Source organism: Apium graveolens, chromosome 1, assembly GCF_009905375.1.
Source record: "Apium graveolens cultivar Ventura chromosome 1, ASM990537v1, whole genome shotgun sequence".
Lineage (NCBI taxonomy): Eukaryota > Viridiplantae > Streptophyta > Magnoliopsida > Apiales > Apiaceae > Apium > Apium graveolens.
In genome coordinates this window covers 154,166,662-154,238,750 of record NC_133647.1, presented here as the reverse complement: position 1 = coordinate 154,238,750, position 72,089 = coordinate 154,166,662, and the positions used below count along the sequence as shown (strand labels likewise).

Below are 72,089 nucleotides of genomic sequence, written 5' to 3'. Positions count from 1 at the left end.
TCTTTGGACTTTAGGAAATAGGTCCAAGAGAACTTTGAGAAATCATCTACAATTACTAGGCAAAATCTTTTCTTTGAGATTGACAATACATTGACTGGTCCAAACAAATCCATGTGAAGCAGTTGCAGAGGTTCTTCAATTGCTGAATCAAGTTTCTTCCTGAAAAATGCTTTAATTTGCTTCTCTTTTTGGCAGGCATCACACAGTCCATCCTTTGTAAACTCCACCAAAGGAATGCCTCTAACAAGCTCTTTCTTTACCAGCTCATTCATGGTCTTGAAGTTCAAATGGGATAGCTTCTTGTGCCATAGCCAACTTTCATCTTGACTTGCTTTACTGAGAAGACAAGTTACAGATTCTGCTTTAGTTGAGTTGAAGTCAGCTAGATACATATTTCCTCTTCTCACACCAGTGAGAACCACTTTGTTGTTTTGATTATTAATCACAACACAGGTTTCTTTGTTGAAGGTTACTGAGTTGCCTTTATCACAAAGCTGGCTGATACTCAACAGATTGTGTTTGAGACCATCCACTAAGGCAACCTCTTCAATGATAACATTGCCCTTTGAAATCAAGCCATATCCCACAGTATAACCTTTGTTGTCATCTCCAAAAGTGATACTTGGGCCAGCTCTCTCTTCAAACTCTGTGAGCAGGGTAGAATCACCAGTCATGTGTATTGAACAACCACTATCCAAGTACCAAAGATTCCTTCTGTTTCCCTGCGCACATCAAAATCAAATCAAGTTGATTTTGGTACCCAAGTTTCCTTGGGTCCTGCCTTGTTAGCTTTCTTCTTCTGTTTCTTAGGTCTTAACTCATTTGACTTAGGAATTTCAGATTTTTCCTTAGTCATTTGGGTTGGGCCTTTGAAACCACTAGATGCAACAAGATTATTATGCATGTTATGGCTAACAGGAAATGGCATGCTTGGTGCAAACATGTTATTCCAGTAAGGCATGCTAAATGGCATTTGAGGCATATTGTATGCAGCATAATATGGATTAGGTGCAAATGGCATGTTAGCAAACTGTGCATTCATGTTCTATGTAGGCATAACATTAACAGGCATAGGAGGCATGGCATTCATGTTAGAGAATTAAGGCTGAACAGACATGGGAGTAGGCATGGCAGATTTGCAATTATCAGACAAATGATTTACACTACCACATTTGACACAGATTTTTCTAGGAGCATATTTGTCAGGTGTGTAGTTATTATGTTTGTTAATCCCTACTTTACCCTTCCTATTGTTTTTCCTTTTAGTCTCTGTTTTTACCTCTATCTTCTCAAGTCTGTCACTCAACTGTTTGACAGTCATGTGACCAACATTAGCCTTCTTCCCTTTCTTGGCTTGACTTGACTCCCCTGAAACAAAGTTCTTGGAAACAGACCCATACTTTTCATTTATCTTGGTTAATTTGGCTTTGCTATGGGTTTGCTCACAGCCGACGGATAGTCCTCATCATCCGTCGAGACATCTGTCAGCAATCCATCTACCAAAATAGGTTCTAGTTTCTCCTTATTCTTTTTCCAAGCTTCATCACAAAAGGACTCAATTCCTTGAACCTTGGTGATTTGAGCATGAACATCTCTGGATGTTTTCCATGCTTTAATGACCTCCTGTTCACGATCAAGCTGCTTCTTTAAAATTTCTTCCTTTTTCAAGGACTCAGTTAATTCCTCCTTAGCAATTCTACACTCAATTTTTAGTTTCTCAAACTCAACAAACCGAGACTCAAGCATATTATTCCTCTCACTCAAAAACAAATTGTTTTCTTTGATTTTAGCATTTTCTTTAGTGAGGGACTTAAGTGTAACACGCAAATGATACAATTCTGTAGACATGTCATTTATTGCATCATTACACTCAGCTTTAGATAAATGTGCAAGGTTTGTAGTAATTACCTGATTGCTTGAGGAACTTGTCTCTGTTTCATCAGATTTGGCCATAAGGGCTAGATTGACATAGCTGACATCCTCATCTTCATCCAAACCATCAGCTGCCCAGTCATTCTCTTGTGTAATAAAAGCCCTTTCCTTCTGTTTGAGTAGATCAAAGTATTTTTGCTTATAATTCACAGACTCAAATCTCTTCTTACTGGAATCTGACTTTCTACACTCATTTGCAAAATGCCCTGCCAAGCCACATTTGAAACACTTGAATTTTGACTTATCCACCATGCTTCTATTTGGCTTGGCAGCTCCAAAGTTCTTCTTGAACTTGAGCTTGGCAAATCTTCTTGAAAGGAATGCTAGGTGCTCATCAATGTCCTCCATGTCATCTTGACTCAAAGAATCTTCAGTTTCTGCAGCTAGCCCTTTACCCTTGCTTTCACAGGCCTTTGAAGTTGATTCCACAGCTTCCATCTTCACTTCCTTCTCCTTTTCCAGTTCAGCCACTAGTGCAATGGATCCTCCTTTCTTCTTTCCTCTCTCCATTCTTTCATCTTGCTCTATTTCAAGCTCATAGGTCTTCAGAATGCCATACAGTCTCTCCAAAGTAAACTCCTTATAATCTTGAGAGTTTCTCAATGAGACTGTCATTGGTTTCCATTCCTTTGGAAGAGATCTGAGAAATTTCAGATTGGAGTCTTTAGTCTGATAGACTCTTCCATGCAATTTAAGAGCATTTAGTAGCTTTTGGAATCTACTAAAAATGTCAGTGAGTGACTCACTTTCTTCATTGTGAAAATGCTCATATTGCTGAATCAGGAGCTGCATTTTATTTTCTCTTACTTGCTCAGTACCATCACAGATTATCTGTATTGTGTCCCAAACTTCCTTGGCAGTCTTGCAGTTGATGATGTTATCAAACATATCTGCATCAATACCATTGAACAGAATGTTCATGGCCTTTTTATCTTTCCTGACTTGTTCAAGATCAGGTTCAGACCATTCATGCCTTGGCTTTGGAACAGATGGTTCATTTCCTGTTGTAGCTCTCATTGGAACATGATGGCCTCTTTCTATGCAGTCCACATAGGCCTCATCTTGAGAAAGCATATGAAGATGCATCTTTACCTTCCAATGATGGTAATTATCTTTATCAAAAAAAAGGAATCTTGACTCCAACATCTTTCTTGTTCATCTTGCTGTATTGTTTTGATCTTTAAACTCTTTGTAGATTAAGAGCCTGCTCTGATACCAATTGTTAGTCCCTTAACAATATAGCAAGAATTACAGAAGAGGGGTTGAATGAAATTCTTGAACTTTTTCTTGAAATAAAAATGTTCAACTCGATTATAGATATATTTGTTTTGATTAGCACAATGCGGAATATAAACTTTAATGAATCAAAACAAGAGTAATTAAAAACAAGAGTCTTTAAAAACTTTCTGGTGGATTTAAACAATTCCACCAGAGATATATTTAATATATCGAGAGGACTCTGTGTGCAGAAATGCTCACAGCTGCTTATACAAAATAGAACTACTAAGAACACAGGAAATGCTAAAGATAGTGCTTACAAAGATTTCTCTGTGTTTGTTTCTTAGCTCTCTTAGTTGTTTTTCTATTTGCTACTCTCTTGGTTTATATATTACCAAGATTACAAAGTCAAAAGAACTGAATAAATATTAAATCTAACATTCTTGATTGTTATTCCTAGAGGACTAACAATGAGATTTACAGAAGGGGGGTTGAATGTAAATCTCAAAACTTTTTCAGGTTTTGAGAAGTTTATTAAAGCAGTGTGTTCTAGATGAACAAGTGTATGAATTGCTTTGAGCTAATGCAGATAGATATATATTCAAACACAAAATGTAAAGAACACAACAAACTTTAAAAACTTTTCTGGTGGATTTGTTGTTCCACCAGAGATGGTATATTAGAAAATCTGTGTTCAACAATGTTGATCACAGCTGCATCCTAGTACAAACTAGATGAATTTTCTCTCAAGATATTTCTTAACAGCTCTGGAAAAATCTCTCTCTAATTACTAGCTTCTTCTTGGTTTATATATTACCAAGTGTACAAGTGAAAAACAATATAAAATTACAATAGTAAAATAAGTTCTTCACTTGCTTCTTTTCCTGTTCACTCAAGTACTTTGTTGACTATTGCATCTTTGTACTAAAGAAGAACGGCTGCTTTTTCTGTTGATCCTGAAATTCGGCTACCACATCTCACTTTTCTCTGTCAACCCATGTGCCTCTGTTTGTAGGTACAACTACCACTTATCAACGGCTAATTAGCAGAACATCCGTTGAAGCTTTCATCCGTTGATGACTTCATCCGTTGAAGGATGTTATCCGTTGAAGCTTTCATCCGTTGATGCTCTCATCCGTTGAAGGATGTTATCCGTTGAAGCTTTAGAGACATCCGTTGAAGCTTAGCTTCTCATCCGTTGAAGGTCTTTAAGTCATCCGTTGATACCACTTCATTTATACAAAATTACAAGGCATGAAATATTTACAATTGGCCTTCCTATCTGCATATCATCTAGTAGTCAACATGACTCATAGTTTCTCTCAACTTCTAAGAATTACATTTTAAATACAGAGACTGAAATATGCTACAATACTAGACTTATTTCTAAGTAAAGCTACACCATCAACGGATAGCCAAAGTGGTCTTATCCGTTGAGGCTACAGACACTAAATTTCTACTTAAGTGTTTTGTTAAACATATCATCAAACTAATGCACATATATTCCTAACAATCTCCCCCTATTTATGTCTATAAGAATTGTAGGCATAAATTCAGGGTTAACTTGATGATAACAAAACACTTAACAAATATTTGAATTGAAACTAAGTAGAAATATAAAAGTGCTGCAAAAGTGTATGTACTAGGAGGTAATTGAAGATTTACAGTATTTCCAAGGGTGCTCCTCTAGCCTGAGCAAATCATCATTTTCTTCTTTGTTCCCTGGTTTTCTTTCCTAGCCCTTTGTCATTTTCCTCAAATTGGAGTTGGAGTTGTCTGAAGAATTCAGCTTCATCTTCATCACTGATATCCAACTTAGATTGCATTTCCTTGAGAGTTTCATTGCTGGCAATCTTGAGTTGGTCTTCAAGTCTGAAAAATCTTCTGACTCCTTTGTCATCTCTAAATTCCATCAACCAATGAGGTGATTTGTGAATTTTAGTTCCCCTTTCTTGTATGAGTAAGGTTCTGGGCAAAGCATTTGGTTCCCTCCAAGTCTTCCTTATGTTGGCAATCTTGTTGAGAATTTCAGTCTTGGCTGTTCTGGTAAAGCCAGAATCCTTTTTGATGGCTGAAAAGACTCTGATCAAGGTAGAGTAGCCTTCATTTAGAATCCTGTAGAGAGGCCATGTTCTTTCCCCAGCTCCCTTATATCTGAAAACCAATCTCTCTGGTAGCTGTCTGTAGGCAGCTATTCCCCTTACTTCCTCCAGCTCATCCAGATAGAGATTAATGTCTGAAGCTTCTTTTATGTCACAGATGTGAACATAATCATCTTTAGAAATGGGTGGCTTAGGGTTAGGTTTTTGTTTTTGAGTGAATTTCTTAGAGGTTAGGGGAGGTGTAGATTTAGATTTTCTTTTCTGTTTCTTTGGTAGTGGTAGAGTGGTTAAAAAGGTAGGCAATGTGATGTTGTCCCAATCAATAGGTTCCTCTTTTGGAATGATTGGTTCACCATGGATATTTATAGAGGGATCAGCAACAAAAGGTTCAGGTATGGAAGGTAGTGGTTTAGATATAGATTTGGTATCTTCAGGGTTATCTTCACTCCTTCTGTGTGCCTTGGCCTTTCTTCTGTTTCCCTTCTGCCATTCCTCTCTTTCTTCCATATTTTCACCAAATATGCTCCCAAGAACCTCATCTAAGTTAGCAATCTTTTCTTCACCCCTGACTTCAATTCCTTTCATTTCTTCAACTTGGCTTGACTTTAGCTGTTTTTCAAGCTTTGCTTGTGCTCTTTTGTCAGCCTTGAGTTTTACAGCTTCTTTCTTCAACCTTCTGGTTTCTTCCCTTTTAGCCTTTAGAAATTTGGGATGTCCTTGCATCACACAGATACTCTTTCCCTCTCTATAGATAAAGGCCATGTCCATTCTCTCACCCTTGTCCTTGGTCTCCTTCTTCTTTATGATGCTTGCACTTAGAACTTTGTCTCCATCAGGTTTTGGAAGAGGAAAGTCTACTTCCTGCATCTGAGCAAAGTCTAGGGGATTCTTTGTGGAGTCCATACTAGATCTAGTGTTAGGCTTTAGAACCATAGGTTTTAAATTCTTGAAAGAAGTCTCTCCAACCTTATTTCTCCCTACTGGCTTGAGCTCCATGTTGATTGGTTCAATCTTTATGCTAAATTTCACAGATGTTGATTTATTTTGTGTAGAACCAAACACCAATTGCAACCTTTCATCAATTCTCCTCCATTGATCTTTCATTTGTATTTCAGCTGCTGCTAGCTGAATCAAATCAATTCCATCAGGTTTTCCCTTGATTTGAATGATTGGAGAGGTAGTGATGGCAGGAACTAGCACTTTAGATATCTGAATCTTTGTAGAGGGCTCTCCTTCCCCTTCCCTTTTATTCTCCCCCTTTTTGTTATCATCAAGGAGAGGGGTCAAGCCTTGTGCTTTTGCCAGCTGCATTAGGAGATTGGTTTGAGATTGTTGGTTGAGAAGAAGGGTGGCCACAGAATCTTCAATTCCTTGAACTCTGTCTTCCAACTTGGCCAGCCTTTGTTCAGTAACTGATTCCTTTTTCAATCTCGAAACCAAGTCCTGCAAAGTACCATAGGGCATGACTGAATCCAATTTTTCTGAAGTGAAGGATTTCAAGTCAGCAATATCTTTCCTGAGATCATCTAGACTCATATTTTGCTTTACTTTCTGCAACTTCATGAGATGCAGTGAGTCCAGGTGAGCTTGGAGGATAGCCTTGATATTTGCATTTGAAGTGTTCTGAATGGCCTGTTGAATAGTGATGATTTGTTTGACCAAGTGGACATTGAATTCACCTGTTCTATGCTCCTTAGTCAAGGCCCATTCAGGTAGATTAGGAATGGAACTAGGGTCTTCATCTCCCCCTATGTTCATGCTTCCATCAGAAGAAATAGAGTCATCATCATCAGAATTTACTCCAAATTCCTCAGATGGCTCACCAGCTGTAGAAGGCATCCTGTTAATAGCAGCTTTATCCCTTTGAAGAGATTCTGTTGTGTGCACTAGATGTAGTGTCCTTTCTGCCTCCTCATTGCCCTGAGCAGCCAACATTTGATAGGCTGTCACAGGATGAGTAAAAGTGTCAGCATCCAAGGAAATGTTATCAATTACAGCTTTGTAATGTTGCTGTAACTGTCTTTCCTTTTCAGCATCATCCACAATCATTGACTCATGAGCAATGGCTGGTTTCACCCTTGTATCAACTGTACCTGCTTTTCTCTCTTTTTCTCTATGTTCTTGCATCAGGGGCTCCCCCTGGCTCACACATCTCACTCCCTCACCTTCACCTTCTAAGGTGGTACTCCACTCACTGACTTTTGCCATGCTGGAAGAAATAGCATGCATTTTTGTGCTCTCAATCTCTCCTTTTGCCTGGGAGCAACCCAGCCTCTCACTCAAATTTTCACTCCCTGCCCTCAATCCTAAAAGTGATTGCACAGTATTCATGTCTTCTACACTTGGAATCATTTCAGTTATTTGTGTAGAGACTATCAACGGATGTGGAATATCCGTTGAAGTTGAAACTGTTGTTATCAACGGATAACTGCTGTTAAGCTTATCCGTTGAAGAGCAACCACTTGTCAACGGATGAGTGATATCCGTTGAAGAAGGAAAAGAAGATGAAATTGAAAGTGATATAACTGTTGAATCTGTATAGATTGATTTGATATGTGTTGATACAGATCCTTCAATTATATCTGAAAGAATTTGCGGGTGATCCAACAAATCATCTAAAAGATGATGATCACCTGTATTTGAGTGGGGCTCCTCCCTGAGTTGTAAAGAGGGAGAATCAGGAATTGATGGGAATAACATATCCACATCCAGAGATGGTGAAGAAGTATTTGGTGATTGATGTGTAGTTATTGTGAGAGAATGGGGCTGTGACTCCACATTTATTGGAGTCACATCAAACTGAGTTTGAGAAGGCACAGAGACAGATGGATGTATCTGTGCAGTGTGTGCACCCTGTGTAGAAGATTGGGTTCTAGCCTTCTTCCTTCTAATAAAAGCTTTTGTAGGTGAGTGTTTGGCTTTAGTGTCCCTCCCTCTTTTGTTCTGTGTTCCTGGTTGGGAACTCTTTTCAATAGTAACATCCTTTTGGGAGGATGCTACTAGGGATGTGCTAGAAACCTTTTCAACCACCACAGCTTTTTGAGAAACTGGGGCTTGGCTAGCTTGGGAAGCACTCAACTCTCCTTCCTTATCCTGGGGGTTTCTTTGATGTTCACCCCTCCCCTCACCACTCACACCCTGTTCACTTCCCTCAGGGTTAATGGTTGTTGTTACAACTGTTGTCTTTTGAGAAACAACAGAGGTGGTTTTCTTTGTCTTGGATTTTGAAAGTTTAGATTTGGTGACCTTGGTAGAAATCTGTTGGGGCATTGACACAGATTTCATGGCCACACTAGAAGATAAAGAAATAGAGGGGTTGGAAGAAGTAGGAGTTGTAGAAGCAATTACCTCACCTACCTGGGGTGCATTCATGATTGGTAAATATACCAATTGCACACTGCTGTTGAGATCCATTCTCATTAAGTCTGCAAGAACTCTTTTCTCTTGTGCCCAGCACTTGAGTTTATTATTCTCATTGATAATGACTAAACCTTCAGCAACATGGTTAGCCAATAACATAAAGAATCTAGCATAATAGATGTTATTAGGTCTATTAGCTTTGTTACCTAATCTAGTACCTAATTCTAGCATCACATAGTTGCTAAAGTTAAAGTACCTATCAGAAACAAGCATATAGAACATATTAACAAGAGATGAAGTTATGGCATCAAAATTACTAATTTTCCCAGAGAAAACCTTTATGAAGGCATCCCCAAGAAAACTCCATTCTTTCCTAAGGCCTTTTCGTCTAATACCCCCTAAATTAGCAGAGTTAAGAGAGTAACCTATGGAATCTAACATGCTGGATACATCACTATCAGTGTGTGGTGTCATGGCATTGTTCTCAGGTAATTTAAAACATGCTTGTAAGTCATCACAGTTAATACAGTGATTTTTACCTTTGAGAGTGAAGGAGATAGTCATATCCATGGAGTTGAACTCAGCAGTTGTCCAAATCTCCTCAACTACTTCACAGAAAATCGTTGGGGCTTCCAGCATTGCATAGCTAAGTTTACAGTTTTTGATGAAGTCCATCATTTTGTGATAATCTGAGTGGGCTTCATTCTTTTTTATCAGAGCTATGAAATTGTTCTTCTCGTAGATGAACCCAGATTGAGACATAATCTTCACGACTGGTGCCATTGTTGTGAGTAGAAATTGCAGAGAATAACTTGAAGGTTTTGCAGAGAGAAAATGGTAAATGCTTGAAATTCTAAGAAAGCGTAAAGTAATAATGAACAATCAGAAGGGCTTATATGCTTTCAAAGAAAAAGAAATAAATAAATAAAGGATTAATCAATAAATAGGTGTTAGTGAATTTCAGCCGTTTAAGAATAAACTGTAAGTATTCTAATAACTACCTTTAAAACCAATACATACAGATGTATGTATGGTATCAACGGTTAAGAAAATAGAATCAACGGCTGTGAAACACCTCAAACGTCTGATGTGACATTTCAACGGATAATGTAAATTGTCATCCGTTGAAAGGTACTTCAGCTTTATCCGTTGACGGATAAAAGTTCCAGAGATATACTTGTCTTTCAACGGATAATGAATATCCGTTGATAGAGCAATTTTGACTTTCAACGGATAGGGAACATCCGTTGATGGAATAAACTTTGTTAAAGGTCAAATTTGTTCTAGCAACTAATATATTTCAGGCTTCACATCAAATTGCAAAGAAGACATGAATTTTAAGAGTAATTAAGCATACCTAGCTCACTTACCAATCTTGTGAATGTTGATTCATCAAGTGGCTTGGTAAATATGTCAGCAATTTGTTGTTCACTTGGAACAAAATGTAGTTCCACTGTACCATTCATGACATGCTCCCTGATGAAGTGGTACTTAATATCAATGTGCTTGGTCCTTGAGTGCTGCACAGGATTCTCTGTTATGGCTATGGCACTTGTGTTGTCACAAAAGATAGGTATTCTATCAACATGAAGTCCATAATCAAGGAGTTGATTCCTCATCCATAACATTTGAGAACAGCAACTTCCAGCAGCAATGTATTCAGCCTCAGCTGTAGAAGTAGAGACTGAATTTTGCTTTTTGCTAAACCATGATACAAGCTTGTTTCCCAGGAATTGGCAGGAGCCTGTTGTACTTTTCCTGTCTATTTTGCAACCTGCATAGTCTGCATCTGAATAACCAATTAGATCAAAGCCAGATTCTCTAGGATACCAAATTCCTAAATTTGGTGTACCCTTGAGATATCTGAAAATTCTCTTGATAGCAATTAAGTGAGACTCCCTAGGATCAGCTTGAAATCTAGCACACAGACATGTAGCAAACATTATATCTGGTCTGCTAGCAGTTAAATATAAAAGTGAACCAACCATGCCTCTATAACTTGTAATGTCCACAGACCTTTCAGTCTTATTTAATTCAAGTTTGGTGGCAGTGGCCATGGGAGTTTTTGCAGATGAACATTCCATTAAGTCAAACTTCTTTAAAAGATCATGAATATATTTAGTTTGACTAATGAAAATTCCATTACTAACTTGTTTAATTTGTAAACCAAGAAAATAGGTTAGTTCTCCCATTAGGCTCATTTCATAATTACTTTGCATTAGCTTAGCAAACTTTTTACAAAGTTTATTATCTTTAGAACCAAATATTATGTCATCTACATAAATTTGAACAAGTATACTAGAGCCATTAACATTTCTAAAGAAGAGAGTTTTATCAACAGTACCTCTAGTGAAGTGATTCTCCAAAAGAAATTTTGATAATGTTTCATACCAGGCTCTAGGTGCTTGCTTCAGTCCATAGAGTGCTTTCAACAGATAATACACATAGTCTGGAAAATTTGGATCTTCAAATCCTGGAGGTTGACTTACATAGACTTCTTCCTCTAATTTCCCATTTAGAAATGCACTCTTGACATCCATTTGATAGACTTTGAAATTGGCATGGGCTGCATAGGCTAAAAAGATTCTGATAGCTTCAAGTCTTGCAACAGGAGCATATGTCTCATCAAAATCTATTCCCTCTTGCTGAGAATAGCCTTTAGCAACCAATCTGGCTTTATTCCTTATGATAATGCCATTTTCATCCATCTTATTTCTGAATACCCATTTTGTATCAATAGGACTCTTGTTCTTTGGTTTGGGTACCAGCTTCCAAACTTGGTTTCTCTCAAATTGGTTTAGCTCTTCCTGCATAGCTAATATCCAATCTGGATCCAATAAGGCTTCTTCCACTTTCTTAGGTTCCTCCTGAGATAGAAAACTACTATACAGACATTCATCTTGAGTAGCTCTTCTTGTTTGCACTTTAGATGATGCATCACCAATGATCAGTTCAAAGGGATGATTCTTGGTCCATTTCCTTTGAGGTGGAAGATGAGCTCTAGATGAGGTGATCTCAGTATTGTCATGATGTGAGATAGAGTTTTGATTAGTTGAAACTCCCCCTGAGTTGTTGGTCCTTTGCAGGGAACTTGGAGTTCCATCAATTAATGATGTAAATTGATTATCAGTTGATGAGCTATGATCAACGGATGCTTCATTAAGTACTTCAACGGATGATGCACAATGTCTTTCAACGGATGCTGAATTTTGTGCATTATCCAGGAGCAAATTTTGTATTCCTTTTGAAGTGTCGTCTCCATCAATCTCTTCTTCACTATCATCACAATATATTTCAATATTGTCAAATTTGAGTCTCTCATAATGTTCCTCATCTGTTAGTCCATCAATCTTTTTATCATCAAACACAACATGCACAGATTCCATAACAATGTTGGTTCTTAGATTGTAGACCCTATAAGATTTTCCAGCTGAATAACCAACAAATATTCCTTCATCAGCCTTTGCATCAAACTTCCCTTTATGGTCAGATTGATTCCTCAGTATAAAACATTTACATCCAAAGACATGAAGAAAGTTTAGAGTTGGTTTTCTTTTCTTGAACAACTGATAAGGAGTCATGCCTTTAGCTTGATTGATCAAAGAAATATTTTGAGTGAAACAGGCACAATTAACAGCTTCAGCCCAAAAATATGTTGGTAACTTTGATTCTTCAAGCATTGTTCTGGCAGCCTCAATTAAAGATCTGTTCTTTCTTTCAACTACCCCATTTTGCTGAGGTGTTCTTGGAGCTGAGAACTCATGCATGATTCCATTTTCTTCACAGAACAGCCTTAATGTCAAATTCTTGAACTCAGTTCCATTGTCACTCCTGATGTTTCTTACCTTCAAGTCAGGATGATTATTGACTTGCCTGATGTGATTGATAATGATTTCACTTGCTTCATCCTTTGATCCAAGAAAACAGACCCATGAGAACTTTGAGAAATCATCTACAATCACTAAGCAATATCTTTTTCTTGCTATTGACAATACATTGACTGGTCCAAACAAATCCATATGTAGCAGCTGTAATGGTTCATCAATTGTTGTTTCAAGCTTCTTCTGAAATGATGCTTTCCTTTGTTTGCCTTTCTGACAAGCATCACACAGACCATCCCTTGAGAATTCAACAAGAGGAATTCCTCTTACTAAGTCCTTTTTGACTAGATCATTCATTGTCTTGAAATTCAAATGGGATAGCTTCTTGTGCCATAGCCAACTCTCAACTGAACTTGCTTTGCTGAAGAGACAAGTAATAGATTCTGCATCTGTAGAGTTGAAGTCAGCTAAGTACACATTTCCTTTTCTAACTCCAGTTAGAACCACTTTGTTGTCTTTCTTACTAGTGACAACACAGGCTTCAGAATTGAAGGAAACTGTATTCCCTCTATCACATAGTTGACTGATACTCAGTAAGTTGTGCTTGAGACCATCAACTAATGCAACTTCTTCAATGATGACATTCCTTGTTGAAATCAAGCCATATCCCATAGTAAACCCTTTGCTGTCATCTCCAAAGGTTATGCTGGGGCCAGCTCTCTCTTTAAACTCTGTGAGCAGGGAGAAATCTCCAGTCATGTGTCTTGAACAGCCACTGTCCAAGTACCATAGATTTCTTCTATTTTCCTGCACACCACAAAATCAATCAATTTGATTTTGGTACCCAAGATTCTTTGGGTCCATTCTTGTTAGCCTTTCTCCTAGACTTCATTCCTCCTGCATCTTTAGACTTAGGTGAGTTTGAGTCAACCTTGGTCTTAGATGTGGTTGGTTGAGGTGTAGGGTTAGTCACAACATTATCCAGCACATTTATAGAATTATTAGGCATGGATTGTGCATACATGTTATTCCACATTGGCATATTGTATGGCATTTGAGGCATACTGAATGCAGCAAGATAAGGATTGTTAAAATATGGCATGTTTGCAAAATGTGCATAAGGATTTTGTTGAGACATAACAGGCATAGCATGTAGAGGTGATACAGACATGTTAGGCATGGAAGAGGGTACAGTTATGGGAGATTTCTTAATAGATTTACAATTAGCAGATAGATGATTAACACTACTACAATGCACACAGCTTTTTCTAGGAGCATACTTATCAGGTGTGTAATTGTTATGTTTGTTAACTCCTACCTTCCCATTCCTGTTGGATTTCCTTTTGGATTCCTTTTTATCCTCAACCATCTTGAGCCTATTGTTTAACTGTTCTAAGGTCATGTGCCCTACATTCACCTTTCTGACATCTTTGGATGTGCTTGCTTCTTCTTTGACAAAGTTCTTTGAAGTTGAACCAAACTTTTTGTTGAGTTTCTTTAGATTTTCTCTTTTAGAAACATCTGCCTGTTTTAATTGAGGAACCTTCAACGGATGTTCCTTTTCTTCCTTCAACGGATAACTTTCATCATCCGTTAATTCCACATCCGTTGACAGTCCATCAATTAATTCCAGTTTCTTTTTATTTTTATCCCAGGCAGTTTCACAGAATGATTCAATTCCTTGGACTTTGGCAATTTGAGCACTTACATCCCTAGATGTTTTCCAGGCTTTAATCACCTCTTGTTCTTTCTCTAATTGACTGGAAAGTATTTCTACTTTCTTAACAGATTCAGCTAGTTCATTCTCAACAGATATACAATGCAATTTGGTTTTCTCTAGGTCAATCAACTTATTTTCTAACACAGTATTTCTATTGCTTAAAAACAGATTGTTCTCTTTGATCCTACTATTTTCTTTAGCAAGAGATTTAAGAGACACACGCAAATGATACAATTTAGTAGACATGTCATTGAAAGCATCATTGCACTCTTCTTTAGTAAGCTGTGTTAAATCAGTAGTGATTACCTGATTGCTTGATGAACTAACTTCGTTTTCTTCAGAATCAGCCATGAGAGCAAGGTTGACATAATCCACATCTTCATCCTCTTCATCTCCATCAGCTGCCCAGTCCTTTTCTTGAGTAATGAAAGCCCTTTCCTTCTGTTTGAGTAGATCAAAATATTTCTTTTTGTAATCTACTTGTTCAAATTTCTTCTTTTCAGAGGTTGGCTTTCTGCACTCACTTGCAAAGTGTCCACTCATACCACAATTAAAACACTTGAACTTGGATTTGTCCACCATGTTCTTATAGGGTTTAGTGGCTCTAGTGTTTTTCCTGAACTTCATCTTTGCAAATCTCCTGGACAGAAATGCAAGATGCTCATCAATACCATCAGAGTCATCTTGACTGGAGTTGTCTTCATTTTCAGCAACTTGCCCTTTACCCTTGTCTGATTCTGGATTTCTTACACCATCTTTGGAGCTTGATGTAGATCTCACAGTTTCTTTTCTGCATTCTTTCTCATTTTCAGCTACCAATGCAACTGAACCTCCTTTCTTTCTCCCCCTCTCCAATACCTCATCCTGTTCCAACTCTAGTTCATAAGTCTTCAAGATTCCATATAATCTTTCAAGAGTAAAGTCCTTATAATCCTGAGAGTTTCTTAAGGAAACAGTCATGGGTTTCCATTCCTTTGGTAAGGATCTAAAAAATTTAAGATTTGAATCCTTCACCTGGTACACTCTACCATACAGCTTCAGTCCATTCAACAGCTTTTGGAATCTATTGAATGTGTCATTTAAAGATTCATTCTCTTCAAAATGAAAGTACTCATACTGTTGAATGAGAAGCTGCATTTTGTTCTCTTTTACTTGTTCTGTACCTTCACACAGCAGCTGAACTGTGTCCCAAACCTCTTTGGCAGTTGAGCAATTTATCACATTATCAAACATATCCTTGTCAAGACCATTAAACAAAATGTTCATAGCCTTCTTATCCTTGTGGACTTCTTCTGTGTCTTCCATTGTCCATTCTGCTCTAGGTTTTGGAATGGATTGACCAACAGCAATTGTGGCCGTAGCAACTGTGGCTACTTTTTGGGGAATGTGAGGACCATTCTCAATGCAGTTTACATAACCTTCATCTTGGGAGAGTAGATGAAGGTGCATTTTCACCTTCCAGTGGTGATAACTGTCTTTGTCAAGAACTGGGATCTTTACTCCAATATCCTTCTTACTCATCTTTGTTAGATTCCAAGATCTTTAAACTCTTTGTGTGTCAAGAGCTTGCTCTGATACCAATTGTTATTCCTAGAGGACTAACAATGAGATTTACAGAAGGGGGGTTGAATGTAAATCTCAAAAATTTTTCAGGTTTTGAGAAGTTTATTAAAGCAGTGTGTTCTAGATGAACAAGTGTATGAATTGCTTTGAGCTAATGCAGACAGATATATATTCAAACACAAAATGTAAAGAACACAACAAACTTTAAAAACTTTTCTGGTGGATTTGTTGTTCCACCAGAGATGGTATATTAGAAAATCTGTGTTCAACAATGTTGATCACAGCTGCATCCTAGTACAAACTAGATGAATTTTCTCTCAAGATATTTCTTAACAGCTCTGGAAAAATCTCTCTCTAATTACTAGCTTCTTCTTGGTTTATATATTACCAAGTGTACAAGTGAAAAACAATATAAAATTACAATAGTAAAATAAGTTCTTCACTTGCTTCTTTTCCTGTTCACTCAAGTACTTTGTTGACTATTGCATCTTTGTACTAAAGAAGAACGGCTGCTTTTTCTGTTGATCCTGAAATTCGGCTACCACATCTCACTTTTCTCTGTCAACCCATGTGCCTCTGTTTGTAGGTACAACTACCACTTATCAACGGCTAATTAGCAGAACATCCGTTGAAGCTTTCATCCGTTGATGACTTCATCCGTTGAAGGATGTTATCCGTTGAAGCTTTCATCCGTTGATGCTCTCATCCGTTGAAGGATGTTATCCGTTGAAGCTTTAGAGACATCCGTTGAAGCTTAGCTTCTCATCCGTTGAAGGTCTTTAAGTCATCCGTTGATACCACTTCATTTATACAAAATTACAAGGCATGAAATATTTACAATTGGCCTTCCTATCTGCATATCATCTAGTAGTCAACATGACTCATAGTTTCTCTCAACTTCTAAGAATTACATTTTAAATACAGAGACTGAAATATGCTACAATACTAGACTTATTTCTAAGTAAAGCTACACCATCAACGGATAGCCAAAGTGGTCTTATCCGTTGAGGCTACAGACACTAAATTTCTACTTAAGTGTTTTGTTAAACATATCATCAAACTAATGCACATATATTCCTAACATTGATCTTTGCTGCTTTTCGTCCTCTATTACCCAGTTAATGGGCTTCCACAGTGTGTTTGTATCCAACTCGACGGCTGTGTGTCAGCTTTCACTGTTCAACTGATGTTTGAATCTTGATATGATCATCCGTCGACTTTCAGATCATCTGTCAATGACTTACTTGATCATCCGTTGACTGCTATTTTAAACATCCGTTGAAAGTCATTTGATCATCCGTCGAAGCTTTGTTAAGCATCCGTTGATAGCTATTTTGGCACTTGACTTCATTTCACTTATACAGAATTACAAGACATTGCTTATGTACAGTTAATCAACCTATTCTGCATATCTAGTTAAAGTCAACATGACTTATATACTACTACAGATTCTATACAAAGGTGCATACAACACTGTGCTACAAACTTATTATTACATAAGCTACTCACTCGATGGATAATAAGTTACTCATCCGTCGGGACTAAAACGAGTTATCCGTCGGGACTATAATTCTTATCCGTCGATTGCTACATTATTTCACTAAGTAAAATTTACTTAGATGTTTTATTTAGGTAATCATCAAGTACACAACATATTCACAACAAGTAGCTGATCATCTCTCTAGAATGGAGAATCCCGATTCTACTTCACATGATAAGACATTGATCAACGAATCTTTTCCGAATGAGCAGTTGTTCGCAGTTCAAGAGGAAGAGCCATGGTTCAAAGATATTGTGAACTATCTTGTCAGCAATATAATGCCTCCTAATATGAATGTAGCTCAAAAGAAGAAGTTTCTGTATGAGGTGAAGTGGTACATATGGGATGAACCGTATTTGTTTAGACAAGGAGCTGACCAGATCATCAGGAGATGTATCCCATTCTGTGAGACGGAGGGGATATTATGAGACTGTCATTCCACAGTTTATGGTGGACATTATGGTGGTGAAAAGACAGCAGCTCGTATTCTGCAAGCAGGTTTTTTCTGGCCTACTTTGTTCAAGGATGCTCATCAGTTCGTTTTAAGGTGTGATTGTTGCCAAAGAGTGGGGAATCTTACGAGGAAGGATGAGATGCCGTTAAATGTGATGCTTGAAGTCGAGGTCTTTGATGTTTGGGGAATCGATTTCATGGGACCATTTATCTCGTCCTGCAATAATCAGTACATCTTGCTGGCAGTCGATTATGTCTCAAAATGGGTAGAAGTCAAGGCTCTACCGACAAATGATGCAAAGGTAGTGTTGAATTTTCTTGATAAGCAGATTTTCACAAGGTTTGGAACGCCACGAGTAATCATAAGTGATGAGGGGTCGCATTTCTGCAACCGTAAGTTCACTTCTATGATGCAGCGCTACAATATGAATCATCGTGTTGCTACTGCCTATCATCCGCAAATGAATGGTCAAGCTGAAGTGTCTAATAGAGAGATCAAGCACATTTTAGAGAAAGTTGTTTGTCCGTCAAGGAAGGATTGGTCTTTAAAGCTCGATGAAGCTGTTTGGGCTTATAGAACAACATACAAGACTCCACTTGGGATGTCCCCGTTTCAACTTGTTTATGGTAAGGGATGTCATTTACCTGCGGAGCTTGAGCATAAGGCTTATTGGGCGTTGAAGAAGTTGAACCTTGATCTAGATGCAGCTGGGAAGAAGCGTATGCTTTAGTTAAATGAACTTGATGAATTTCGACTCCAAGCGTACGAGAACAACAAAATATACAAGGAAAAAGTAAAAAGGTGGCACGACAGGAAGCTATATCCTAAGTCATTTGTGCCGGGGCAGCAAGTTCTTTTATTCAACTCTTGACTTCGACTTTTTCCTGGAAAGTTGAAATCAAGGTGGTCCGGACCTTTTATTGTCAAAACTGTGTTTCCACATGGAGCGGTGAAGATTTTTGAGAATGATCCGGGCCAAGCATTCAAGGTTAATGGTCAGCGTTTGAAGCATTACTATGGGGACACGACAAACCGGGAAGTGGTTAGTGTCGTTTTATTGACAACTTGAGCAAGGTACTCTACGTCAAGCTAATGACGTAAAAGAAGCGCTTCTTGGGAGGCAACCCAAGATTTGTTATTATAGGAACCCTTAGAAGTCAGTAACCTATCCAAAAACACAAAAAAATCAGAAAAATTGGGCAAGAAATTTTTTTTTCCAGACACCCTCTGGGCGCCCGCTCAGTTCTGCTGGGCGCCCGCTCAGGATGCTGGGCGCCCGCTTAGCTTTGCTGAGCGACCGCTCAGCCCCCGACTGTCTGAAATTTTTTTTTCCTTCTGAAAAATCCAAAAAAATCAGCAAAATTCAAAATAAAAACACAAACCCACAACCCACGAATTATTTTCCCATTAACCCATGTTTTCTCCCTCAAACCCAACTCCTAATCAATTTCTAACCCTAATCCCTACCCTGTATATACATACAACTCCTCCATATACTCTCCCATATACTTTCAACCTTAAAACTCTCTCCCATATTCAGAAACACAACTCTTAAACACTTTTTCTCAGTTTCAATGGCACCCAAGAGATCACGAACTATTGATAGCAGCAGCACCGTTCCTACTGCTGATTCTTCGAGGGGAACTGCTGCGAGACCTCGTTTGTTTGATAAGGCTGCTGAGGAGGAGTACACTAGGTTTCTGGCTAAGCCGATTCTGAAGGAGAGGGGATTCTTACCATCGGGGAGGGATGGTGAGTTGTTGCCGATGATTGCTGAAAAGGGGTGGATTTCTTTTTGTGAGTCGCCGGAGGCGGTTCCGATGAGCGTGGTTCGCGATTTTATGCGAACGCAAAGGCTGAAAAGAATGGGTTTACTGTTGTTCGTGGGCTTACTGTGGATTATCATACGGAGGCGATTCGTCGTGTGATTGGACAGCGACAACGGAAGCCCACAGAGGAGAATTGGAATGAGAAGCCCTCCGAGGAGTTTGATTTGGATTTGATTTGTGCTACTCTCTGTCAGCCGGGCACGGTTTGGAAGTTCAAGACTGGAACTAACGAGTATCGTTCTTTTCCGGCAATTGCGATGAATAGGTATGCCCGTGCATGGAATGCCTTTATTTGTGCTAATAGTTTGCCTACTTCACATGCACATGAGGTTACAGTTGAGCGAGCAAGGTTGTTATGGGGTATTTTGAATGAGGAGTATTATGTGGACCTTGGTGAGTTCATCTACTAAGGGATTCTGAAGTTTTTGAAGGGAGCGAAGCACATGAACATCCCTTATGCATCTACTGTCACGAAGCTATGTCGAGCAGTGGGAGTTCATTGGCCTTCTCACGAGCAGTTGCAGATGCCGGTCGCTCCTATTAATTCAGCGACTCTGAATGCGATGCATGAGTGGACGGGTGGAGAGCCCGAGGAGCATGGGTTGGGTTATCGTCTTCCAGAAGGACGTCTAGCAGCTGGTGCTACCATGGCTAGGTCGAGTCGTGATGAGGCAGGCTCTTCTAGAGCTCAAGAGGGTGCTGGGATGGCTGATGCCCAGTATAGGAGGTTGTCGAGGAGGATGCATGCGATGTATGAGTCGCAGAGTAGGTTCGCTCAGGAGCTCACCCTTGCACTTGGGACTGCTTTCAGAGGCCTTGGAGCTAACATCCAGTGGGCTTATCTGCCTCCTAATACTCCACCCTCTGAGGATGATGATGATGATTTCTCCGAGTAGGTATACCCTGTGTTCCTTTCTACTACCTTCACTGGTGACAGTGAAGATTTTAAGTTTAGGGGTGGTAGTTAAGGAATATTTTTGTGTGTGTGTCATGTAGTTACATATTCATGATAGTTTAGTTCATATCATTGCATATTTTTGCCATATAGTTTTTTTATTATTTTTATTTTATAGCTTTATTTATCATGTCATTTAGCTCATGCATATACCATGATCCCTTTTGTGTTGCTTTACCAATTGATTTGTGATATTGATGCGAGTGTAGTGTTAGCGTTAGAGTGATGTTGAGTCTTGTAGGATGACATGCATGCTAGAAACACTTGTAATTTCACTAAGTCTTAGAGTATGCTTAAGGACTAGAGTGTTGTCATGGTTTGATGGTTTTTGAGGTTAATCTATTGATTATGCTTAGAATTTATAATAGGTTCTTAATGATAAAAGGCATGAAAAGAAAAAAATTGGAGTAAAAATTGGAATTCATTGCTAATTGTGGCTAGGCATCAAATGGCTAGTAGCCGGCTTGTATTTTTATGCGAGTAGTCTAGGGTTGAGCAAGATGGAGCGAAACGCACTTGCTAAGAAATTTAAAAAAAATAATATAAAAAAAAAGAAAAGAGAAAAAAAGAGAAAAAAGATAAATAGTTAATGCATAATTGATCACGAGTGGGCTCTCTGGTATTCGGGTTATTAAGTTCTTAGGGGACTTTGTGCCTAGTGACCTAAGGCTTTTCTAGTCTGGGATCCGCTAACCTAACGCTTGCTAAATGGATGTCATTGTATAAGTCATTTGTGGACCTCACTCATTACACGGTCAAATAAGCATTTGTTGTTATGTTGAATAAAGGCATGGTTCCGTAATAAGCTCCAGTAATCTTGAAGTGTTATAAGTCATTTTGTGCCTAAAATTTATTCTTCGTATAATCATGTGATTGCCTTGAGGATAGTCGACTTATGATAATTGATCTAGTTTCGAAGCATATCTGTTAAGCATCCGCACACACCACGTTTCTGGTTGTATGTTAGGTTGCATGATTTGATTGATCTTTATTCTCCTAATTGCATTTGTTGAGATGTCGTGAGTTGGTTGGTTGAGTCGTTGTAAGGGGGATCGCTGCATTTCATATAGATTGCATTCATGCATGTTTTTGTTTTGTTTTTGAGTCTGTGACGCTTGAGGACAAACATCGATTTAAGTTTGGGGGTGTGATAAGTGGCATTTTATACCACTTAGAACGTCTTATAATGGCTTGAATTGATGTCTTGAAATCAAGTATTTTATGTATTTGATGCGTTTTTCTAGTGTTTGTGCATTTCAGGGGATTACTTGCATTTGTGGAGAGATTTTATCAGGAATAAGCCTAAGTATGTGCTTGGCATTGCAAGTGGGAAGTTAGGAGCAGAACGCGGCAGAAAACGGGAGCAAATTAATAAATTTTCCAGTGAGCTGTTGGCGCCCGCTGCCCGCTCAGGATTGCTGGGCGGCCACTCAGGGTCGTAAAATAAGATACTGATTTTTAGACTCCTGATTATGTTGGACTTCCGACTTCTGAGATATTTGGGACTTGTGGGGCTTCTATATAAGTAGTTTTCAGAGACGTTTCACGTGTGTGGAATTGTGGTATCAATCGAGGAGCAAGGAGAGAAGGAAGAAGACCGTTTTAGCACATCGCAACGAAGAAGAGGAAGCATAGTTTTCTTTTGATTCTTTTATTCGTTATATCAGTGGATGCTAGTTTTCTTTACTTTCAACCTTATTACTCTTGTGACGTACTCTGGTTTTAATAAGTATTTTTATTTGTTATTTGTGTGTGTTATTATCATGTTTTCATATGAACCCATGGTGACGATGAGTTCAATCATGGGCTAATCGTGATCATGGGGTCGTAACGGATTTACTATGGAATTCTTTAGTTAGTTGTTTAATATCTTAGTGTGTGATGATTGTATGATATCTAGTATTGGTTATGCTTATTCATCCTATGTGCGTCGCGAACATATAAGATAGGGTGTTAATCTCTTGTGAAGCGACATTGGATCTTGAGGTTTAGAACTTGCCATGCTAGCATAGGTTCATGTATGTGTATGCATGATTAGTGAATAACTCTAACCGTTTTACTTGCCCTGTGTAATCATAAGGAATAACTTGTGCTTAAATCATTATGTTGTCAAATTTTGTAGACATATAGGGTCTCAACATAATTGATGCCTATTTAACTTCTATCTTAATTGTGGATGTTTGGTAGAATGGTATTAGTATAATGAAAGTTGGCTTTTATCAGTTTCGTGTTGTTCGATTAATATCATCACCGTTACATGCTAAGGGTAATAACAATAACTATTGAAGGAAGTGGTAATGAAGTTATGATCTCATGTGTGTTTAATATTATTAATTCAAGTGTCAATTAAGTATTTAATTCTCGTAGTTAATTATAGTTAATAATTAGTTAATCAATTCTACGTGTTATTGTCTTGACATTGAGAAGTAATCATACATTGGTGAGTAAGTGTTAATTGAACATAATTAGTCTGAGTCTCTGCGGGAACGAACTATAAATTATTCTATATTACTTGCGAACGCGTATACTTGCGTGAATTATTAGCGCGTGTCTTTCCGCCTAACAACCATCATATATCCTGCTCAGGTATTCAGGATTTGTTGCTTCCAGACACATGGCCATCTTCACTTTCCAGATTGGATATTCATGAATCTACAGGATTGGAACTTTGATAGCCCCCTATCTGCTCATATTGTTATTGATGGGTTGATTGACTGGTGGATGAGGTGGGGAATTTGGTTGAGCTTTTTTATCTGCCATTATAGATTGATTTTAGATCTTAAACTATTTGTATATCAACAACAAGCTCTTATACCAATTGTTAGGTTCTTAATATAACTGTAGAGGGGGGGGGGTGAATACAGTTTATGCAGATAAATCAAATTAAGCACTCAACAGTATAAACAGTTTTCTATTGATTGATAAAAACTGATTACAAACTAATCTCTCAAAGGATGAACATATATCCTTGAAAGATGCTAGGTTATACACAAAATATATTAATATGCGACACATAAGTATTAACCTAATATGTGCTTATATACTGCACAACTACACAATCAAATAAGGAATCATATTCTATTACAATAAGGAATCATAAAATATATCCTTAATTTGATTGCTACTAGAAGTAAAGTCCTTCACCGACTTGAATTCTGCAAACTGTTTCCATCTTCAATATCTCCTGATCTTTAGTTGTAGTGACCAAATACTGATGTCAGTTCCTGATCAGCAAATGTTGATGACTTTACCTTCTGCTAAAGTCTGATATCAAATGCTGATAATAATCTCTGATAGCTTATAACCTGATATCATCAATTTCTTCTAACACATTGCTAACTGGTATATGTTTCTCAATAATACCAACGTTCATCCATTCTACTTTGTTAGGATTTTAACAGAAAATTCAGCGAGCTAAAGTTGAGTGAGGCCACACACGGGTTTGCACCCTAAGTTTAGCTCCATAAGCAGAGATTCGTATTGTAGTGATCCTTAAAACATTATTGTAATCCGGTAATGTTCATTTATTAATATAATGTACACTAATATAAGAAATCATAATTTGTTAAGGCAAGATAAACTGTAACTATATATAATCTATAGTCAAGTCTCTATGACCAAATGTGGAAATGGTTCAAATTATAAAAGGAAAATCCTCTAGGAAGAAGTACTGGTAAAAAATACTTATACTAGGAGTAAATTTTTAAAAAATGTAAATATCTTTCCATTAATATAATATTTTAATCAGGAAATACTTGGAGTTCATCTTTATGAATCAAATAGATGAAATTTACGGACACATATTCTACACAGATAAATATTCAGTTGTGTTTTTTGTCTATTGATTTTTAAAATATAATGCTTAAGTCCGAGGAAATTGATCAAAGCACTCTTATGTATCACAAGATTTGGTTAATATATATATATGTATATATATATATATATATATATATATGAAGTCCATTTATGCAAGGACCTTATGAATGAGTAAGTGGAGAATATGATACCATCCACTTAATAACCCACTATTTAATTAGCATGTGCCATCAGTTTGTTATCCCTGATGGTAATGCAGTTAAAAGACTTGTGTTTCATTTTGCCAAAGCGCTCTTATAGGACAGAGTAAAGACTCATCAAGAAAAGGGAACTGTGTTATTAGTTGGGACATTAAAGAAGGAAGACAATACTACATCCTGCTGCAATTGCATGTCCTCAATAATTTACAATTTGACATACCAAACTCATTTATAATATCTGTAGTGTACTTCTTTTAACAAAGGAAAATCCCATCAATCAATTTTAATACCAAGGAAATATAGAACAATAAGAACAATAGCACATCATAACACAGTTTTTAAGTATATTATCCTAGACCAGTGGTACTTAGTCCAATGTATTAACCCACCAGATATAAAAAAATGTTCCTCTTGAGGAACCTTTGTATCTCTTCATGGTATTCATCCATCCTTTGTGTAGCTCAATCATCTCCATTACTTTTTCAAATCTATGACCGGATCCTCTTGCAACCCGTTTAACTCGAGACTCATCCATGAGTTCTGAGCTCGAATCCAGCTCTGCAAAATCACTAGTAATGTTATTACACTCCTCTAACCAGTCTTATACTCAACCATATTGTAGGAAAAAAATACCTTTTTTTATCATTGAATCCATCATAACCATGAAGCGCTTGAGCTTCACCATATTTACCTTTCCACCGACTTTTAACATTAACTCTAGGATGAAAGCAGGAAGAAGCATTTGGATATTCTACACAACACAAAATCACTAGTATTAATGTAGACCATAAAGCCAACTTTAGACAATAGAATGACAACTTGTTACCATTAATTCGGCACTTAAAATCGTTCATGACTTGGGCAGACCTACCAGAGGATAATGGCAGGTCCAAATAATTTATTTATTTTTCCCAGCCAAAATGTAGGACAGAAGGAGTATCATATAAAGAATTGAAAATTTCCTTTTCAATCAAGTGACAAAAATCAGTAACATAAAATCAGTAACTTAGTAATTTTGAACATATTATCAATTGACTCAATCATATAAAGATCACAAATATATTAATTTAATATAAAATATTATAAAATTTATCCTTATTGGTAAAATTTTCAGGTCGAGCTCGTAATTTAAATTTACTAAACCTAGATAATGACGATGTATTTTCAGCCGGATCATGTAGTCAAATTTTGAGTATTTTTTGAAAATGGGTAAAGTTCTGATCTCGAAACTGGTAATTTTAATACATATTATCAATTGACTTGATCATATAAAAATCTCAAAATATTAATTTTTATTAACATTAGATATTACAAATATTTTTCTTATTGGTAAGATTTTCTCGTCAAACCAGTAATCTATCTATACTATACTATTATAAGCAGAACACCCTCTATTTGGTAGTCAGTTGCTCAGTACAGTTGTTTAGTACGACAAATAACAAACGTCAGATCTAAAGTCAGAAAGATGAGAACCGTTGGATGCAATAATAAAATATTATTATATTAATATTTAAACTGCTCTCATGGATTCAGGGTTCGAACCCCGTTAACAACTTATTATATTTAAACTTTTATATTCTTTATTTTAACAATTTTTACAGGTTCAGGGTTCCGGTCCTGTGAACAACATATTATATTATATTATTTATTTTCAGTAAATTCTCAAATTATTATAATATATATATTGTTATCACTTATTCTATTCTTCAATTTATTTTTCAACTATTGAAAATTATATTATAAAATATAATATTAAAAACTATCGAATATTAAAAGCAATCCGATTTTCTCGTCGAACCTGTAATTTAATTTATACCTAGATAGTGAAATTGTATTTTTTACCGGTTCATGTTGTCATATTTCGAGTATTTTTTTTAAAAATGGGTCAAGTTCTGATTTCGAATTCAAAATAAATTGAAGCACACTAACTATTTATGACCCTAACTTATCTAAATATATTGTACACATACATGTTATTTATATATAAGTGTATCTATTTTCAATATTTTTAAACAAATATTATATGTACAATTTAATTTTTTATTAAATACATTTATTAAAAAAGTACGAGACATACTTTTTAAACTAAAAATTATTTAATAAATAAATTATCGCTATTTATGATACTATATGTGTACGATTAAAAATACAAGTAACATGAGTGGTAAGAAGATGTACATGTAATTTTAAAGATTTAAGTTCAATTCCCACTAACAATTTTTTTACATAAATATTAAGTACAAAAGGGTAAGTTAGTTATTTCACCGAGAATAAAAATTCTCACTAATTTTATTCTCTTGTTCTGCTAATATATCTATACTTCTATACTATACTATAATAACCGGAATGATATATAATCTAGTTCAACGATTATTCCCTAATTTTGGTTATTAAAAAAATAAATAAATAGTGTTATATATCCGCTAAACTACTAAATTGTTAAACTACTGGATATAGTCTATTTATCTTACTAAACTACGACCACAACGTGTCCTGTTATTAATAAATAAATAAATAAATAGTGTTATATATGCGCTAAACTACTAAATTGTTAAACCATTAGACATAGTCCGCTTATTCTACTAAAATTATTCTATTATTTTTATTATAAATTTATAATTATTAAATATTTACAAAAATATTTTAAAAATTAGAATATGAAGAAATAAATACAGTTTTTAAATATTAACAGAACACATTTATCGGACGGGATTTAAGTTAGTATATAAGAAATACACAAATATTAAAAATCTAAAATAGACCGGGTATTTTAAAAAATCCACAAGGCACAAACCTCGTAAATTAAAAATTAAAACGCGGGCAATAAAAACCGATACGGTTATTCTACCCTCAACTTGTGCCCTGCCCTAATAATCAAATTTGGGGAAGAAATATAACGTAGGGGGAGAAATAGAAGTGGCCAGGGGATTAATTTTATTACTTATTAGTTAAAGATTGATTGATTGAGAATGGAGGCTCAACATCAACACCAACACCAACAGCAACCATGGATGATGAGCGCACAGGCAACAATAACGGCGACACCAGCACCATCAGTAACTACATACTCTTCACTCCCTTATCATCAGCCCACTACTCACGAAGAAGTTCGTACTCTTTGGATTGGTGATTTGCCTTATTGGGCTGATGAATCTTATCTCAACACTTGGTTCTCTCCTGCTGCCCAGGTATCTCCCCTTTCACTCGTTTACTCTCCGTCCCACAATACTAGTCTCTTTTTCTCTTCGGGAATAGAATTTGTCCCACTTATCACATTTTTAATTAATTGACCAAAATACCCTTGTGTAAGTAAAAATAACTAAGTATTATTAAGTGAGCGTGTTTTTATATTTTAGGTGTTGGTCTTTCTGGCACATTTTGAATATATGGCCTCCAGTGCCGCAACAAAACGCATAATTAAGATGTGTTTTGTAAAACGTTAAGTCTGTGTAGTTTTATTCTCATTTAATGCTCCATTTTTTTAATTAAAAACAAAACATACTATTGCGTTGTCGGTCAATTGAAAGCACGCAATTTCGCGCCTCTGCTCCATGTGCAGCTCAAAGATGTGACAGACGCAAAACAGTATAAAGTTTATGTGGAAAAACGCTTTACAGCCTAGCATTTTATGTAAGTAATAAAATGCTAACCAATACAGCATTTTAGTGTGCTATTTAGGGCCTCATTTTCAGTTGTGCCATTTTAGCTTACAAGTATGTCATATGCGGCCATTTCCCTATTTTTGGCTAGTCGCCATTTTGTTGTTTGTTTGTTCATTTTACAAGTAATTAGTTATTTAAGTAGTGATTATTAAATATATAGAGACACATTATATTGTAATAACCAACGGAGGAAGATCTACTTGTATTATACCTAGGTGCTTTCGATAAAGGTGATTCGCAACAAGCTAACTGGTCAGCCTGAAGGATATGGCTTTGTTGAGTTTCCTTCACATGCGATAGCCGAGAGAATTCTACAGACGTACAATGCAGCTCAAATCCCTGGAACTGAATTAACGTTTAGGTTGAATTGGGCTTCCTTTGGTATTGGAGAGAAGCGACCTGAAACAGGACCCGAGCATTCTATTTTTGTAGGAGATTTAGCACCTGAGGTGACGGATGTATTGTTGCAAGATACTTTTGCAGCTCAATATCCTTCTGTTAGAGGAGCCAAGGTTGTAACTGATCCAGCAACTGGACGCTCTAAAGGATACGGCTTCGTTAAATTTGCTGATGAGAATGAAAGAAATCGTTCCATGACTGAGATGAACGGTGTCTATTGTTCAACTAGGCCTATGCGTATTAGTGCAGCGACACCAAAAAAGACTCCTGGATTCCAACAGCCATATGCAGGCGTTAAAGGTACGTGATCTCTCTTCTTTGAATTTTCTTGACCTGGTTATAAAATTAGTAAGCATTATAATTTATACCCTTTTATTTTAAGCTGCTGACTGCATCCACAGCACCCCCGTCGCATTGTAATCTATGTATATTTCGTAAATTAGATTAGAAGTTACAACCTTGTAGACTTATACTTATCTTGGCTGTGAAGGTATCGGTATTCGGATTCTATTATTTGCTGCAGCCTGCAAGAACAAAATTCCCTATGATAATAAGTAATAGAATTTAATGCCTCCTTTGTTGTGATGTAACCTAAATGCGCTTATATGGATCATGTTAATTGTTTTGATGATTTTAGAACTAGGCAAAGTAAGTTGTATACAAAGTACTTGTAGTTACTACAAAAAGGTAACTTGGTTCCTAGGGTCCCAATGGTCACCATAAGTTTGATTGCATAGCCATTTACTCTATTATAAAATTTAAATTTTAGTAAAGTTAACTATATAACTCCTAGTTATATGGAGTAATATTTAAACAAAGACAAGCACTTCAATTTTCCTGAAACTATGCATTGTAACTTAGCTCCGTGTTAATGCAAATAACCTCCATTAACAATAAGGTGACAAAACAAACTAGGCTAAAACTAGGTTATCAGAGGCAAAACATGTATCAGATCCTCAATTACAGGACTACAGGAGTAATAATTGATATCCAGTTAAAGAACAAAAATAATGATTAATATTTAAGTATCACTTGTATAATGGGAACTACAACAGTGTATTTACTGATAAATCCCCTATGACTTTGCTAAACTTTGCCTATGCTGTATAAGGCTTTTCTGAAAAGCAATAAGACATGTTCGAAAACCTGAATAATTACCTGCCAAGAAAGTTCGAGGAAAATGATCTCAGCTATTTATAATTTTCCTATGCTGCTTTTCTTGAGTTTTCACTTTGTTCTGTCGAAAATCGATGCTAATAATGATGTTATCTTACAGCAGCCGTGTATCCAGCTGCAATTTACCCTGCAGCAGTACCGCAGGCAGTACCACAGGCAGTCCCAGCAGATAATGATATTAACAACACTACAGTGAGTTGATAAATTGACACTAGAAACAGAATCTATAGCTTACGATTTTCCTCACTATCATTACATTGCAGATATTTATCGGTAACTTGGACCCAAATGTCACGGAAGATGAATTGAAGCAAATCTTTCGGCAACTTGGTGAAATCAGCTATGTTAGGATCCCCGCAACTAAAGGATGTGGGTTCGTGCAGTTCGTGTCCAGGTGTGTTTGGCTTGTGAAACTGATATTTTCTTTACTTTGCAACTAGATATAAATTTAATGCATGCCAGTTAGGTTATATTTTATCTTTCTATTGTCTCCAGTTTCTTTTGAATGAAATGTAGTACTTGTGCTATGTCAGGAACTTGTATGTTTCTGACCTAGTTTTTGACTATTTTTGGTATTTTCTGTTTTATAGAGTAAGAAAGTAGCTAGATTAAGCTGAAGTAGAGCAGAAATAGAGGGATGTGACAGAGTTCAGAGAGATCAGAGAGAGTTTAGAGAGAAATGAGAGAGAAACTTGTAGAAGAAGATAGATTTTAGAGAGAGAATTCAGCTAGAGAGAGAAAGTAAGAGAGAGAGAGAGAGATTTGGTGGCAAATGCCATTTTCCATATATTCCAATCATGATATGAAAATACAAACAATACAGGTATTTATAGACCCTGAACTATGTAACTAACTCCAGAATAGTAAATGACTCTAATGCCCTTTACTCCTGCTGCTCCTCTAGTCTACTACTAGTTAGCTTTAATGTCAGTTCCTGACATATCTCCCTCCTTTAAAAAATGACCATGTCCTCATGGTTGATCTTCACCAGACAACTTCCTTCCACCTCGATCAAAAATGGTTATTGCATACTTTCTTCTCCAGCCTACCTGGACTTCAATTCTCTTGTCCTTACTTGGACTGGCTTGTCTCGGCACAGTGCACCCATAAGCTCTTGCCATCTCCCCAGCCCTCATACAATCAATATATTGTTCATTCATGACAACTTGGTCAATCGCATGATTTGGTGATACCTTGAACAGTTTTGTAACTCTTTTTGAATGATCATTTAGCATAAGACCACCTGAATCAAAGACATGCACATTTGTCTTGAAATTTCTAGAGTTTTTAGCTGTTAGAAACTTTTCAAAAGCCCCAACACTCTTTCCCCTGTTGGTAGTGATAATTGGAAATACTTCTTTAATGGCATCTTGCTTCTCGTCCACCTTATAACTACCACAGATGTGTTCTATCCACCTTGGTATAACATTAGTGAAATGGTGACAGCTTCCCACAAGATCCAAGATTGAATCGGATGTGAGCTTTAAATTCTTACCATGCCATTCAAACTGCATGGGTTGCGTTCCATAATTGGAGTGGAGTTTACGTAATTGAGACAGCCATTGAACTCCTTTATTAGGTAGCTTAGTAATTGTAGTGGTGCAGAACCCCTTGAATTGAAGTGGTGGTTTATGCATCTGACCACCAGGGTCAAAGACAAGCCAATTTGTCTTACTGAAATTGCTAGTCTTCTTACGCAAGCCATGAGAATTAGTAGCACTCTTTCTTATGCTGGAAGAAATAATTGAGAATACTTCTTCAGGGGCACTCTCCACTTCACTCACCTCCATCAGATTAATAGAGGTATATAGCTCATCTGTAATCTCATTTTCAGCAACTAAGATTGTTTTTCTTTTAGTATTTTTGTCAAACAACTTGGCACCAGTGGAATTGCCTTCAAGATTTTGCTTATCAAGATAACTCGAATTCTTTTCCGAATCAACATAAGTTGGAGTTGTTGGACCATCTCTGCAAGGAACATCCTCACTCAATTCCCTCATGGCGTTGAGGATAATTGAAGATTCTCCTTCCACATCACTTTGTTTCTCCTCACCTCTTTTACTTGTACAAAACTCAGATTGTAGGAGGTCAGATGAGTAAAAGTTGTTTCCTCCTAGGGCTGTTGAGATAAATTCATTCTCAAGCCAACATTCCTGGCCTTTCTCTGAATCATCATCGTAGACAGGTGCATCATCATAGACAGGGTCATCCTGCCAATGGTTCTCACATTCCTGTAGAGAATCAAATACTCCTTTTCCTTGAAACTTAGGAGGACTTAACTCCAAATGAGGCACTGAATGCACAATCTGATTTTCTGAGATTATAGAAGTGAATTCTGAGTCTTCTGACTTTTCATCTGTATAGGACTCTTCAAGAGAAGACATCTCTGTCTTTTGAGTCATCACAATCTGACCTTGCTGTTTACACTGATGTGAAGGCCCTTCTTTGTTATTATAATAAGGGCAAAACCCACCGTTAAGCATGTCTTCATGTTTTTGAGAAAGTTTATTAACTTCTCTTGCTTCATATGCCTGGCTGGTACCTTGTAGGTCTGTTACTTTCCCAAACTTGAGAGAATCTCGAGTTCTGGTGCTAACTGAACTACCAGCAGAGCTCCTTGGCTGGTTCCTCCTCTTCACCATTTCATTAGGATCTGCACATGCTTTGGACTGTGTGTAAGGTTGATCTAGCCAACACTGGTGGCTCTTTCCTGGTTCCATATCATATACAGGCTTCACTGTATAAGTTTCCTTACTATTTGTGCCAACAGTTGTTTTTCTATGATTCTTTAACTTCTTTAAAATCTCCATGTTCATAGCAACTACCTCAATCAAATCTTCTAGATCTTGCAATCTTCTATTAGATCTGTCCATATAATACTGAAACTGCTTGTGGAACTCCTGCACACTCTTAGTGAACTCTCTAGTACCTTTATTCTCCATTGATATTCCTTACAAGGACTTACAATTAATGCAACTGCACACAACAGCCCCACTCCAGCAACACCAGCACAGATCTACCGAAATTTCACCTCAATTCAACACAACACTACAATCAATTCTTCCAATCAGCAACACACTTCACTTCAGACAATGAAGTACAACCAATACCAATGTCAACACAATCCGACACAACAAGTCTACTAAAAATGATCACACCACAGTCTCTACTCTCTACTACTTCCGGAACAGAAAATACACTACTAGCAATAGTAAAACCGAGTAGATCTACTAATTCATTTGTATTTTTCTCAGTATAACAAACACAACAGCTAACTGAACTGAAGACGAGATGAAACAGCTAACAAACTTTAACAAAGAATCTCTGAGACGTTGTATCGAACACCTGATGTGCGCCTTGCTTCAAATCCTTACTACACAACTGATACAGTTCCTACACCACTACAATTAACCAACACAAACACAGCTACTACACAGAACAAGCTTCCTTCAACAATACAAACACAGATCCACCACAATTTTGACACAAAACAACTGAAAATAGCAAACTCCGGTACTGAGTGGACTCAGTGAATCTACAAAACAACACTATTTAACTATTTTTTGTTTTCTAGCTTTTTCAACACTCATACACTATCTATTACTAAAAACGAGTCTATACTGAAGACAAACCAGCAGATACAACCTCAATCACTACCGATCTCTGAAGAACAGTTGAGAAACAGAGTACCTGAACTGTGATGAACATAACTCTGTGTAAACTGAATGGATTGCAACACTTGAGACATGATTGGACTCGTTTTTGATAGCACAGGACTGGTGAAGCAGTAGCTGATCGTTTTTTATGGCTCTGATACCAATTTGTCAGGAACTTGTATGTTTCTGACCTAGTTTTTGACTATTTTTGGTATTTTCTGTTTTATAGAGTAAGAAAGTAGCTAGATTAAGCTAAAGTAGAGCAGAAATAGAGGGATGTGACGGAGTTCAGAGAGATCAGAGAGAGTTCAGAGAGAAATGAGAGAGAAACTTGTAGAAGAAGATAGATTTTAGAGAGAGAATTCAGTTGAGAGAGAGAGAGAGAGGGAGAGGGAGAGGGAGAGGGAGAGCGCGGAGAGAGAGAGAGAGAGAGCGAGAGGGAGAGGGAGAGGGAGAGCAAGAGAGAGCGAGAGAGAGAGGAGGGAGCGGGAGAGGGAGAGGGAGAGGGAGAGGGAGAGCGAGAGAGAGAGAGAGGGAGAGGGAGAGGGAGAGGGAGAGGGAGAGGGAGAGGGAGAGGGAGAGGGAGAGGTGGCAAATGCCATTTTCCATATATCTATAAACCTGAACTATGTAACTAACTCCAGAATAGTAAATGACTCTAATGCCCTTTACTACTACTGCTGCTCCTCTAGTCTACTACTAGTTAGCTTTAATGTCAGTTCCTGACATGCTAGTATTCGTGATGGAAGCGGTGGCCATGAGGGAGAAGTCATGGTTGGCACTGGAGGAGGTGAAAAATGGGTCATAAGGGAGTGATGGTTAAAAAAGTGGGGGACTGGAATAACACATGTAAATGCACATATATTATAAGCCATAATTATAAAAATAAGTGGCCCATATCGAACCTTAGACATTTGGTAGTATGTTGGTTAAGATTCCTCTCGCACATATTAAACTTACTAAATATATGATATAGTATATACAGTACAGATATTTAATAGTGTTGCATATGTTTATACTGGTAGTTTATGATTTTGGAGTTAAATTTAAGATACTTTTCTTTGGTATTTGATTTTGTATAGTTCGCCCACTTAGTGTTGTTAAGGTGTTACCTGTACTTCTTGCAGCTACCAATCACGAACAGCTTTTTTCATGAATTTCTTGTGATGAACAAAGTTTTTGACATATCATGTGGCTTGATGTGTATTGTACAGAGCATCTGCTGAAGAAGCAATCCAGAGGATGCAGGGCACTGTGATCGGTCAACAAGTAGTCCGAATTTCTTGGGGCAGAAGCCCTTCCTCTAAACAGGTGAATCTTTAATTACTGTTTTTTCTCTACTGTTAGACTTGAAAATTGTAAGACCGAAACCATATAAGCATCAAGGCTTAGATTATGTTGCCTTCTGACTTTTGTGTTAATTTGTTAGAGCATATTTAACAATCATCTTTTTCTTAATAAATAAGGCAACTTTTGCAATGATTTTGAATTTTGATCAATGACTCGTATATGTCCGGGGACATGTTATATTGCATATACTTTTGCTGGCACTGGACTCTTATAGTCCTTTAGTGGAAGTAGATTGTGTTTTTGTGATCATATTTGTGAAACATTTATATCCTGCGAAAGGTAGTCTTTGTATAACCAAAGCTCCTACAGTTTATTGATCTTCAATGCTTACTTATGATCTTGATAGGAATACAGGAAGATGACTTGTAGTCAAACGTAAACATGGCCTGAGATTTTGTAATACTTATAAAGATATTACAAGTGACTACATTGGTCCGGCTTCATGATGCTCACAATACAAATAAAATTATACGATCTGTTACCATTAACTTCAGCCTTCCATTCTAAATTCTAAAAAACAAATCTATACTGCATGGTACTAGATTTTAAGCGAAATGATACTCTTTTTGTGAAGCATTTATTCTCAGTTGTATGTGTTAAATATCAAAGCTCTGACTTGATATGTAACTATGTGATAGGATCAACCTGGAGCGTGGGGCGTGCAGGCAGATCCAAATCAATGGGGAGCTTATTATGGTTATGGTCAAGGTTACGAATCCTATGCATATGGAGCAACTCAAGATCAATCAACTTACGCATATGGTGCATATCCTGGTTACTCGCAGTACCCTCAGCAGGTAAGACGTTTCTCATGTCCATTGAGTATGCCTCTATTTTGGAGAAAATGAATGTCCCACTAGTTGATCTCCAAGTAGTTTTGGGATTAGTTCCTGATTTTGACAATAGATTTGCATGATAGTCATTTGTGTTGGAAATAATAATTCAAAATTATTTGAATTGTTTTTTGGATTGATTTTGATTAGGTTGTTAGAAATAGAGTTTAAATATTTATTAGATAATGTAGTTTTTGAATTATAGATAAGGTTAGGGTTACCTATTTATTAGGTGTATTGGTTAAATGTACACCTATATAAAGAGGTGAATTATAATGTATTTTAATATGAGTATGGCATCTGATAATAAAATTTAGTTTTGTTTTTAGTTTACTCTTTGAGAATATCTTTTATCAGTTATCATTTATTTTATAAAACTCCAACATGGTATCCGAGCTATGTTCGATTGAGTAACTGGGCGTCAAAAAATTGCTGCGAATAAATGAAGAAATGGAAGAAAACAGATGGTAGTATTGCTAGAGATTCATGAAGAATGAGATATGTGTCTCAGGGCTTCAAAAAAAAAATATTTTTTTTGAGTTATTGGTGATTATGTGCACCATAAAGAAACTGTGGAGAGAAGGGCTCCCGAATGAAACTGTGGAGAGAAGGGCTCCCAAATGAAACTGTGGAGAGAAGGGCTCCCAAATGAAACTGTGGAGAGAAGTGCTCTGCAACAGTGGTAGAGGTGATGGGAAGTACATCACTGGTCAAGTAATTTTAAAAATTTTGAATTAAGAGGGAGTGTTGGAAATAATAATTCAAAATTATTTGAATTGTTTTTTGGATTGATTTTGATTAGGTTGTTAGAAATAGAGTTTAAATATTTATTAGATAATGTAGTTTTTGAATTATAGATAAGGTTAGGGTTACCTATTTATTAGGTGTATTGGTTAAATGTACACCTATATAAAAAGGTGAATTATAATGTATTTTAATATGAGTATGGCATCTGATAATAAAATTTAGTTTTGTTTTTAGTTTACTCTTTTAGAATACTTTTTATTAGTTATCATTTATTTATAAAAATCTAACAATTTGGAGGTAGTATATTACATGAAGTGGTTAGTAAATGTGCAACCTTTCAAGCATAAAGATTGCACAGGTGTCTCATGTATTTCTGTCATGAAATTTATCAGCAGGATGAGCCACTTGCAATTTTTTTTATATTATTTGATATTTTTAAAATCATCAGTTTGCAGAAAATGATATTTGCATCCAATTGTATATGCAGTTCTGTTTTCTTGTACTATTAACCTTGCTATTATTATCATTTGGATTGTGAACTATGTTATTATCATTATTTGGACTTTTAGAATTAAGAGTCTTATTTGTAGGCTTGTAGTCCTCAGAGTGCTAATGCAAGCCTTAGAGTGTGTGCACCAAATTATGGCTTTTTAGCTGTTCTCTTATTTCATTCATGAGATATGTGTTGCAGGCGATATGAAAAGGATGCTTAGGTTCGGTTGAGGTTTTGTAACCATACATCATATATATATATATATATATATATATAAAGTTTGAGGCATTTTTTTGCTCTTTCTCTTACATAGAAATTCGGAAATCTATGGGAGGAGGTTTATTTAGTTGGTTCAGGGATAAATCGTACCCTTGGGTCCTCTGTTGGACGAGTTCTTTCACATTTTTGCTTCTTGTGCTTCTAGATGAAGCATGGGAAATGTTAGTTTTGAAGTAAAAGCGGCTGGGGAGGTGGCTAATTTTTTAAAGTCTAGACCAATGTTATTGAAGTCGATTTGTTGCATGATAATGTAAATATATAATTGATGTCTTTAATATTTTCATTCTTATTAACTTCTCTTTTGGGTGGTTCTCTTACATCTCAGGCTTGTTTAGTGTGATGTACATTTAATCATGTGATATGATCTAGTAAAATGGTTGTTGCTTGTTGATGCAATTGTAGAAATTCAGCAGTGGTTACAATATACGTATAGTTTAAAGGAGCCAGTATTAGCTTCACATTCATCAACTTTCAAGTCTGTGGGAGTGGCGTTATATTGTGCAACTGCAGAGTTTCTGTGACATGATATATAGGCTTTCCTAGGAGATTCATTTGTCATAAAACTGATAATATCTTCATAATATGTTTGCAGGCAGAAGTGACTCCGGATATTGCTGGTGCTGTTCTACCTGTAGAACAAAGAGAGGAACTAGATGATCCCTTGGCCCCTCCTGATGTTGACAAGTATTATTCTCAGCATCTGTGTCTTTAAATGTCTTTTAATTATTTATTTTTTTCTAATTTTAAATGTCTTTTAATTATGACCAAATCAGTTGATATTTCAGTTGATATTTCAGCAAGTCCAACAAGTGCCTTATATGTTGTCCTAAGTTAAAATTTAGGGCACTTGATCAAAGAAGTAGATCCAACAAAGTCCTAATAATGCCTTATATCACTAGGACAACCTTTTCAAGCCCTATTTTTGGGGCACCATTATGCATGTCTTATTTCACTTCTATCGATTAAAAATTGATTTCCCTCCTTTTTACACCTCTCTTCTCTCATCTTTTCCTTTCCCTCCAATTATAATTCAAATATATTAGTATCATTTTAATAATAAGGCACAATTATAAGGCAAATTGTTAGAGTTCATGTACACAAATTATGTCCTAAACTACTAGGACACTATATTTTATAATAATATTTATAAGGCAACTACTAGGACACCTTTGGACTTGCTCTAATGGACTGCATTTGTATTCACAAGATGGTGTATCTTCTATCTTTTCAGGTTAAATGCGGCTTACCTTGCTGTTCATGGAAGAGCCATTTTAGGTCACCCCTTATGGCAGAGGACTTCAACCTTCTCAAAACAAGCATAGACGACAAACTTAACTCGGAATTCGGAATTATTTAAGAAAAAGAATCTTGTACCGTGAATATGAAGAGCTGGATCATGCCTGCACTTTTGTGTACCAATGAAAGTACATTTATGTGCAGTTTTAGCTTTCTCTTGTGTTAGATATATATATCTTGAAAGTCACTGCTGTATTAATTGAGTCTGGGCTATTCACATTAAGCTTCCCGAAAAATTGTGAATTAATCTAACCACCATTTTGGTCGAGTGTGGTTTTATTATTTATTAATGTTTGCTAAGTGAAATTTTTTCATACCCTAGAATGGCAACAGAAAGTGAAACAAACTTAGTATTCTCAGATCAAGAAACAAAATCGACATGAAGAGTGAGAGCGGGAAACCACTGAGCAGTGATCCTAGGATAATAATGCTTACATGAGAAGTGAAGTGAATGGCTGAATGGGATTTGCAGGAGATATCAAAGAGAAGTTACGCCTATTGTAGCCAAAATCTCGTGAAAAAAAGGTAAGCAAGTCGTAATCCAGCTTCATCTTATTTCCTTACAAAAGATCATTAAAGCTCCAACGTGTTTTCGCTTACAGCAGCAAGTACTTCCATAGTCGAACATTTTAATGACTTTAGAAAAATAATGCAACTAATGTAAAGATATATTTATTTTTTAAATATTAATCTTCACCAAGGATCATACAGTTTTATTTTATTTTCGACAGGAGTATCATAAAAAATTTAAACTTACAATCTTCACCAGATATCAAACGTAAACATTGATATAGTTACAAGAATGAAAGCTATTTAGCGAAAAATAATTGAACCATAGGATAATTACCAGCTAACCACCAGTCCACACTCCACACCCAGTATCATTTTATATAAAATGGACATCTGAAAATATAACTAATCACTGTAAAATGCTTCTACATATTTACATTTCCATCAGCTCATTTTGCTTAATAATATAGTGTTGGATGTCATAGGATGATGTTTGTACTTGTACATGCATCAGTCATCCGAATCGTCGATATACAACTAGGAAACAACCGTCTTGTATGATACAAATCGGAACTACAATATTTAGCTTCATCTGTTCCTGAAATTGTTAATAATGAGGATATTCTCAAAAGAGGATGTTTCTTTAACTTCAACGTGTTCCAACATTCAGTTGTAATCCGGCACCAAAATTTGGGACAATATTGATCTAAGTAGCTCCCACTAATTTTCTAGTATAGGTTGGAAGATTCACCCGTGACTTTGTTGCAGCACCTCCACCTGAGATTACAATTAGTAAAATATAAGTTATATGTGGTTCCAGTATTCCATAGTAGGTGCAATTAAAGCAGTGGAAGGTGCGATTAAAGCAGTGGAATTCATCCTGGAAATTCTGGTATTAATACAGTGGACGGAAAATGACTCTGCATCTAAGAATGGCAAAATAACAATATTGAACTGCTTCAAGACAACATTAAACATATTCTGGAAATTCATCCATGGTGCTCTCATTAACTAGGTCCATATGGAGGTCTATCATTGAGACAGAATATAGATGGCTAAATAAAGCAGAATGCAGATATGTTTTGTGTCATTAATCATTATAATGCCGCGCGATATTTGCAGGGAGCACTTTCATATTTTCTTGAGAGAGCGAGAGTAACATACATGTGACAAACACATGTACTAGGGAGAGAAAAAAAACGCACATCAAATCATCTTACTCACCATTAAGTCTTTCGGATTTTTTTCTGCTGCGCCACAAAAGGCGAATAGGCGTGCCAGGAAATCCTGCATCCGTCCGAAGTTGCTTCTCCATATAACGGCGGTATGTGTCAGGGAAAAGTTTGGCATCATTAACAAAGAAAACAAACGTCGGTGGTCTAATTGCTGCCTGCAAAGGGAAGATCAAACACAATTACCAATGACACAAACATAGTTCACTATTTCCCATGCTTCTCAGTTATAGTTTGAACAATTACAAGAGTGATTCAGAAGATTTTATCTTTATCTAATAACTTAAGATGCACAGTATGATAACAACTTGACATTATATTAACATATTATATAACTTCCAAAACCACATGTTGCACTATATAATCTAAAGGGATTTATAAATACCCTATTGGTTTGTCATGGTCCATATTTTCTTGGTTTTCAAATACAAAACGGAGCTACAGGTACTGCCAAATATCATTAAGAAAAAGAGTACAAAGACAAAAAAAAGCAATAACAATAATTAAAAAAGTGATGATAATGCCACAAATTTATTTATTTTCTAATTTCTAGAGAGTGACAATGTCTATCGTACATAATACCTAAAGAAAAGAAAATTATAATACAAATAATACTAAAGGAATTTAATATGTTACAAAAAAAACAAACACCGGATTATACTTTTGGAGTGCTTCAATCAAACCCATAAAAAAAATTCCAATTCCAGCAAAAAAAACTCCCTTAGAATACCTTGATTAAATCACAATTTACAATAACATTAATATGTTGCTTCCCAATATGATAAACATCAACTTTAACTGAAATCGAACATCTTAAAACCGAAGTGCTAAAAAAATGTCCCAAAAAGTACAAAATGCCAATAAGTAATGTCCATACTTCTCACTTTAGAATATAGCACTGAACCATTATTCCTAAATATGTACCTGAGTGCAATAAAAAACACGTCCTCTCCTCCCACCTCGGGTCCTTGGAGGTGACTTGAAAGCTAGAGCCTCCTGTACCACTTGATTTAGTATGGCGGTTGTTAGCCTTCTTGATCTTTCCTTCTCAACTGCACTAGCGGCAACAATTATTCTGTAAAAAAAGGATGAATATGTCAAATTCCATACGTGCATGTCGAATGGTGATGCTAAAATACACATGGCTATTGCTATATTATGAAATCAAAAATTAATTTTTGATGTTAAAAGAGAGCTTGTGCTCCAATGTATAGCTCTAAAAAACAGCAAATATATCTAAATATAGCTATATTGCTATCACCCAATAGTCAAATGCCCAATTATATTTGTCACTATTACCTTAATTATACATTTCCCTCCATTTACCCACTTGCATGCTTATGTGGCAATTATAACAACATATACACTTGGTTCTATATTTTACACCAGGTATAGCATTTTGCTATTTTGCATCCATGTTTAGCATCCCATGGGAGTGATGTTTATTTTATGGGTGTTGTATAATAGATATAGCACCATATTTGGACTTGCTCTAATATATCTTCCAAGTGATCCACAAAGATTCATGCTATATCAAATTGCTAACTGCTATCTCAGAAATTACAAACTGCAATCTCAGAAACATATCGATCACAAGTGCAATATAAAAACTATAATGGCTAAGGTTGACTCCATATAAATATTACATTGGAGACTTCTCAAAGCCCAAAAAGATAATGCTAGAATTTGTAGAAGATGGTTTTGTTGCATAACATTTGATTTCTGCAAATAAGCATCACCTAAGTGAGAAGAACATTATTTGTGCAATTAGAGATGAAAATCAATAAAACTATTTAGGTCGTCCAAATAAAAGTGCACCCAAGAGTTAGATGGTTAATTAGATTTAGCTCATTGGTAATAAGAAAACGAAGCAATAAACAATAATAATTAAGCAAGAAAGAACACCTCATAAACATACTTGTCAACGCTATGCCCAACTATTGCAGTTGAATAAACAATGGGTGCCCAATTAAGAAGACGGAGCTTCTCCCTAACATCTTGCTCATAATACTTGGTAGTTTCCTGATTCTTGTTTGGGACAGTATCCCACTTATTCACGACAATCAAGCAACCCTTCCCTTCTCTTTCAATCCTTTCAGCAATCTTGAAATCCTAGAAATTTTGGCAAAAATCGCAGATCTTCAATAAGAATCTGGCGAGTTTTAGAAGTCCATGTAGCAACTTTCCAGCAAAGTTATACTTTTCGAAGAAGTGATAAGAAGTCATTGCATATTATAGAATTTAGTTTTAAGGTGAGATCATAATAACAATTGACGAAAAATAAGTCAAGTTTATGCCTTTTGTACCGAGAAAGAGCAGTGGCAAGTTACTATTGGTGTAGAAAGACATTTGATGTACTCAAGACTACATTAAATTCCTCTGATACAAGTTTAATCAGGTCTATAGATCTGGGTCGGATGCCTGTCTGACTCTGCAGACCATAATAATTAAGCAAAAAAGCCATCTGGAGCCTAGATCAATCAGTAAAGTAAACTTAACGTACTACTTCACCTCACAAGACAAACTCCCTAGTACTCTACATAATATATAGGAGAAACTACCTGCTCAGTAATACAAGCCAGAGCCTCAATTACAAGGGCCACAACATCAGAACGACGGACAGCACGAAATGCTCGATTCACAGATAAAGCTTCTGTCGTGCTACCGGAAGATGCCACCGCTGCCCTCCTTCTGATTCCTGCTGTATCAATAAGCTTGAATTTCTGCGTAACAAAATCTCTCTTTTTTTAAAAAAAGTCTGATGCAAAGACATGATTTCTGGACAAAATATTAACAAAAATACAACCTTTAAATGGATTTAAAGTACAAGAGCCAGCCAAACATGAACAGAGATGTACAATGCCATATTCTAATTAAGAATTAAGCTTCTTAAGTAGCAGTTTGACAAGACTTCTTTAGCAAAAAGAAAACAACACTTCTGATCAAGAAGTTGAGATTAAGAAGAGATTGATGTCTAGTCAATTTAAAAGCATCTCTTATAGTTCCACTGAGGGTAGAGCATAGAAACTTTTTTAGAGCTTGATATGCATGCTTGTCATAATTTTAATAGCAACCATACACTTCAGCTCCACAACACTCAGGATCCGAGGGTTATTTGAATTAATTGCACTCAGCAGTAGTGTGTAATATTTTCTTTATGGTTTTAAATGGTGAAAATAAGATTCGATAAATAAAGGAGAGCAGGAAAAGAGTAGAACAGGGTTCTTCCAAAACAACATATGCAAAGAAAAATTCCCTAAATGTTGCACTTGATAAACATGCATTGTCTATCTCACATAAATTTCACATAAAGTCCCAAAGCTAAAAGCTTATAAAAGCTAAAGAGAACAGTAGATCACACCTAAATACCTTCAAATCTATATCCCTAAATTAGAACTACACCTATAGTACGCCACTCCCTCCCCCCTCCCGAGTCTCTAAAATCACACTCTAAATTGCTGAACTCGGTGTTCTAGCACAATGCAATGACATACTCGAGAAGCTCTGAACTTTGCATGTACATGTAATGGAAGTGAAACTAATATTGTTGTGGAAAAAAGACAAGAAACCGGGAAATAACTTTTTCAGGCTAGGCCAAGTTGGACTCTGATAAAATTGGCCAGACCAATTAGGATTCGGCAAATGAAGAGAACTTAAAAATCACTATTTTTACTACCAATATTCCAATTACGGGAGACATCTCCTGACATGCTCCTAGAGGTCTGAAACTTTTTGCTGATAGGGTTTGCAGTCCACTTTATGAGAAACATAATAAACTAAAACTAAAGAACAGTTAGAAAGACTCTGAAAAGTTCCCTAAATGTTTCTGGTGACAATAATAAATTGACAATTAATAAGAGGGAGTGCACGAAGATTAAAAATGCCTAGCAAGTATGACCAATTATCAGCTGTTGCGTCTATACTATTATAACATCGTCAATGAATATTTAGCAGAAGCTATCAGAAGACAAATAATAATGAAGAAATAATGCATATATAACTGCAACTGTGCAAACAATTGAAGATGCCAACATCTTATATTCTATGCTGGTCAAACCTGTCCATCAGGTCCAGTGAATTCTGTATCAATAGCATCTCGAGTAGTTCCACTAACTGGACTAACAATTGTTCTGTTCTCTCCGACTAATGCATTTAAGATGCTACTTTTGCCGACATTAGGTCGGCCAACAATAGCAATTGCAGGAACATAACTTTCTTCTTCTACTAGAGCTTCCGAGTCCTGTAGACAATTAACAATAGTAGTTATATTCCTTCTTTTGGAATTAAGGTTAACTGAGAGAGAATGACATTCTGACAGAATCATAATATAGCACAAGGGCATGACCCAAAAAACTCATTATTTAGCTAAGAACGCGGTTTATAAAACTAAAACTTCCATATGATTCCGGAAAGAAACTATAATTATATAGAACAAAGAAATGAATCACCCTTTTCAAATAGGAAATGATAAATTCCAATAAAACTGTGTGAATGAGTACACCACCCATACTCCCAAAAAAATGAGTTCTTTTGTCACAAAAATTACAATAAAAAGTAAAGGGGGGGGGGGGCTCATTAGAATTTAAAACTATGCTACAAAGCTCACAAATCGTTCCAGATCTTATCTGGCAACCATTCTATTTGTCGAAGTTGTTCCTTTGCTGTTTGACTAAGAACTATGAAGTGCAGTGACTATCAAACTTATACAGTTATACTTGAACAATTATCAGAACCAAATAATTTACTTTTCTTGCAAGTGGGAAAGAAGGGGTACCTCAGTTTTTATCAGTCCTGAACAAACAAGATCAAGAAGCTCTCCAGTTCCAGTTCCAGATACAGCAGATATTGGAAGTGGAGTGAACCTAATCAAATATAACAGACAAAAGCACGTCTCATAAAAAAACTCATAACTGATAAACCAATTAGCTGAGCTGACCCAGATGAGAAGCAATAGTTTCAATAGAGGATATGATTGACTTGTTAATATATCCGTCCCAATCTGAATTTATTTTCAAACCTAATCAGATATGGCAGAGAGAAAGCAGGTCTCATCAAATATTCAAAACTGATAAAGCAATATTTTTATTTATACTATGTAAACACCCAACGTACATATCATAAGATGCGTCAGAGGTATATCCCAAGAGAATATGCACATTAATATGCTGCATTCACAGTTCATATACATAACTCCAAAGACTTTCTCTAGAAGTGCTCTTTTAAATCACAAACTTCTCTCAACTGTTAACCACTCGTGTGATAATCACGCACTTACAATTATAATAGGTAAATGATCATTAACTGATGATATTAGAAATGAACGAGTAGAATGAAGTTACAGAGATATGACTACTGTAAATATAGAGATAGAAACGACTCACCCCAACGACCAAAACTCTGATGCTTGCATGACTCCTTTCCGCGGAGATTCACATTTGTTAACAGCGAGAATGACATACTTGTCTGAATAGTTCTTACGCAGCCAGTCCCCTATCTCCTCATCAGCTGCTGTTAAACCTGCCTGTTCAGAGTAAATTATTATAGCTGTGTATAAATAAGAGTCTAAGAACCACATACAGATGAACAAGAAGCATATTACAGAATAAATTTTTGATAACTATTTTTATTAAAAGACATAAATTTGCACATAACAGAAAACCACTAGATCACTTGAATAAACAGGCCTCGTTGGCCAAGGGGGAGCAATAAACTTTGTATGCAACGAACACAACAGTTGAAGGGTAGTGATAAAATCTATAGTACAACAATAAACAAATAACAATGGGGAAAAATAATAAATTGAGAAAAAGACAAAAGGTAAATCTACATGGTTCAAAAAGTCTCCTGCCTACTTCCACAGGGCGAATCAACTTGACTAATACTCCCTCAGTCTCTTTGAATAGTTTACATTTCTGAGGAAGTGTCCGGCACGTATTTTAAGGTGTATAAAAAGTATAGTTATGTAACTTATTTTTACAATTTTCTTTTTTCTGAATAAAAGTTGAATGTTTTAATTTTTATTTAGAAAAACAAAATTGTAAAAAAAAATTACAGAACTATACTTTATATGCACCTTAAAATGCGTGTCGAACACTCTCTAAAAAATGTAAACAATTGAAAGGGACGGAGGGAGTACTTAAAGAACTTGTGACACAATCAACAAAAAACATTTCAATCTTTCACACCAATACATAAAGGCAGTGTCTCAAGATCTTGTACAGATTCCAACCTTGCAGTACCTAGATTTTGGTGATACTCGCTCCCACGCCGCCCGGATCCATACTATTTCAACATTTGGCTTTGATATATGACTATCCATATTACTTTGATATCAGGAATGGTCCTGACTCATTGATGCTTCAAGGTTCCACAAAAAAAAACATCTATACCTTCCTGCTTCTTAGCATCATTGTTACCATTGTCCATGAATATAACACCTGTTACTTTAATTGCTACCAAGTTTCTCTAATAATCAATTGCTTAGTAAATACTAAATAGTGATGTTACTTAAGATCATGTGCAATCTATTACATCCTTCAATAAAAGTTACACACAGTACTATTTAGGTAATGACTAATGACCCATTACCCATATGGTCCGTGTATGGGCTACTACTGCAAGTAACATAATTACCCATTTGGTTCATATATCGTTAATATTCATCAGATCAAACATCTATAGAAGTTAAAATACAAGAGCTATTAAGCATTTGTCCTAAATGATTCTACCTCCCGTGTATTAAAAGTATCAATTATACATGAAATATTAGGTGACCATTCCATGAACTATAGAACACGGATGGTTAGCCTAAGCACATATAAAGCTTACTAAATCAAGGACAATCAGTCGCAAAAGACAATACCTGACCATCTACAACAAATATGATGACTGATGACTCTTCTACAGCTACAGTAGCTTGCCTTTCAATCATTGAAGGCATCCTGGCAACAGCAGCCTCCCTTGATGCAAGTGGAATTCCCTCCATGCCAATTGTTGTTGAGATTGCCAAGTCCTTCATAACGTCAGTCTGTAACTTTGAAACTGTGAGAACACCTCCAGTATCTATTACCAAGAATTCATAATCTCCCCAAAAAGATCTACCGTACAAACGATCCCTAGTAACTCCAGGTTCATCAACCACAATGGCCCTGTTTCCCTTTGAAGAGAAGAAGTACAAAGTAAGTACTAAAACTTACTGAGACAACTATATTCAAAGATACGTGTATCATGTATGTGTGTGTATCTAGTTCTTCAAGAATAATAAAACTATGTTAGAAGTGTTTGTTGAATTCTATACCCCAACAAGTCGGTTAAACAGTGCTGATTTACCGACATTTGGCCTTCCAACAATTGCAACCTTTGGAAGAAGATGATCTGGGATCTGAGATAAATTGAAGGAAGTAAGGATCACAATAGTAGATATCTAAATAATCTCTATTACATTTTCAAAACATAAGTTTTAAGACAGCACAGACTGAAAAGAAGCAGTAATTACATTGCACTTAAAGCGAGATTAAACAAGAGCTCTTAAAGTGGTATATAATTACAGCAGTTATGCAAGCATTTAAAGCTAAGAAGATGGTCCATAACTACAAAAGAGACAATATTATATATACAAATAATTTACATACATCGGAACTTCAATCTACAACTATAACAAAGATATACTTCAATCAATGATGTCTAAATTACGTGTGAAGATAATAAATCAACATATCTCACAATCATGCTAGATGTATTATTAAGCTAATAAGTGATAACATAAAGGATGTTACATTATATTAAGCACAATAAATTCTCAGATTTTCCTTTACAATGGGTGTGCTCCTTATGAACTTCATATTAATAATGTCTTTCTACAACAGGAAAACATATTTTACTTCACATCATGCATTTTTTATTTTGATAACAATAGTGTCACATACACTTTTGTCATTGTCATAGCAAAAACATGGTCGAGATTAAAAAGTAATGAAGAGATGATAATGTTTTTTCACACGTAAATCAGAAGACGAAACATTAATATTAATATTTGTATAAAGCATTTCAATAGAAATTCACTGCATCCAGCAAACTCTCCCTGTTCCAGGGGATAATTGCCTTGGTTAATTTACCACAAAGTGTGAGAAGCTGAAACTGCCCTCTAGTGTTGTGGCTTAGAAAATGAGAATGGGCAGAAAAAGAAGCTAACATTTTTAGTGGTGGTATCTCTACGTCTGTTTTGCCTCCCTCGAGTTTCCTTTTGACGAGTGTCCTTTTGAACACTTGTTCCATCATCTGATATCATGACAAGATTATCAATTCAATATGTTAGGTAAACAACAAGAAACATACAGAGAATCTTTTTATGTTACAGTCTTACATACAGATAGTCCTCCCAAAACAAACCTACATCATCATCTTGTCCAATTATCATATTCAAAAAATCACTCAATCCTTTTAGTGCAAATTATTGAATTTAACATGTAGACTGATCATGCAATGTGTTGGAAATTGAAGAAAAGAACTTCTTGACTATAATACATAATGGTACCAGATGGAGCTTGTGTCAGTCAAATATATCATGAAACATCTAACCAAGAGGTACACTAATAAAACGTCTAGAGAGTTTTAAGTAACAGTCGGTTAGCAGAAAGTCCGAATAAAATGAGTATCCAATAAAAAGACTATCCAATAACAGTAGCCAAAATGGAATGCAGAGAGAGACCAAAAAGAAAACAAATGGCAAGCAAAAATCTCTCTCCCTCTCTATATATCTATCTGTACCTCTCTCTCCCTCTCTATATATCTCTCTCTGTACCTCTCTCTCTCTCCCTCTCTATATATCTCTCTCTGTACCTCTCTCTCTCTCCCTCGCTCTCTCATTATATACCCTCTCTCTCCCTCTCTATATATCTCTCTATGTACCTCTCTCTCCCTGACTCTCTCTCTCTCTCTCCACGCACACACACACACACAATGTCACACGGCACATTGTGCATGAGCACACTGTAAGAAGCTATCAATAATCAAAATCAAATAAAGTCCGGGAAAACACTATATTTATCATAATACAATCATAGATGAGTCTATCTGTAAATAAAATAACAAGAGTTACCAATAAGTAAAGTTTGGGAAAGAGAAAGAGAGTAGTCTCTAGCAACCCTCTGAGCTTCTAGTTCTAGAGCTTCATACTCCAAATTATCACTATCATCAAACTCAGACTCAGAGTACTCTTCTTCTTCTTCTTCGGAGAATTCAACTAACAACTCTTCTTCTCCGGCGGGGGAGCTCCGGCAGAAACTACGGCGGTGAGGAGAGAGAGATAAGGAGAGAGATGAAGAAGAACAGCAGGGGAAAGAAATGGGTAGAGAGAGGAGACGAGATGGAGTGGTAGTTGTTGGATCGAGGAAATGGAGATTAGCGAGAGAGGATAAAACTATACTTGACATTCTTCCCTTCAACAATGGAAAATTTAATGGAGGGAGAGTTTTGTTATCCTCTTCCTTTCACTTTAACAACTTTAATTTTCATTTTTATTTTTTTTATTTTTGTTACGTGAACAACTTTTAAATTTACTTTTCAAAATATACGAAGAGATAAATTACAAAACTTTTTATTTTATAATTGCTGATTTGATACTTTCATATAAGTTTTATTGACGAATTTATGTGAATGCAGAGATTTATATTATATAAAAGTTGAGATATAAGATCCAAACAAATTTGATAGTTAACATTATTCAATTAAAATAGAAAAAATAGACCGAGCCTCCTCCTCATTTTTTGCTCTCTCCGTCGAATACAGTGGTTTTTAAGTAGCTCTATTTTACAATAATTTTTAAATTTTTATTTTCAAAATACATTCTACTATTTTACAATTTAATATAAACTCGATAGATGAATACATAAATAAACACATCAAATAAATAATTTACTCCAGTCCCATCTTGGGAAAATAGACTTAATAAATTATTTCGATAATTACAGTACCAAATAAAATAAAATTCAGTCTTTATATAAATAATCATAATATTGTAAATAATATATTAACCTAATAGCTTTATTTGGGATTGTTGTTAAAAATTGATGTGCCGTTAGAAAAATTACTGCTGAAAAAAATGATGTTGTAAAAATCAAATGACTGTTTGGTAATTTTTTTGAAACGTATATATTTTGATGCAAAAAATTAAAAATAATAATATTTTTGATAATGTTTGATGGTGAAATCAGTATCTGCTTCACGAAATAGTTGAAAAGCAGTTTTTTCTAAAAGTACGGGGACTTGGTTTCTCTAACAACAGTTTTCAGGTCAAAAACATTTTTCTGAAAAGAGCTTTTAAATTTTATCAAAAAATAATAATAATTTTCAGCGAAAAACTGCTGTTGCTGTTTCAAACCGCAATACCAAACACAGTTATTTTTAAAAAAAAAAACCTAATAAGTAGGTTGGCTCTAAACCTCAGAGTCCAGATCCAGTCTTAAACGGTGGGCCGAATGTCGATTGGGCCATCTTTTGAGTTAGTTGCCGGACTTGAACTGACAATAGCGCTAAGTTTCCTGGCCGAGAGATAACGAGGCCTCTATGAATATTGGACTGATTGTCCTACTTTGGTTTATTTCTCCTCTCTCCATTAATTTTGTTATATGAGATCATGATTCTAAAAATTTCCGATTTTATCGATTAATCTCAATATTCTAAAATTTTAAAATCAGTATTATTTAATAAAGATATCTTTCTGCGGTTAATTGGATAATCAGTAATTAAACGAATTGATTAATCGAAATATTAATCAGAATTAATTCAATTAATTAATTAATAATATATAAAATTTTATTTAAATTTCATTAAGTTTTCATGAAATTTTAAAAAAATAATACCCCATATCTAGTTCATATTTGATATTTAAGTGATGTATACATTTTTTTTGTAGTTGATTTATGCATAATAATTGACAGGGAGTAAAATAAACCATGATTACGTAATTAATCTCGCATTAATTATACCTGGATCGGGCTGACAATAAATCCCATTATAAAAAGCCAAGAACCTTGAATATTAATTAATTTCGTAATTAATTAATAAGGGATAAATCAGCTGATAAGTAAAGTCCAAATAAGAACACAATTTCTTGGAGATTGGCCTCCACGAAATTTCATAGGATAAGGAATCAATTTCCTGCATTATAGGACTCCAAAGTCCACTCTAATTCTGAGACTTGTCCACCAAGTCTCCTAATCCTAACCTAAATCAAAGGCATCACATGCCAATATAAGGGATCTCATCCCACAAATCAGAACTACGTTTTTTGACTTGATCATTGGCAAACAGCAAGGTACGTATACATCTTGTTAAGGCAGATTGAGTCACGAAACACAAGAGTAGTCAAACCGAGTCTCGAAGTTCACGAACCCTAGTATTAAATATACCCTAAGTTTTTATCCATAACATTTGACATTGTTTGTGGGAAAGCATAACAACAACCATGGTGAACACACGGAGCAAAAATAATGCACCTGAAGGAGCACCGTCTGGGACAACCCAAACAATCTCATCGATGATGGAGATACCCCCGCATTCAACCTATGGCACCACTCAAGGAGGAGCCCCGGTGGGAGTAACTGAACCTCGATCATAAGGGACGAACCCCCCATCTCTTCAAGGGACGAATCCCCAATTTCAGTAGCTACAAGCACCTGCAAATCCTCAACCCGTTGGGTATGAATATTCAACAATTGTGACCACTAACCCCCCGTACCGGATGCCCTTATACCCAGAGGTTGGAGGGAGTGGGCACTCCAATCGGAGTGAAGCACAAGGGCAGACGCCCCAATACATACGTGGTTTGGCTCCTATCCCAAAGGATCAAGAATTCTCTGGGCCTTATACTGAGAGAGATTTTGAATCTTCGGATGATGATGTAGCTCCAAGAAGGAGGAATTCTGGTAAAGAACCAATGCCGGATGCTAACCAATACCCCAGAAGCAAACGAGGGACGACTACCCAAGAAGTAGAGGAGATGATCAGGGCTCATGAAATTGAGATCCGAAGGCTGAAGCGCGACCTAAAGGCGCACCTGACCCCAAGACCCCCACTACCTCCGAGGAGGAGAAATCCTTCTCCAATCATAAACCTGGATGGTCCGCTACAAAGAAGAATTGTTGTCCCAAAGGATGATCCAAGTGATCTTCTGCCCCTAGGAGATCCTGATGATCCAACTCCACCATTCACTGAAGAGATAATGATTGCCCACATCTCAAGAAAGTTTAAGATGCCCATCATCAAAACTTATGATGGCACCGGGGATCCCGCTAATCATTTCCGAACATTCTCTAATGCACTGTTGCTGCAGCCCGTGAATGATGCTATTAAGTGTCGGGCCTTTCCGCAAACCCTGTCAGGAATGGCTCAAAGGTGGTACAGTCGTTTGCCGCCGAATTCTATTGGGTCCTTCATAGATCTAAGTCAAGCTTTTATCAAGCAATTCATCATTGAAAGATTATATGAGAAAAGTTCGACATCTCTCATGAGCATTGTGCAAGGAGTAAAGGAATCATTGAGAGATTATCTGAACCATTTCACAAAGGAGGCTTTGAAGGTCCCAGACCTTGATGAAAAGGTAGCCATGATAGCACTGCAGCAGGGAACTAGGGACGAGTTCTTCAAGATATCATTAGCTAAGCGCCTCCCTGAAAGCATGTTACAGCTCCAAGATAGGGCCAAAAAGTATATTAAGGTAGAAGAAAGTATGAGGAAAACGGTGGTGAACAACGAGCCCGCTGGTGGCAAGAAGCGTAAAACTGATTTGAAATATACTGCTAAGGACAAGTATCCTAGAACCGAGAAAGATGTTGATTCAACCCCGAAGAAGGGAGGACCTGGGCAAAAGTTCACCGAATATGCTAAGCTGAACGCTCCTAGAAGTCAGATCTTGATGGAAATCGAGAAATATCGAGATGTTGGTGGGCTCAAGCCCCTAAGGGCTGATCCTACTAAGCTAGATAAGAGCAGATATTGTAGATTTCACAAGGATGTTGATCATGACACCGATGAGTGTAGACAATTGAAGGATGAAATTGAATTCCTCATTCGAAAAGGAAGGCTGAGCAAGTATACTGGAGATTGAGGAGATAGGAATAATAGTGGAAGAAGGAACTTCGATAATCATAAAAGGGATCAGGATGATCATGGGCGAAATCTCCAACCCATGTTACCGGTGATAAACGCAATCTTTGGAGGACCACGACCTCGAGGGCCAGTGATAAATACGATCTTTGGAGGACCAACTGCTGATGGTTCATCCAAAAACTCAAGGAAAGCATATACCAGAGAAGTCATGCATATTGTCGGAGAAGCCCCGAAGAGGGCTAGGACGGGAGTAACAATGACATTCGATGATTTTGATTTAGAGGGTGTCAAATTTCCTCATGACGATCCTTTAGTCATAACACCGATAATAGGGAATAACTCGGTGAAGAGAGTCATTGTAGACAATGGAGCTTCAGTGGACATCTTACTCCATGATACCTTTATAAGGATTGGTTACAATGATTCTCAATTAACCCCAACTGATATGCCTATATATAGTTTCACTGGAGTCGAGTGCCCCGTGGAGGGAATAATTAAGTTCCCTCTAACTATAGGTCAGGAACCAAGACAAGCAACACATATGTTAGACTTTGTAGTGGTAAAGGCTGGATCGACTTACAATGCAATCATGGGAAGAACGGGAATACATGCTTTCAAGGAAATCCCTTATTCTTACCATTCAGTGATGAAGTTTCCCACCCGAAATGAGATTGGAGAAAAGAGAGGAGATCAAAAGATGGCAAGGAGTTGTTATGTAGCCTCTCTTAGAGCAGATGGAGTTGGGGGCAGGTTTTGCCTATTGAAGATCTGGATATCCGCGAAAATGACGAGAAAAGAGGAAAGCCAGCAGAAGATTTGGTTCCGATCCCTTTGGCTCCCGAGGATCCTGAGAGAGTAATTTTCATTGTAGCGTCACTAGAGGAGCCCCTTAGAGGGAAGTTGGTGAGGTTTTTACAAGAAAATAGTGATGTATTTGCATGAGCAGCAACTGATATGCCTGGAATAGACCCAGAACTAATCACTCCCAAATTAAACATGGATTTGAACCGAAAGACTGTAAAGCAAAAGAAAAGGAGTTTTGCCCTAGAGAGGCAGGAGGCAATCAAACAAGAAGTATAGAAGCTCTTAGAGGCTGGTTTCATTGAAGAGATACAATTCCAGAATGGTTAGCAAACCCTGTAATGGTAAAGAAGGCTAATGGAAAATGGAGAATGTGCATGGACGTCACTGATCTAAATGATGCATGCCCAAAGGATTGTTTCCCGTTGTCAAGGATTGATACATTGATAGATGCGACCGCTGGTCACGAGATGCTGAGTTTTATGGATGGATTCAGTGGATACAATCGGATCAAGATGCATAAAGATGACATCCCAAAGGTATCATTCATCACTGACTTTGGTATTTTTTATTATCTTGTTATGACGTTTGGTCTCAAGAATGCAGGAGCTACCTGTAAAAGGTTGATGAATAAAATTTTTAAAGATCTTATTGGAAAAATAATGGAAGTGTATGTAGATTACATGTTAGTCAAGTGTCTTGTGAAGAATGACCACATAACCCATTTGAGGGAAGCTTTTGAGGTCCTGAGATACCACAAAATGATGTTAAATCCTGCAAAGTGTGCTTTCAGAGTGGGATCTGGAAAGTTTTTGGGATTGATGGTCTCCAAGAGGGGAATTGAAGCAAATCCTGATAAGATAAAGGCCATTTTAGACATGGAGCATCTGTGATCTATCAAGGATGTTCAAAAACTTACTAGAAGGGTCGTTGCCTTAGGACGACTTATCTCCAAGTCCGGAGATAAGTGCTTACCATTCTTTAAATCCTTGAAGAAGGTAAAAGATTTCATATGGAATGAGGAAAGTCAGGAGGCGTTTGAAGAATTGAAGAAGTATATGGTTCAAGCCCTGTTGTTGGCCAAACCAGCTCTGAATGAAACGTTGTACTTATATTTGGCCGTTTCAGAAAATGCCTTGAGCGTTATATTGGTTAAGGAGGAACTTAAAGTCTAGAAACCCATATATTATGTTAGTAAGATTCTGCATGGAGATGAGTTGAATTATTCGACTATTGAAAAGTTTGTTTTAGCTCTAGTGATGGCTTCAAGGAAGTTGCGTCCTTACTTCCAAGCTCATAAAATTAAGGTGCTAACAAATCAGCCCTTGAGAAACATCATTCACAGTCTCAAAGCTAGTGGGAGACTGATTAAATGGGCAATAGAATTGGGAGAATTTGACATCAAGTACAAGCCGTGAACGACAAAAAAAGCCCATGTGTTGGCTGACTTCGTGGTGGAGTGTACCATACCCAACCAAGAAGTTCGGGGCAGGAAGATACTATAACTCAAGACACGGAAGGTAATAAAGGAGGCAAAGAAGAGGGTGTTAAAGAGAAGGAATGCCGGGTTCTCTATTATGATGGAGTATCAAAAACAAATTCGAGTGGAGCAGGGCTTGTTTTACAAAGCCCAGATGGGTTCTTGATTGAATATGCCATGAAGTTAGACTTCCCAACCACAAACAATGAAGCTGAGTATGAAGCTCTGATAGCTAGCCTCGACCTAGCAAGAACATTGAGGGTCAAGAACTTAAAAGTTTGTGGAGATTCGAAGCTTGTCATATCCCAGGTCAAGGGAGAGTTTGAGGCAAAAGATGAAACAATGACCAAGTATGTCCGCCTAGTAAGGGCTGTGATGTCTCAGTTCAATGAATGTTATGTTGAGCACAATCCAAGAGAGGAAAATGTTAAGGCAGATGCATTATCTAAGTTCGCCTCATCAGAGATAGAGAGAAGTTCAGGAAGTGTGTACTTCCGTGTTTTGAAAACACGAAGCATTAATGTTAAGCTTGTAGCCCCTATAGGGTTGGGGGAATCATGGATCGATCCCATTAAGGCCCATATTCAAACTGGTTGGCTCCTGAGTGATGTGACTGAAGCACGAAAATTGGATGTGCTAGCACTGAGATATTCCTTGATCGATTGGATTTTGTATAAAAGATCTTATGTGGTTCCTTACTTAAGATGTCTTAGGCCTGATGAGGCACGCTTGGCTCTTGAAGAAGTTCACGAGGGCATTTATGGTCAACACCTGGGGGCAGAGCTTTGGCACATAAGATAACTCGTTTAGGCTTTTATTGGCCAGAGATGATGGTTGATGCCAAAGAAAAAGTAAAGAAGTGTGATAGTTGTCAGAAACATGCACCAGTTGTTCGACAGCCTTTTGAGATGCTGACTTCTATCAATTCTCCCATTTCTTTTGCTATGCGGGGAATGGATATACTTGGGCATTTTCCCATGACCACTGCGCAAAGGAAGTTCCTGATTGTAGTTATAGATTATTTTACTAAGTAGATTAAAGCTAAACCTTTAGCCAAGATCACAACCAAGCAGGTTACATAATTCATGTGGGAAAATATCATGTGCAGATATGGAATCCCCCGTATCCTGGTCATCGATAATGGAACACATTTCAACAATGAAGAGTTCAGGAAGTATTGCGAGGAGAATAAGATCGAGTTGCGATTTACCTCCGTGGCTCATCCACAAGCCAACGGGCAAGCGGAAGTGGCAAATCGTATAATTTTAGACAGGCTGAAGAAGAGGATTGAAAAATCCCAGAATAATTGGGTGGACGAAATACTCCCAATACTTTGGGCTTATCGGACTACTTGTAAAGTCACTACCGGAGCAACACCCTTTATGTTGGCATATGGAGCGAAGGCGGTTGTTCTTGTGGAAATATCGCACTAATCTCTCAGAATCCAAGCATACAATGCTGAAGAAAATGAGGAAGGGCAAAGGCTAGCCCTGGACCTAATTGATGAAGTACGAGATGAAGCACATGCCAAAATAGTGAAATATCAGAAAAAGGCTTATTTCTACTACAACTTAAGGGTGCACGAAAGGTTCTTCAAATAAGGTGACCTGGTTATAAGGAAAGTGGAAGCTTCTGGTGTAGGGCGGAAAGGAAAGCTTGCCCCAAATTGGGAAGGGCCATACAAGATCAAAAGTGTTCAAGGAAGAGGATCTTACAAGCTGGAGACTATGGACGGTTCTGAAGTCCTAAGAACTTGGCACGCTCAAAACCTGAAAGTCTATTATGTATAAGTCTGATGGGAAAGATATTCACTTGTCAAAATGGCAAATAGGTTAAAAAGCACCTAAAAGCTTTGCTTGTTTAGGATTTTATGTTTTATAAGACTATTATTTTCAAGTTTTAGTTTTACCAAGACTTGTGTAAGGGATGATGTTAGGAATATATGTATTAGTTTGATGATAAGTTAAGCAAAACACTTAAGTAGAAATCTAGTGTTTGTAGCCTCAACGGATAAGACCATCTTGGCTATCCGTTGAAGGAGTAGCTTTACTTAGCAATAAGTTTAGTATTGTAGCACATTTCACTCTCTGGTTTCAAGCTGTAATTCTTAGATGTTGTTAGGAAATAATCAGTCATGTTGACTACTAATGGATGTACAAATAGGAGGGCTAATTATAAATATTTCATGCCTTGTAATTTTGTATAAGTGAAGAAGTGTCAACGGATATTGAAGACCTTCAACGGATAAAAAACAAAGCTTCAACGGATGTCTCTAATGCTTCAACGTATAATATCCATCAACGGATAAGTGCTTCAATGGATAAAGACTTCAACTGATAATGCATCAACGGATAAAGCTTCAACGGATAAAGCCTCAACGGATAAGGCATCAACGGATGAAAGCTTCAACGGATGCTCAGTTCATTAGCAGTTGATAGTGACAATTCACAAGCTGACAGAGGCACATGGGTTGACAGAGACATACTGGAATGTGGAAGCCTCTAGGTGGAATCAAGAAAATGCAGCATTTCCATTCTGATGCAAACAAGGAAATATTCAAAGATTTACAGATTATCCTAGATTGCATTGGATAGAGAAATGAAGAAGAAACATGTGAAGAATCTTTTCAATTGTATTTTACAGTTTGTCTTCACTTGTAAACTTGGTAGTATATAAACCAAGTAGCAGCTAGTAATTAGACATGAATTTTCCTGAGCTGTTTAGAAATATCAAAAGATAAAATCATCTAGTTTGTACTAGGAAGCAGCTGTGATTTAATTCTTTGAATCACAGATTTTCTGAAATAACACATCTCTGGTGGAACAACAAATCCACCAGAAAAGTTTTTAAGTTCTTTGTGCTCATTACATTTGTGTTTGAATATATATCTGTCTGCATCAGCTTCAAGCAATTCACACACATTTGTTCACTCAAACACTTAGCCTTAGAAACTGCTCAAAACTTGAAAAAGTTTTGAGATTTACATTCAACCCCCCTTCTGTAAATCTCATTATTAGTCCACTGGGAATAACAATTGGTATCAGAGCAAGCTCTTAACATACAAAGAGTTTAAAGATCTATTCTGCTAACATCATGAGTGCACAGAAGAATCTTCCTGCTACCATCATGAGTAGGAAGGATATTGGTGTAAAGATCCCAGTCCTGGAAAAAGATAATTATCATCACTGGAAAGTGAAGTTGCATTTACATCTTCTTTCTCAAGATGAAAGCTACATCAACTGTATTGAAAATGATCCTCACATCCCTCACAAAGTAGCCACAGCTACTACTGCAACAGTTGCTGTTGGACAGTCCATTCCCAAGCCAAAAGCAGAATGGACTATTGAAGACATGGAAGAAATCCGCAAGGATAAGAGAGCCATGAACATTTTGTTTAATGGCTTAGATCAAGATATGTTTGACAATGTCATCAATAGCCAAACTGCAAAGGAAGTTTGGGATACTGTACAAATCATCTGTGAAGGTACTGAGCAGGTCAGAGAGAACAAGATGCAGCTTCTTATTCAACAGTATGAATATTTTCACTTTGAAGAAGGTGAATCATTAAATGATACCTTCAACAGGTTTAAGAAACTGTTGAATGGATTGAAGCTGTATGGTAGAGTGTACCAAGTCAAGGATTCCAACTTAAAATTTCTTAGGTCTCTGCCAAAGGAATGGAAGCCCATAATTGTCTCTTTGAGAAATTCTCAAGATTATAAGAACTTCACACTTGAAAGATTATATGGAATTCTGAAGACTTATGAACTTGAAATGGAGCAGGATGAGCTGTTGGAAAAGGGAAAGAGAAAAGGAGGAACAATTGCTCTTGTAGCTGACAGTGAGAAGATGGAAGCCAGGAATGAGGAGAAGACAATGCCAAGTCTCAAAATTGGCACAAGCAAATCAGAATCAAGCAAGGGTAAAGAGCAAGTTGCTGAGGATGAAGACAATTCCAGTCAGGATGAATCTGATGATATTGAAGAACATTTGGCCTTTCTGTCCAGGAGGTTTGCAAAAATGAAGTTCAGGAAAAACACAAAGTTCACTAAGCCAAACAAAAACATGGTGGACAAATCAAAGTTCAAATTTTACAACTGTGGCATTAGTGGACACTTTGCAAGTGAGTGTAGGAAGCCAAATTCTGAGAAAAAGAAATTTGAGCAAGTTGATTACAAAAAGAAGTATTTTGATTTGCTCAAACAAAAGGAAAGAGCTTTTCTCACTCAAGATGATTGGGCAGCAGATGGGGTAAATGAAGATGATGATGTGGAATATGTCAACCTAGCCCTGATGGCTAATTCTGATGAAAATGAAACTAGTTCATCAAGCAACCAGGTAATTACTACTGATCTCTCTCAGCTTTCTAAACATGAATGCAATGAAGCCATAAATGGTATGACCAATGAATTATATCATTTGCGTGTTTCCCTTAAATCACTAGCAAAAGAAAACACTAGGATCAAGGAGAATAATGTGTTTTTAAGTGATAGGAATGCTGTGTTAGAGGATCAGGTAATTGAGCTTGAAAAGATAAAACTTAAATGCTTGACTGTTGAGAGTGAACTAGCAGAAGCTGTTAAGAAAGTAGAAATTCTTTCTACATAGTTAGAAAGTGAGCAAGAGGTAATCAAAGCCTGGAAAACATCTAGGGATGTTAGTGTTCAGATTGCAAAGGTTCAGGGAATTGAATCATTTTGTGAGGATGCCTGGAAGAAAAACAAAAAGGAGTTAGAATTAATTGATGGATTGTCAACGGATGTGGAATTAACGGATGATGAAAGTTATCCGTTGAAGGAAGAAAAGGAGCATTCGTTGAAGGCTCATCAATTAAAACAGGCAAGTTCTTTTAAAAATAAAAATCTCAATAAAAAGAATGATTCAACTCTCAAGAACTTTGCCAAAGAAGGAGCTAGCACATCCAGAGATGTCAGTAAGGTGAATATAGGACACATGACTTTAGATCAGCTAAAAGATAGGCTTAAGTTGGTTGAGGATAAGAAGGAAACTAAAAGAAAATCTAAAAGAAATGGGAAGGTAGGGATTAATAAACATAACAATTACACACCTGATAGGTATGCTCCTAGAAAAAGCTGTGTGCATTGTAAAAGTGTTAATCACCTATCTGATAATTGCAAATCTGTTAAAAATGCTCCCATGCCTTCAAATCCCTCCATGCCTAACATGTCTATGTCACCTCTGCATGCTATGCCTGTTATGTCTCACCAGAATCCCCATGCACATTTTGCAAACATGCCATATATTAACAATCCTTATTTTACTGCATTTAGTATGCCTCAAATGCCATACAATATGCCTATATGGAATAACATGTTTGCACAACCTATGCCTTATCAAATTCAATCAAATGTGTTAAATGATTCTGTGACTAACCCTACACTTCAACCAACCATATCTGAGACCAAGGTTGACCCAAAGTTACCTAAGTCAAAAGATGCAGGAGGAATGAAGTCTAGGAAAAAGACTAACAAGGCTGGACCCAAGGAAACTTGGGTACCAAAATCAACTTGATTGATTTTGTTGTGTGCAGGGACAAAGAAGGAATCTATGGTACTTGGACAGTGGTTGTTCAAGACACATGACAGGAGATTTCACCCTGCTCACAGAGTTTAAGGAGAGAGCTGGCCCTAGCATAACCTTTGGAGATGACAGCAAAGGATTCACTATGGGATATGGCTTGATTTCAAAAGAAAATGTCATCATTGATGAAGTTGCATTGGTTGATGGTCTCAAACACAATTTATTGAGCATCAGTCAACTATGTGACAGAGGGAATACTGTTTCCTTCAATTCTGAAGCCTGTATTGTCACAAGTAAAAAGGACAATAAAGTGGTTCTAACTGGAGTTAGAAAAGGGAATGTGTACTTAGCTGATTTCAACTCTACAGATGCAGAATCCATTACTTGTCTTCTCAGCAAAGCAAGTCCAGTTGAAAGTTGGCTATGGCACAAGAAGCTGTCCCGTTTGAATTTCAAGACAATGAATGATCTAGTCAAAAAGGACTTAGTTAGAGGAATGCCTCTAGTGGAATTCACAAGGGATGGACTGTGTGATGCTTGTCAGAAAGGAAAGCAAAAGAAAGTATCATTCAGTAAGAAGCTTGAATCTGCAATTGATGAACCACTAAAACTTCTACACATGGATCTTTTTGGACCAGTCAATATATTGTCAATTTCAAGGAAAAGATACCGCCTAGTGATTGTAGATGATTTCTCAAAGTTTTCATGGGTTTATTTTCTTGGATCAAAGGATGAAGCTAGTGAAATCATCATCAATCATATCAAGCAAGTCAACAATCATCCTGATTTCAAAGTAAGGAATATTAGGAGTGACAATAGAACTGAGTTCAAGAATTCAACCATGAAGTTGTTCTGTGAAGAAAGTGGGATCATGCATGACTTCTCAGCTCCAAGAACTCCACAACAAAATGGTGTGGTGGAAAGGAAGAACAGATCACTAATTGAAGCTGCAAGGACAATGCTTGAAGAGTCAAAACTCCCAACTTATTTTTGGGCTGAGGCTGTTAACTGTGCATGTTACACTCAGAATATTTCTCTAATCAATCAGGCAAAATGCATGGCTCCCTATCAATTATTCAAGAGAAGAAAACCAACTTTAAACTTTCTACATGTCTTTGGTTGCAAATGCTAAATCTTAAGGAATCAATCTGATCACAAAGGGAAGTTTGATACAAAGGCTGATGAAGGAATATTTGTTGGTTATTCTGCTGGAAAATCATATAGGGTCTACAATCTAAGAACCAACATTGTCATGGAATCTATACATGTTGTGTTTGATGATAAAAAGATTGATGGACTAACAGATGAGGGACATTATGAAGGACTCAAATTTGACAACATTGAGATATACTGTGATGATAGTGAAGATGAGAATGATAAAGAAGGCATCTCAAGAAGAATTCAGAATCTGCCTTTGGATAATGCACAGAATGCTGCATCCGTTAAAAGTCATAATTCAGCTTCCGTTGAAAGAAGCAATGCAGCATCCGTTGAAAGACAAAGTGTATCATTCGTTGAAGTTCATAATGAAGCATCCGTTGATCACAGTCTGTCAACGGATAATCAATTCACTTCATCAGTTGATAGAGCTCCCAATTCCTTTCAAAAGATCAGCAACTCAGGGGGAGTTTCAACAAATCAACATTCTATCTCACATCATGACAATACTGAGGCAACCTCATCTAGGGCTAATCTACCACCTCAAAGGAAATGGACCAAGAATCACCCTTTTGAACTGATCATTGGTGATGCTACATCAAAAGTACAAACTAGAAGGGCTACTCAAGATGAATGTCTGTATAGTAGCTTTCTATCACAGGAGGAACCTAAGCGAGTGGAAGAAGCTCTATTGGATCCAGATTGGATTTTAGCAATGCAAGAGGAGCTAAACCAATTTGAGAGGAACAAAGTATGGAAGCTGGTACCCAAGCCAAAGAACAAGAGTTCTATTGACACAAAATGGGTATTTAGAAACAAGATGGATGAAAATGGCATTGTCATAAGGAATAAAGCCAGATTGGTTGCTAAAGGCTATTCTCAACAAGAGGGAATAAATTTTGATGAAACATTTACTCCAGTTTCCAGACTTGAAGCCATCAGAATCTTTCTAGCCTATGCAGCTAATTCCAATTTCAAAGTCTATCAAATGGATGTCAAGAGTGCATTTCTAAATGGGGAATTGGAGAAAGAAGTTTATGTAAGCCAACCTCCAGGTTTTGAAGATCCAAATTTTCCAGACTATGTGTATTATCTGTTGAAAGCACTCTATGGACTAAAGCAAGCACCTAGAGCCTGGTATGAGACTTTGTCAAAGTTCCTTCTAGATAATCACTTCACAAGAGGTATTGTTGACAAAACTCTCTTCTTTAGAAATGTTAATGGCTCTAAGATACTTGTACAAATTTATGTAGATGATATTATATTTGGATCTACAGATGATAAGCTTTGTAAAAAGTTTGCTAAATTAATACAAAGTGAATATGAAATGAGCATGATGGGAGAGCTAACTTACTTTCTTGGTTTACAAGTTAAACAAGTTAGTGGTGGAATTTTCATTAGTCAAACTAAATATATTTATGATCTTTTAAAGAAGTTTGACTTAATGGATTGTTCACCTGCAAAAACTCCCATGGCCACTGCCACTAAGCTTGAATTAAACAAGGCTGAAAAGTCTGTGGATATTACAAGTTATAGAGGCATGGTTGGCTCACTTTTATATTTAACTGCTAGTAGACCTGATATAATGTTTTCTACATGTCTCTGTGCTAGATTTCAAGCTGACCCTAAAGAATCTCACTTAGTGGCTATTAAAAGAATTTTCAGATATCTCAAGGGGACTCCAAATCTAGGAATTTGGTACCCTAGAGAGTCTGGTTTTGATCTAATTGGCTACTCAGATGCAGATTATGCAGGTTGCAAAATAGACAGGAAAAGCACAACAGGCACCTGTCAATTTCTAGGGAACAAGCTTGTATCATGGTTCAGCAAGAAGCAGAATTCTGTTTCCATATCAACAGCTGAAGCTGAGTACATTGCTGCTGGTAGTTGCTGTGCACAGATACTATGGATGAGGAATCAACTATTTGACTATGGACTGACTGTTGACAAAATTCCAATATTCTGTGACAACACAAGTGCCATTGCCATTACTGAAAATCCAGTACAACACTCAAGAACCAAGCACATTGATATCAAGTACCACTTCATTAGGGAACAAGTGATGAAAGGTACAGTGGAACTTCATTTTATTCCAAGTGAAAAGCAGATTGCAGACATATTTACCAAGCCACTTGATGAATCAACATTCACAAGATTAGTAAGTGAGTTAGGTATGCTTAATTATTCATAATCTGTGTCATCTATATAATCTTTCTTGAAGCCTGAAATGAATTTGCTGCAAGAACAAAGCTGGCTTTAATTAAGACTTATCCTATCAACGGATATTCTCTATCCGTTGAAAGCCAAAATTGTTCTATCAACGGATGTTCATTATCCGTTGAAAGACAAATACAATTCTGATAGTTTTATCCTTCAACGGATAAAATGGTGTTGTTCATCAACGGATAACTATTTTCCTTATCCGTTGAAGTGTCACGTCAGTTACTATAAGTGAGTCACAGCCGTTGATTCTTTTACTCAACCGTTGATACAGATATACAGTGTTGTATGTATTTGTATTTAAGATAGTTTTCAGAATTTCTACAGTTTTATTTATTCTTGAACGACTGTAACTTACTTAAAAGTATCATTTAATCATTTTATTTACGTTTTAATTCAAGAAAGTATAAAAGCCCAATTGAACTCTTATTCTCACTTTACGCTTTCTTGCAATTCTTATTCTCTTAATCTCTAAATTCTTAAGTTTTTCTCTGCAACCTCTACTCACAAAAATGGCACCAGTAGTCAAAATTATGTCTCAAACAGGATTTTTTTATGAAAAGAATAATTTCATAGCCTTGGTTGAAAATAATGAAGCCCATTCTGATTATCACAAGATGATGGACTTCATCAAAAACTGCAAACTAAGCTATGCAATGCTGGAAGCCCCAACCATCTACTGTGAGGTGATTGAGGAGATTTGGATAACTGCAGAGTTCAACTCCACAGATATGACTATTGCCTTCTCTCTCAAAGGTAAGGACTATTGCATTAATTGTGATGATATACAATCTTGCTTTAAGTTGCCTGAGAATAATGCCATGACACCACACACTGATAAAGATGTCTCTGCTATGCTAGATTCCATAGGCTATGCTTTTGATTCTGCTAGTTTAGGTAGTATTAGAAGGAAAGGCCTTAGGAAAGAATGGAGTTTTCTTGGAGATGCCTTTATTAAGGTTTTCTCTGGGAAGATTAGCAATTTTGATGCTATCACTTCATCTCTTGTTAATATGCTCTATATGCTAGTTTCTGATAGGTACTTTATTTTTAGCAACTGTGTTATGCTAGAATTAGGTTCCAGATTAGGTAACAAAGCTAATAGACCACATAACATCTACTATGCTAGATTCTTTATGTTATTGGCTAACCATGTTGCTGAAGGTTTGGTTATATCCAATGAGAATAATAAACTCAAATGCTGGGCACAAGAGAAAAGGGTCCTTGCAGACCTTTTGAGAATGAACCTCAACAGCCAGGTGCCATTGGTATACTTGCCAATCATGAATGCACCACAGGTAAGTGAGGTAAATACTTCTATAACTCCTACTATTTCCAACCCCAATGTTTCTTTGCCTTCTAGTGTGGCTATGGAACCTGTGTCTTTGTCCAAACAGGCTCCTACCAAAGCCACCAAATCTAAAGTTTCCAAAGTCAAGTCAAAGAAACCTACCTTTGTTGTTTCTCAAAAGACAACAGTTGTAACAACTACCATAAACCCTGAAGGGAGTGAACAGGGTGTGAGTGGTGGGGAGGGGTGAACATCAAAAAGCCCCCCAGGATAAGGTTGGAGAGTTGAGTGGTACCCAAACCAGCCAAGTCACAGTCTCTCAAAAGACTGTGGTGGTTCAAAAGGAGTCCAACACATCCCTAGTTGCATCCTCCCAAAAGGTTGTAACTATTGAAAATAGTCCCCAACCAGGGACACAGAACAAAAGAGGGAGGGACACTGAAGCCACACATTCACCATTTAAAGCCTTTTCAAGGAAGAAGAAGGCCAAAACCCTAGTTTCCATACAAGGGACACACACAGCACAGATACATCCACCTGTATCTGTGCCTTCTCAAATTCAACTTGATGTGATTCCAGCAAATGTGGAATCACAGCCCCATTCTCTCAATATAGAAACACACCATTCATCAAACTCTCCAACACCCTCTCTGGATGTGGATATGATATTCACATCAATTCCTGATTCTCCCTCATTAAAACTCAGGGAGGAGCCCCACTCAAAACCTGGTGATCATCATCTTTTAGATGATTTGTTGGATCATCAGCCAATTATTTCAGATGTAGTTGCAGAATCTGTGTCACCACACTTAAAATCAATCCACACAGATTCAACAATTATGTCACTTTCTATATCTACATCTTTTCCTTCTTCAACGGATATCTCTCATCTGTTGACAAGTGGTTGTTCTTCAACGGATAAGCTTAACAGCAGTTATCCGTTGATGCCATCAGTTTCCACTTCAACGGATATTCCCTATCCGTTGATGGTCTCTACATACTTAACAGAAACAATTCCAACTGTAGAGGACATGGCAACTGTACAATCACTTTTAGGTTTGAGGGAATGGAGTGATCTTTTGAGTGAGAGGCTGGGTTGCTCCCAGGCAAAAGGAGAGGTTGAGAGTCACCATATGCATGCTATTTCTTCCAGCATGGCAAAAGTGAGTGAGAGGAGTGCCACCTTAGAAGGTGAGGGTGAGGGTGTGAGGGTGTGTGTGAGCCAGGGGGGCCCCTGATGCAAGAATAGAGAGAAATTGAGAGAAAGGCAGGTACAGAAGCTATAAGGGTGGATCCAGCCATTGCTAGTGAGTTAATGAAAGTGGATGATGCAGAAAAGGAAAGACAATTTCAGCAACATTACAAAGCTGTCATTGATAATATTTCCTTGGATGCTGACACTTTTACTCACCCTGTTTCAGCCTATCAATTATTGGCTGCACAGGGCAATGTGGAGGCAGAACAGACACTACACATTATACACACTTCAGAATCTCTTCTCCGAGACAAAGCTGCTGTCAACAGGCTGCCTTCTCAAGCTGGTGAGCCATCTGAAGAATTTGGAGTAAATTCTAATGATGATGACTCTAATTCTTTGAATGAGAGCATGAACTTAGGGGGAGTAGCAGGCCCAAGTTCTGTTCCTGATCTTCCTGAATGGGCATGGGCAAAACCATCAACACCATGAGAGTTTGGTGTCACTTTGGTCAGACAAGTCATGACAATTCAGAAGGCCCTTCAGGAGACTCGAGATGCTGGTACCAAGGCAATTCTTCAAGCTCATCTGGAATCTCTGCATCTCTTGCAGTTGCAGCATTACCAGCAAAATCTAAGTGTGGATGAGCTCAAGCAGGACATTGCTGATCTGAAATCCTACAATGCTGAGAAATTGGATTCAGTTATACCCTATGGTACTATGCAAGATTTGTTGGGGAGACTGAGGAAAGCCTCTGATGCTGACAAGAGGTTGGCCAGATTGGAAGATAGGGTTCAAATCATTGAAGACTCTATGGTCACCATTCTTCAGAATCAACAAACTCAAACAAATCTACTCATGCAGCTGGCAAAAGCACAAGGCTTGACCCCTACCCTTGATGATAACAAAAAGGGAGAGAATAAAGGGGAAGGGGAAGGAGAGCCATCTACAACAGTTCAGATTTCTCAAGTGCTAGTTCCTGTCATCACAACTTCTCCAACTATTCAAGTCAAAGGAAAGCTAGATGGAATTGATCTAATCCAGATAGCAGCAGCTGAATTGCAAGTCAAAGAGCAAAGGAAGAAGATTGATGAAAAGATGCAACTAATATTTGGTTCTACAACTTCTCAATCACAATCTGTGAAGCATAACATAAAAGTGGAATCAATTATTATGGAACTCAAGCCAGTAGGGAGACATAAGGATGGAGAAACTTCTTCCAAAGATCTGCAACCTATAGTTCTCAAGCCCAACAACAGATCCAATAAGGACTCTACAAAGAATCCTCTAAAAGAGGTGGATTTTCCTCTTCCAAAAGCTGATGAGGACAAGCTTTTAGGTAGAAGTATTGCATATCTCAAAGAGACCATGGATGAGGCTGTAAGGAGAAACATGGCTATTATCTTCAGAGAGGGAAAGAGCATATGTGTGATGCAAGGACATCCAAAATTCTCAATAGCCAAGAGGGAAGAAAATAAAAGGTTGAAGGAAGAAGCCAAATAGCTAAAGGCTGACAAAAGAGCACAAGCAAAGCTTGAAAAACAGCTAAAGTCAAGTCAGGCTGAAGAACAGAAAGAAATTGAAGACAAAGGTGAAGATGAAGCTATGGGGGACATGGTTGGTACTGAGATGGAGGAAAGAAATAAGGAAGAATGGCAGAAAGGGAAAAGAAAGAAGGTCAATGCAAAGAGAAAGAAGGTAGATAAGACTGAAGAAACCCAATCAATATCCAAACCACTACCCTCTATTCCTGAACCCATTGTACCTGACCCCTTCATGAACATTCATGGTGAAACAATCATTCCCAAGGAGGAACCAATTGATTGGGACACCATCAAATTGCCAACCTTCCTAACCTCTTCTCCACCATCAAAGAAGCAGAAAAGAAGAATCAAATCAACACCCTCTAAAGCCTCAATCAAATTCACACAGAAGCCTAAGCCTAAACCTCAAACCTCTAAAGATGATTATGTTCACATCCGTGACATAAAAGAATTTTCAGACATTGAACTCTATCCGGATGAGCTGGAGGATGTAAGGGGAATAGCTGCCTACAGACAGCTACCAGAAAGACTAGTGTTCAAATACAAAGGAGCTGGGGAAAGAACATGGCATCTTCACAGAATTCTGAATGAAGGCTACTCTACCTTGATCAGAGTCTACTCAGCCATACAAAGGGATTTTGGCTTTACCAGGACTGCCAAGACTGAGATTCTCAACAAGATTGCCAACATAAGGAAAACTTGGAGGGAGCCCAATGCTTTGCCTAGAACTTTACTCATTCAAGAAAGAGGAATTACAATTCACAAATCACCTCATTGGTTGATGGAGTTCAGAGACAATAAAGGAGTCAGAAGATTTTTCAGAATTGAAGATCAGCTAAAGATTGCCAGTAATGAAACTCTCAAGGATATGCAATCTAAGTTAGATATCAATGAAGAAGATGAAGCTGAATTCTACAGACAACTTCAACTTCAAATAGAGGAGAATGACAGGAGGCTAGGAAAGAAAACCAGGGATCAAAGGAAAAGAAAGTAATTTGCTCAGGCTAAAGGAGCATGATAAGTGGCATTTTATACCACTTAGAACATCTTAAAATGGCTTAACATTGAGAAGTAATCATACATTGGTGAGTGAGTTTAATTAGACAATAATTTAGTCTGAGTCTCTGTGGGAACGAACTAGAAAATATTCTATATTACTTGCGAACGCGTATACTTGCATGAATATTAGTGCGTGATTTCGCCCTAACAAGTTTTTGGCGCCGCTGCCGAGGACTTGGCGTATTTGTTTAGTTTATGTACTTACCATCATTGGTCATTAGGACTCAGTGATTAGGACGTAGTAGTTACTTATTGTTTCCGGTTGTGTTTCAGGTAGCAAGCGTTTATGCAAACTCATTCTCGTGCTCGCAAGAGGACTTTAGATATAGCTGAGGAGACAGACGAAGTTCTTGATATTATGGAGAAGTTAGATTTTGAGGATTCGGATTCAGGAACTGAGCGGAAAGAACCAGTAAACATGGGAGATCGTATTGTTCAAGCTGATCCAGCTCTTATGGATTTTTCTCGGCCTAAAATTGATGACATTCAGTCAAGCATCCTTCATCCGGCTATTCAAGCTAACACCTTTGAAATCAAGCTGGGCACTATTCAGATGGTGCAGAATTCTGTTTCTTTTGGAGGAGCGGCAACTGAAGACCCCAACATGCACATAAGGAATTTTGTCGAGATCTGCAGCACTTTTAAGTATAATGGCGTGACTGATGAGGCTATCAAGTTGAGGCTTTTCCCATTCTCACTGAGGGACAAGGCTAAAGACTGGTTACATTCTGAACCAGCTGGGTCCATCACTACATGGCAAGATCTTGCGCAAAAGTTTCTGGTGAAGTTTTATCCGATGGCAAAGACTGTTGCTATGAGGAGTGCTCTTACTCAGTTTGCGCAGCACCTACTGAATCTATGTGCGAGGCTTGGGAACGCTACAAGGAAATGTTGAAAAAATGTCCACATCATGGAATGCCGGATTGGATGGTGATCACTGGTTTCTATAATGGTTTGGGGGCCCAATCTCGGCCCATGCTCGATGCAGCAGCTGGAGGCGCCTTATGGGCTAAAAGCTATACTGAGGCGTATAATCTTATAGAGACGATGGATGCAAATGAGCATCAAAACCCAACTCAGAGGATGACATCAATCAAGGTACAGGTATTCTGGAAGTTGATGCAGCCACCGCTATTGCAGCCCAGCTCCAAGCGCTATCAATGAAGGTTGATTCTTTGGCTACATATGGAGTTAATCAAATAGCTATGGTTTGTGAGCTTTGTTCAGGTTCTCATGCTACGGATCAGTGTTCTCTGGTCAACGAATCTGTTCAGTATGTGAATAATTATCAGCGACAACAGCAGCCTGTGCCAGCGACCTATCATCCTAACAACAGAAATCATCCAAATTTCAGCTGGGGGAATAATCAGAATGCTATTCAGCCACCATATCAGCAAGGAGTGAGTAAAAAGTTTAACCCACCTGGATTCCAGCAACCACAGCAGTATGCTACAAGGCAATCATATCCTCAACAGGGAAGTATGGCTGCACCTACTAGTGCTGATTTTGAGGAACTTAAGCTGTTATGCAAGAGTCAGGCGGTTTCTATCAAGACCTTGGAAAATCAAATCGGTCAATTAGCCAATGCAGTGCTCAATCGTCAACCTGGCACTCTTCCCAGTGACACGGAAGTACCAGGCAGGAAGGAAGCTAAAGAGCAAGTCAAGGCTATTACCTTAAGGTCTGGAAAAGTTGCTGATGCTAAAAAGGCAAAAGAAGGAGAAGCTGAAATTAGTGATGAAGAATCTAAGTAAAAGGAGAAAGCGGCGGAACCAAGGAAGACTACTGTTGAACACACTCTGCCTGAGGCTAATACAGGTCAGAAACAGCTCTATCCTCCACCACCTTTTCCTAAAAGATTGCAGCAACAAAAGCTGGATAGACAGTTCGGGAAGTTTTTGGAGGTGTTCAAGAAACTTCACATCAATATACCTTTCGCTGAGGCTCTGGAGCAAATGCCTAGTTATGCAAAGTTTATAAAGACTATTCTTTCAAGGAAGGTGAAACTGGATGACCTTGGAATTATTGCTCTCACGGAAGAATGCAGCGCTGTTCTGCAGCAAAAGTTACCACCAAAACTGAAAGATCCAGGAAGCTTCACCATTCCTTGCACCATTGGCAATCTGACTTTTGACAAGTGCCTTTGTGATTTGGGAGCAAGCATTAATCTGATGCCGTTGTCGATCTTTAAAAAGTTGGATCTGCCTGATCCAAAACCCATATACATGTCTCTACAATTGGCTGATCGTTCCATTACTTACCCAAGGGGCATAGTGGAGGATGTACTCGTCAAGGTGGATAAGCTCTTCTTTCCTGCAGATTTTGTTTTTCTGGATTTTGAGGAAGATAAGAAGATTCCCATAATCTTGGGAAGACCTTTCTTGGCTACTGGCCGTACCTTGATAGATGTGCAAAAAGGTGAACTTACTATGCGGGTACAAGAGCAGGATGTGACCTTCAACGTATTCAAGGCAATGAAATTCCCTACAGAAGATGAGGAGTGCTTAAAAGTAGATGTGATTGATTCTGTGATTACTTCGGAACTCGATC

The 72,089-nt window shown here is 37.2% G+C and overlaps 2 protein-coding genes and 1 non-coding gene across 5 annotated transcripts; 1 reads left to right on the top strand and 2 right to left on the bottom strand.

Annotated features, from left to right (window-relative positions):
- Nucleotides 1–27,351: 27,351 nt before the first annotated feature.
- On the top strand, nucleotides 27,352–38,669 carry LOC141668404 (polyadenylate-binding protein RBP47B'). 2 transcript variants are annotated; one of them, XM_074475294.1, is made up of 8 exons: nucleotides 27,352–27,698; nucleotides 28,388–28,871; nucleotides 29,851–29,939; nucleotides 30,011–30,141; nucleotides 34,618–34,714; nucleotides 35,392–35,550; nucleotides 37,698–37,789; nucleotides 38,337–38,669. In XM_074475294.1, exons 1-8 carry the CDS (start codon nucleotides 27,480–27,482, stop codon nucleotides 38,425–38,427), a joined length of 1,362 nt encoding a protein of 453 aa, XP_074331395.1. In that variant the 5' UTR covers nucleotides 27,352–27,479; the 3' UTR covers nucleotides 38,428–38,669. The 2 variants fall into 2 exon arrangements, with proteins under 2 accessions (XP_074331395.1, XP_074331389.1); XM_074475288.1 differs by having other exon boundaries at nucleotides 29,848–29,939.
- A 544-nt stretch (nucleotides 38,670–39,213) lies between these two features.
- On the bottom strand, nucleotides 39,214–49,629 carry LOC141668392 (uncharacterized). Of its 2 annotated transcripts, XM_074475272.1 has the most exons (12): nucleotides 49,241–49,623; nucleotides 48,335–48,420; nucleotides 47,441–47,524; nucleotides 47,006–47,299; nucleotides 45,525–45,664; nucleotides 44,918–45,005; nucleotides 44,201–44,383; nucleotides 42,705–42,866; nucleotides 42,062–42,255; nucleotides 41,068–41,218; nucleotides 40,136–40,301; nucleotides 39,214–39,688 (listed from the first exon to the last, which is right to left on the bottom strand). In XM_074475272.1, the coding sequence occupies exons 1-12, from the start codon at nucleotides 49,572–49,574 to the stop codon at nucleotides 39,618–39,620; spliced, it is 1,953 nt and encodes a 650-aa protein (XP_074331373.1). In that variant the 5' UTR covers nucleotides 49,575–49,623; the 3' UTR covers nucleotides 39,214–39,617. The 2 variants fall into 2 exon arrangements, with proteins under 2 accessions (XP_074331373.1, XP_074331380.1); XM_074475279.1 differs by lacking the exons at nucleotides 39,214–39,688; nucleotides 40,136–40,301 and having other exon boundaries at nucleotides 41,116–41,218; nucleotides 42,049–42,255; nucleotides 49,241–49,629.
- A 20,721-nt stretch (nucleotides 49,630–70,350) lies between these two features.
- Nucleotides 70,351–70,456, bottom strand: LOC141680025 (small nucleolar RNA R71). The gene has a single exon (XR_012558229.1). It is a non-coding gene; the product is annotated as a small nucleolar RNA R71 (small nucleolar RNA).
- Nucleotides 70,457–72,089: the final 1,633 nt, after the last annotated feature.

What these genes read in the sequence shown, in the direction of transcription:
- LOC141668392 (XM_074475272.1), bottom strand. Translation starts at nt 49,574, where the DNA reads ATGTCAAGTATAGTTTTATCCTCTCTCGCTAATCTCCATTTCCTCGAT. An exon ending in TTCCCAAACTTTACTTATTG is followed by an intron (nt 48,421 to 49,240) that starts GTAACTCTTGTT and finishes TCATGATATCAG; the next exon opens with ATGATGGAACAAGTGTTCAA. An exon ending in TATTTGTTGTAGATGGTCAG is followed by an intron (nt 45,665 to 47,005) that starts GTATTGTCTTTT and finishes TACTCTGAACAG; the next exon opens with GCAGGTTTAACAGCAGCTGA.
- LOC141668404 (XM_074475288.1), top strand. Translation starts at nt 27,480, where the DNA reads ATGGAGGCTCAACATCAACACCAACACCAACAGCAACCATGGATGATG. An exon ending in ACTCGCAGTACCCTCAGCAG is followed by an intron (nt 35,551 to 37,697) that starts GTAAGACGTTTC and finishes ATATGTTTGCAG; the next exon opens with GCAGAAGTGACTCCGGATAT. An exon ending in GCCCCTCCTGATGTTGACAA is followed by an intron (nt 37,790 to 38,336) that starts GTATTATTCTCA and finishes CTATCTTTTCAG; the next exon opens with GTTAAATGCGGCTTACCTTG.